General features: G+C 35.4%; 3 protein-coding genes and 1 long non-coding RNA gene across 4 annotated transcripts; 1 reads left to right on the forward strand and 3 right to left on the reverse strand.

The window, feature by feature from the left end:
- Positions 1-7,590: 7,590 nt before the first annotated feature.
- On the forward strand, positions 7,591-8,061 carry LOC145588628 (uncharacterized). Its single transcript, XM_081645248.1, has one exon. The coding sequence runs from the start codon at positions 7,591-7,593 to the stop codon at positions 8,059-8,061; it is 471 nt and encodes a 156-aa protein (XP_081501374.1).
- Positions 8,062-26,864: 18,803 nt separating this feature from the next.
- On the reverse strand, positions 26,865-30,332 carry LOC145587560 (uncharacterized). Its single transcript, XM_081644289.1, has 4 exons — positions 30,155-30,332; positions 28,798-29,717; positions 27,754-28,682; positions 26,865-27,670 (listed from the first exon to the last, which is right to left on the reverse strand). The coding sequence occupies exons 2-4, from the start codon at positions 29,711-29,713 to the stop codon at positions 27,203-27,205; spliced, it is 2,313 nt and encodes a 770-aa protein (XP_081500415.1). The 5' UTR covers positions 29,714-29,717; positions 30,155-30,332; the 3' UTR covers positions 26,865-27,202.
- A 1,599-nt stretch (positions 30,333-31,931) lies between these two features.
- On the reverse strand, positions 31,932-35,127 carry LOC145587562 (uncharacterized). Its single transcript, XR_014101308.1, has 3 exons — positions 34,972-35,127; positions 34,316-34,406; positions 31,932-32,166 (listed from the first exon to the last, which is right to left on the reverse strand). It is a non-coding gene; the product is annotated as an uncharacterized LOC145587562 (long non-coding RNA).
- A 3,734-nt stretch (positions 35,128-38,861) lies between these two features.
- Positions 38,862-43,660, reverse strand: LOC145587563 (uncharacterized). The gene is made up of 5 exons (XM_081644290.1): positions 43,519-43,660; positions 43,034-43,187; positions 39,963-40,041; positions 39,790-39,873; positions 38,862-39,439 (listed from the first exon to the last, which is right to left on the reverse strand). Exons 2-5 carry the CDS (start codon positions 43,169-43,171, stop codon positions 39,057-39,059), a joined length of 684 nt encoding a protein of 227 aa, XP_081500416.1. The 5' UTR covers positions 43,172-43,187; positions 43,519-43,660; the 3' UTR covers positions 38,862-39,056.
- Positions 43,661-72,089: the final 28,429 nt, after the last annotated feature.

Below are 72,089 nucleotides of genomic sequence, written 5' to 3' on the forward strand. Positions count from 1 at the left end.
GGGTTTAATCACCCATTAAAAAGTGAGATTATTTAGGGGTTTTTAAATAATTTTCAGATTTTTAGTAACCTTTAAACTTGCTGTAATTTCAAGTATAAGGGTGTATTTTAAGGTTTTTAGAAGGAAACTTAAAGAACTATATATAAGCTTTTGATTTTAATTAAAGGAAAGGTTTTAAAGTGTTGTTTAATTGGATTTTGAAGGTTTTAAAGTAAGTTAGTATTGCTGTAAATTTGATTGCTCGGATATTGATTGAGATTTTGTTGTTTGGTTTAGGAGAAGACTTTATAGAAGGTGTTTTTAGTTGGAAAAGCGGTTTACCAATTTGTTTATTATTCAAGGTACGTACGAGTTATGAAACCTTGCTTCTAGATATATGTTTAGGGACAGATCGAGAACTTAGTACCATGTATAGAGGAGACTGGGCTAAATTGTTTGGTTATACATTGTGATTTCCGTATGTTGTGCATTATTCTATATTGCAAGTATTGTTTATGCTCTAATTATGTAAGGTGTGCATAGAGGCAAAGGTATGTGATTGGTGAAATGATTCATTTATTACTCGTTCATGATCATGGAGATAGAATGAGTAAAGGAGGAAACTTAAGTCTTATATGACGAGGTTAAGATTGTGGGGTGCTTTATGCACTCAAGGTGTTTATACACCAAGGTAGTTAAAGGAATAAATAATAAATGTTGCTTGTCGCTAATAAATCAAGAATTGAAATTGGAAGCTTGCTTTACTTGATTGAATTGATATTGGATTGATTGTAATGTTTGCAAATGAGTTATCACCAAGTCTAAACTTGTAAATCACGTAAAGTGCAAGATGGATGAGCAATAAAACTCTTGATTTGTGCACATCTGGAGTAATGACAATCAGGGGTTGGGGTACACGGGGTATTAGTTGTGCACTTTTCTAGAGGTCGCATGATCTACGAGTCTCTTATTTCAAATACTTTTCAAAAACTAGGAGTTAGATGAGATCTCATACTAGCTACGGTCACGGAGTCGCGCCCGTGGTCGTTGGATGTTTTATTGATGTTTCTGAAAGGAGGCATGGGGTTTTTCTTTTATTGATGTTCCAAATGGAGCATGGGATAGACAACCTTGTCTATTGCTTAATCCAATGATTATAATAAAATTAATAAATTATCATTAAATAGAGGAGTTTTAGTACGTAGTGTTTGAGTCGTTAATTAAATTGTATGTTATGATTGATTATTAGTAGCATGTTAGGGATTTCTTATTATATTTCGCAGCTTGTATGTACTCAGCTTTGCTGATTGCGTGCTTTTGTGTGCTTTTCTTTGGTTATAGCCTTCGCCTTTCAATGACCCTGTTATGATCCAATTTTTACACTTGTAATATTGGGGAGCAGATTAATCACAGGTATTTGCATAAAGTGGGACTTGCATCTAGGTGGTAGGATTTTGAGTGGAGTGTTGGTTGCTTTTCACAACTTATTTTGCTACTTACTTTTGAATTCATTAAATTCGGTTTCATTTTATACTACTTTTATTAATTTGGGTTTTGAATAAGGGTCATAATGGTTCCAAGTTGTAAGATTTAATTTGGTTTTGTTTATTGGTTTTGAAACTTATTTATAAATAAATTATTTTTTCCGTTGTTAATTTCTGAAATAACCTTAACGTTTGAATACGTGGCGATAGCACACCAATAATTCTCTTGAATATTATTCAGGGTACTCACAGGTTTGAAGAGAGAATTATTGGGGTGTTACAGTAGCACGTCAGTAATTCTCTTGAATATTGTTCAGGGTACTCACAGGTTTATAGAGAGAATTATCGGGGTGTTCCAAAGTGGTATTTGGGAGCTTAGATTAGATTTAATTACCACTAAAGCCAATTAGCTTAGTATGTCTTAGGCGCCTAATTAATGGTTGAAGATTTTGAATTCAAAGGCTAAAATAATTTAATTTTTCGAAACTTAGTATGTTTTGAAACGTTTTATTTAAAATAATTTCGAAGTTTGTTTTGTCTACTTGCTTGGTGAGATTTTAGTAGACTTAAGAAGGGAAGGCATGCATATTTCATATATTTCTTTCCATTTAATTATCACATAAAGTGTTTATCTTTATTATTATTTAACAGGTTGCAATTGGTGTTCTAATTGATTTATTTTTGTGATGTTCTTGTGTTATGCCTTTTAAATGTTCGTTGCATTGGGTTGATGTAGAAAGGAGATGAGCGACTCAGTAGTCACGTCTGAGAGCAAGAATGATACTATGAGCAACCCCATAGTCATGTCTGAGGACGAGAATGATACTCGAAGTGAAGATACTCCGGAAACTATGGAAAGGATTCTTACACCAGCAATACCTCAACCTGATGAGGAAGATTACCAGAGCTTATATGAGTTTAAGACAGCAAAGAATAAAAAAGATAAGATAAAAACTTACAATAGAATTTTCCACGAGTATACTCTTATTGAATTTCCAGATGAAGATGATCTCGAATGGCTACAACCACCACTTGAAGATCCAAATGCTGGGAGGAGAGCTACTAGAAACCCGGATCTGCTTTACAAGGCGATAATTATTGTGGACTCGGATGATGAAAATGATCCTGATTTTGATGTTAATACTTATAATGAGAAGAGAGACAAAAACTGCAATGTGATTCCTTGAGGATATATTTGTTAGGGTGGAGTTAGTATGAATAAGGCATTTGCCATTAATAATGGTTATTAGAACCTCATTCTAGTTTGAATTAGATTAATGAATTTTAATAAGTAGCCAGAGCTACAGAGTTATTATTTGGGATTAATACCTTTATTTAAGTTATAATAAGAGTTGTTATTTTATTTAAAAGCTCCATTTTACTTTTATTCGTAAGGGAGAGCAAGTTAAATTTTCATGAACGTATAATTTTGGGATAATTTCTTTGTTTATGATTAAGCTTAGTAAGAGTGGCGCGGGATGGGAATTATTTTCTTAACTTTATTTAATCCTGCGTATGAGTCGTGCTTGTATAATATGATTTTGCTTGGGACAAGAGGGTGCAAACCCAAGGTACCCTTTTGAACCAATTTATGTGACAAAATGTAATATTGTGATTAAATGAATATATGCGAATGGTATTTGAATTTCATTTAAATTCGAGTGCATATTTATTCTCTTTCAGGTGTAGAACTAGAATGACTGAAAACGCTGCCTTAGCTGATGCTATTCGTCTGTTGGCTGAAAGTCTGAACCAAAACCGGAGAGACCAAGTCGACCCCCAAGCAGAGATGTTTAAAAAGCTGGCCCAAGTTAGGCCACCAGTTTTTAAGGGAGGTGCTGACCCTACCTTCCTAGAAAACTGGATTTCAGAGTTCAACAAACTGTTCGTGGCCCTCAACTGTACTGAGGGTATGAAAGTGGACCAGGCTGCTATGTACCTTAAGGAGGAGGTCGATATCTGGTGGAGGGACAATGCTGTGACCATTAGAGCCAAACCCAACTTTGGATGGGAAGTGTTTAAGACCTCTTTAAGGGACAAGTTTTACCCTCCATTTTTGAAGAAACAGAAGGCTCGGGAGTTTATAAGTCTGGAAATGGGAGAAATGCCAATCTCTGAGTATTATAATAAGTTCATGACCCTTGCTAGGTTTGCTCCTGAGGTTGTACCGACTGAAGAACTGAAAGCTCAGAGGTTTGAGCATGGATTGACTGACCGGTTACAGAAAGACCTAACTGGGAAGGTTTTTAAAACCCTCGACAAGGTATATGAGAGAGCTGCACACATGTACCATCTGAATTCTAAAAGTGCAGGTGAGAGTGCTAAGGCTGGGGAGAAAAGGAAAGACTTTGGGAAATTTGAGAACTAGAGTAACTTTAAGAGGCCTAGGAATGGGAACTCGTTTGATAGGGGTAACCAAAATGTTAGCAATTCTTCTAATGCTAACAATGGAGAGAGGAACTACCACTGTAAGAGGTGTAGGAGAAACCACCCTAGGAGAGACTGTGATGGGAATTTGGTGACTTGCCGATTCTGCAACAAAAAGGGGCATAGGGAGTATGAGTGTTACACCAAACAGAAACAATAGGGAAATGGTGGGAATACCCAACAGAGGCCTAACAATTTCAGCAACCAGGGGAATAAGGGAAACGGGCAGAATGGGAAGTTTGGTAATGGTAACGACAACAATAACTCAGGCAACAACAAGAATGGTTACCAAGGAAGAAGCCACACTCCCGGGCACTTGTCTGTGATGAGCAAGGGAGAAGCTGAGAGGTCCTCGGATGTAGTCACTGGTACCTTTTCTATTCATTCTGTCTCTGTCAACACTTTGTTTGACTCTGGAGCAGCTTACTCTTTCATTTCTACTTCTGTTGTGCGCAAGTTAAACTTAACTAAATCGAGTCATGTTGATGTGTCAGTCAGTCTGCCTACGGGAAAACTTGTTCATTGTAATAAAATATTCAAAGGCTTGCCTTTGAAAATAGGGGAAGCTATCTTTCCATCGAATCTTATTGAGTTTAATCTGGGGGATTTAGATGTCATTCTGGGGATGGATTGGCTAAGTTTATACTAGGCCAAGATAGACTATGAGATACAGAGGGTGCACCTGAGTGATCCTTTGGGTAAGACGGTGTCATGTAGACGATTAGGGAAGCCTAAGGGTTTTGGGATTATTTCTGCTTTAAAGGTCAAGAAGCTAGTGAATAAGGGGTGTCTGTTGTACTTTTGTTGTGTTCAAGATTTGAATATGAGTGAGAGTAGGCGCATGGAGGATGTACCTATTGTGAATGAGTTCTTAGATGTCTTTCTAGAAGAGATCTCAGGAATTCCACCCAAAAGAGAAGTTGAGTTTACCATTGACTTAGTTCCAGGAGCTGCACCTATCTCGAAAGCACCTTATAGAATGGCACCAGCCGAGATGAGCGAGCTAAAGGCTCAATTACAGGAGTTGTTGGATAAGGGGTTCATTAGGCCTAGTGCATCACCTTGGGGAGCACCGGTCTTATTTGTGAAAAATAAAGATGGGAGTTTGAGGCTATGTATTGATTACAGAGAGTTGAATAATGTGACTGTGAAGAATAAGTACCCTTTACATAGGATAGATGACTTGTTTGATCAGCTGAAAGGGGCAGGTGTGTTTTCAAAGATCGATTTAAGGTCGGGGTACCATCAGTTGAAAGTTGCAGATAAAGACATTCCAAAGACAACCTTTAGAACTCGTTATGGGAATTACGAGTTTACAGTCATGCCTTTTGGGTTAACCAATGCACCTGTCATATTCATGGACTTGATGAACCGAGTGTTTCATGAGTACTTGGATAAATTTGTAGTTGTGTTCATTGATGACATATTGATGTATTCGAGGAATGAGGAAGAACACACTCAGCACTTGAGAACTACCCTTGAAACTCTTATGGAGAACAAGCTGTATGCCAAGTTTTCCAAATGTGAGTTCTGGTTGGAGAAATTTGCATTTTTGGGGCATTACATTTCGAAGGAGGGTGTATTTGTGGATCCTGCGAAGATCAAAGCGGTTAGTGAGTGGCCTATACCTAAGAATGTGACTGATGTTCGTAGTTTCTTGGGATTAGCTGGGTATTATAGGAGGTGAGGTTTGTTAAAGACTTTTCGAGGATAGCTAGACCCATGACTACCCTTATGAAGAAGCAGAGTAAGTTTGAGTGGAACGAGAGTTGTGAATCAGCTTTTGATGAGTGTCATTTATGGCACTCTTAGGCTAGGTTTTCTTTATAGTTTTATTCTCATTTTTAGTCCTTTATGCCGTGTTTTTACATAATAATGCTTGCTTTGCGTGTTTGTGTGTAAGTTTAGAGAAATGCATGCTTTTAATGGTTTTCTTGTCATTTTGTTCATTTCACGACTATTTCTCTCGATTCTTTGTTTCCTTGGTTTGTTTTATAGGTGTGCTGAGTTTCCCGAGGTATGATCACCAAGGAGAAAGATCGAGCGCATTCAAGAAAGTTGATGGAGCAAAGTTCGGGATTCCGAAAACGCAATTCAAGCTAGCTTTGCGAGCTCGAGGGCCTTGGAAGTTATGCTTTGGCTTGAGGCATTCAAATGCTTGGAAGATAAAGGAGCTGCCCTTCTCACGAGCATCGCCTCGAGTGCACCAATGATAGGGATGCTCGGGAGCGCGGAGATTGATCGAGCAAGTGAAGGAGGCAAGGCCACGAGCACTAAGTAGGGGTGCGCGCGCGCGGCACAGGGGGTGCGTGTGCGCAGACCCACCTGTGCGCGCGCACGACCTTGTGGTGCGCACGCAGCAGGCGCCCCGCCCCCTTCGCTCGTTTCTTCTATTTATACCCTTAAACTTTTCCTTTTTCGAGGGGAACGACTTAATTCGTACTTAACACTTATTTTCCAGATTTAGTAGAGAGAGAAAGTAGAGAGAGAAGCTTAAGATTACTTTATTGTACTTGAATTTGATCTTTGATTTCAACTTGATCTTGGATTTCTTCTTCTCATCAATGAAAGTTTGTGAGATTTATTTCCTTTGAATTTACTTTCGTTGCAATTTCCTTTAATTCTTGAATGTTTGATTTGAGTTTCATTCTTTGCTTTAGAATTTGTTGAGTGATTGAATCCCTTCTTGATAGATTAAACTTGAAATGAATATGATTGTGATTGAATGTGTTTTGTTTTTCATTTTCACCATGATTAGTGAGTAGATTAGTGGTTAGGGAGAAGGGGAAGCATGCTAGATTGATGATTTTTGCTAGTTGATGATCCTTGATTGATTGAATTGTTGCAATTAAATTGGTTGACATGGTTGTAAATGAGATTAATTAGACTAGGAGTGATCAACCTATAAGATTAATCTAGATTGCATTGCAAATTTCAATGACATGAACCCTTGATTGAGAATTGCTTTAATTGATTGAATTTGATTATGATTTTCCTAGTTAGCCATTCATAGTGAACCCTAGCTTGGCTTATAGGAGATAGCTCTTGAATTCCTTTAATTGCAACTATTGTTTGTCCTTTGCAATGTTTGAATTGATTGAGTGATCCTTCAATTAGCATAATCATTGAGCTTACATGTGGAACCAATATCCCTAGTGTTTAGTACATTGAATTTCTCGATTTATCTAGTTTTCTCGATACCTTAGTTACCAACCATATCTTCCTACAATCTTCGAAGTAGCTTGACCTAGGCTATAGCTTGCACCTACTCATTCCCTTGGGTTTGATCCTTGACTTACCATATACTCGTATTAGGTTGGTTGAGTGTGTATAAATTTTCTTTAGCTCTAGGAAAGGGTAGAAAACGACCTACTTTTCCCTACGTCAGCTTTTCAAACCCTCAAAGAGCGATTGACCACTGCATCAGTGTTAGTATTACCCGATGGGAGAGACGGATTCGAAGTATATAGTGATGCCTCAAAGCATGGTTTGGGATGTGTCCTGCAACAGAATGGAAGGGTGATCGCATATGCATCGAGACAACTGAAGCCACATGAGGTCAATCCATACGCACGACTTTAAACTTGCAGATGTTGTGTTCTCTTTGAAGATTTGGAGACACTACCTCTATGGTGTCTCTTGTAAGATCTTCAAGGACCATAAGAGTCTGAAGTACATCTTCACCTAAGATCACTTGAATATGCGGCAACGTAGGTGGCTAGAGTTTCTCACAGACTACCATGTCCACATCCAGTATCACGAGGGAAAGGCGAATGTTGTTGCAGATGCCCTTAGCCGAAAGTCGAGTCATAATGTCAATGCTTTGATTGTGGCCAATGAGTTGTGTGAGGATATGAGAAGATTAAACCTTGAGGTTGTTAACCAAGGAGAGTTAGAGGGATTACTGAGTGCCTTGACAATCCAACCATCCATATTTGAGGATATTAAAGAGAAGCAATTGGAAGATGAGTCGTTTCAGAAGATCAGGGATCGTGTAACTAGAGGTGCGGAGAATGAATTCAAAATTCATGAAGATGGGAGTCTGAGATACAAGGAGAGATGGCGCATACCACAGAAGTGTGAGAAAATAAAAAGAAAAATCATGGAGGAGTGCCATAACACACCATATTCAGTTCACCCTGGAGGAGATAAGCTGTATAAAGACTTATAGGAGTTGTATTGGTGGCCGAACATGAAGAGGGAAGTTGCTGAGTTCGTATCCAAGTGTATGACGTGCCAGAAGGTGAAGATAGACCACAAAAGACCCATGGGAAAGGTGCAACCATTGGAGATACCAGGATGGAAATGGGATTCTATATCTATGGACTTTGTGACAGGGTTACCAAAGACTCGTAGTGGGAATGACACGATTTGGGTGATTGTGGACAGACTAACTAAGTCAGCGATGTTCATTCCTATCAAGGAGACCTGGAAAAAGAAGCAGCGAGCAAGTATTTATGTGAAGAATGTAGTTCGTTTGCATGGAGTCTCCAAGGACATAGTGTCGGATAGAGATTCGAGGTTTCTATCAAAGTTCTGGCAAAAGGTGCAAGAAAACCTTGGAACAGCCTCGAAGATGAGTACTGCCTTTCATCCTGCAACAAATGGCCAAACTAAGAGAACAAACCAAACCATGGAAGATATGCTGCTAGCCTATGCTTTGGAATTCCAAGGAAATTGGGAGGATCACCTACCTTTGATCGAATTCTCCTACAATAACAGTTACCATACAGGCATCAAGATGGCACCTTTTGAAGCATTGTATAGAAGGAAGTGTAGAAGCCTAGTATGCTGGAATGATTACAGTGAACGTGTTACTTTGGGGACAGAATTTATTGAGGATATGGTGAGCAAGGTGTGACTAATTCAGTCTCGAATAAAGGCAGCACAAGATAGGCAAAAGAGCTATGCTGACTTGAAGAGAAGGGATGATGAGTTTAGTGTTGGGGATAAGGTCTTCCTAAAGGTTTCTCCAACAAAAGGCGTGATGCGATTTGGCAAGAAAGGGAAGCTTAGTGCTAAGTATGTGGGACCGTATGAAATTCTCCAACATGTGGGGAAAGTGGCTTACAAGTTGGCTTTGCCAACGGGTTCGAGAAGATGCATGATGTGTTCCACATTTCCCAACTAAAGAAGTATGTGCCTAGTGAAACTCATGTATTGCAACCAGAGACTATTCAACTAGATGAGTCTCTAACTTATGAAGAAAGACCAGTCAAAATCCTAGATCACAAGGTGCGTAGTACTAGAACCAAATATGTGAAGATAATGAAGGTCCTTTGGTCGAACCAAGAGTACGAAGAGGCTACTTAGGAAGCCGAGGAAGAGATGAGAAACAAGTATCCCGAGCTATTTGATGAGGTGAGTTACGAGGGCGTAACTCTTTTCTTTTAAGGGGGGTAGAATGCAATGTAACTTCGCGCTTTTTACCTCAATTATGCTATTTATTGCTTGAGTTTGCATGATTTTTCTTATTAATATGCATTATTATTGTGTTTACATACAATAGAAGTATGTAAACTTTGGCCAACTAGGAGTTCATTAAGCATAAAGTCCAGTTTGTTGCGTATAAATGAGGACCAAGCAAATTACAGCAATACAAAACACAAAAGTTCAAATGATTTTGGAAAATTATGGATTTTGGGTTAAGTTTCGGGGACGAAACTTCTTATAAGAGGGGTAGATTGTAATCCCTCGTAATTTTATGAAATTTAAAATTATATTTTAACATATTTATGTGAATATTTAATTATGATTATTTATTTACAAAATTTATTTTATATAAGCAAATAAATTTAATGTTTATAAAGTTAATAAAATTATTGCATTAAATTATTTCACTACCAATATTTTAATCATGAATTATTATGCAAGTCCAACCCTTTAATTACCAAGCCTAGTCTTTTTCTGAAATCCACTCACTTTAAGCCCAATACTACAATCCTAGTCCTATTAGAACTAGAGAATAACTAAGCCCATATTTAATTTATAACACTCCCTAAACCCTTACCTATTCTACGTAAAAAAAAAAAGAAAAATAAGAAAAAAAGGAGAAACCTCAATTTCTCTTTCTTCCTCCTATTTCACGATCAACAGAACAAAAAAAATAAAATAAAATAAAATAAAATCGGAGCTTGCTGCTACCTTCACCGCCCAGCCACCGCCCAGCCACCACCGGACACCTACTCGCCGCCGACCACCAGCCACCCCGCGACTGCTGTTCGCCCCTTTCTTTCCCCCTTTTCTTTACTTCTCTTTGTTTTATTAAATTGATTTAAAGTTTCAATCTTTGTTCAAATTTTGTTCTGAATTATTATTATTATGGTTTGATATTATACATGGGTTATAAAAGATTATAAATTTATGAAGTTTAATATGTTTTACTTACAATATAAAATTTCAGTTTTGTTTAATTGAGAAAATAAGGGTTTAAGTATTGATTTTTCAAGTTTTAGGGCTTGAAAACGTGGCTAACCGAATCGTTTACACAAGGTATTGATTTTTCATGTTTTAGGACTCTGTAGAAGGCGACTTGTAGTTCCTAAAGTGGCTAACCGAATCGTTTACACAAGGTACGTACAAGTTACGAAACCTTGCTTTTAGATGCATGTTTAGGGACGGATCGAGAACTTAGTATCATGTATAGAGAAGACTGGGCTAAATTGTTTGGTTATACATTGTCATTTCCGTATGTTGTGCACTATTCTATATTGCAATTATTGTTTATGCTCTAATTATGCAAGATGCGCTTAGAGGCAAAGGTATGTGATTTAGTGAAATGATTCATTTATTACTCGTTCATGATCATGAAGATAGAATGAGTAAAGGAGGAAATTTAAGTCTTATAAGACGAGGTTAAGATTGCGGGGTGCTTTATGCACTCAAGGTGTTTATACACCGAGGTAGTTAAAAGAATAAATAATAAATGTTGCTTGTCACAAATAAATCAAGAATTGAAATTGGAAGCTTGCTTTACTTGATTGAATTTATATTGGATTGATTGTATTGTTTTGCAAATGATTCATCACCAAGTCTAAACTTGTAAATCACGTAAAGTGCAAGATGGATGAGCAATAAAACTCTGGATTTGTGCACATCTGGAATAATGGCAATCAGGGGTTGGAGTACACGGGGTATTAGCCGTGCACTTTTCTTGAGGCCGTCTGATTACGAGTCTCTTATTTCAAATACTTTTCAAAAACTAGGAGTTAGATGAGATCTCATACTATCTACGATCACGGAGTCGCGCCCGTGGTCATTGGATGTTTTATTGATGTTTTCAAAAGGCCAAAAGGAGGCATGGGGTTTTTCTTTTATTGATGTTCCAAACAGAGCATGGGTTGGACAACCTTGTCTATTGCTTAATCCAATGAATAAAAATGATGAGTTAACTACTTTTAAATAGTGAAGTCTTAATAAACTGATAGTTTAGTCGTGTGTTGAGTCTATAATTTGATAATATGTGATGATTGATTATTAGTAGCATGCTATGGATTTCTTATTAGGTTCCGCAGCTTGTATGTACTCAGCTTTGCTGATTGCGTGGTTTGTGTGTCTTTCTTTGGTCATGGCCTTCGCCTTTCAATGACGCTGTGACGATCCAATTTTTACACTTGTAATTTTTACACGTGGTTTGATGGAGTGTTACTTATGAATGGTGTCTATCATGGAGTTCCAAGCTGTGACGATCCATTTTTAAACTGGTTTGAGTACTGATACAAAACTTGATAGTTATCATCATAGTTATTCATAAACAGTTCATAAGTTGGTGATTGATGGAGTGACGATCCATTTTTAAACCAGTTTAATCATGGAGTTATCATCATAGTTACTTATGTGATGATTTTGTAATTTTTACACGTGGTTTGATGGAGTGTTACTTATGAATGGTGTCTATCATGGAGTTCCAAGCTGTGACGATCCATTTTTAAACTGGTTTGAGTACTGATACAAAACTTGATAGTTATCATCATAGTTATTCATAAACACTCCATCAATCTTACCATTGACATGTGATCAATACTCCCTCTATACTTGGGAAATTTACCATTGAGAATAAAACATCACAATAAACATACTCCATTTATAGATACAAGTACTCATCATATCATAATAGACACCATTCATATAAACTGAATAAACTTAATTACATTAATTTAACAAACGCATAACCCTATTTCACCATAGGATAAAACCAATAATTAAAATAAATAAACAATTATATCATAACTATGTTGTCACAACCGCAACATATATATGACATATTCAAATTAATAAAATAAAACAATATTTGTCAAAACATCTATCCTTTCATCATGATATTTAAGAATTAAATTCTTCCTCCAAAGCATGGACATCACAAAATATAAATTCATTAATTCATTCATCAAAAACCAAATCAGTTTCATGTATAAGAATTGATACAAAATTGTCAACATATATACAATTTTTGACAAACACTTCATTGTCATCAAATTTGTTTCATATACATACACTTATATAACTGACTTTGTATGAAATTATTATACAAGACAACACCATTAAATAAAATAACATCATTGTCTTGTAAAATAAAACAATAATTTCAAAACTTGAATAAATTAAATTATCAATAATATATACCATACTATCCATACTAATTTGTTTATGGCCTATCAAGATGAGCATCACTTGAATTGAATCAAAACATTCGATTTACCTCAAATTTATTCTAGTTACCGTGACCACTAGTCATTACCACATTACCCATTGATAACTACAACATACCTTTTACCATGCATACACCAATAACATACTTTATCAAAGCATAATCATTGTCACATGCATTAGTCACCATCGATAGTCATCCCATAAATAACCATTAGCATATATAATACCAATTTACATAATCAATATCAATTAACATAATGACATACATGTTAATACTTTCTATAAAAGACATTATCAAATAAAATTATAATTGATAAATCATCCATGCTAAATATACCATGAATTAAAATCAAACACCAATGAATCATCACATTCATCGTTTCAGGAATGGAATAAAATATAACAATATAGAAAATTAGAATTACTAACCAATTCACCATGAATAAACATAATAATAAAAGTACCACGAATTGCAATGTTTCGATAGCACTGAACAAACCGTTCTCTCACTTGTTCCTCTTCCTTGTGGCCTCCAACGTCTCGTTTTCCTCTTCCATTAACTTCGGGGATGTGAGTACAAATGTCACTCCAAGAGATATCACCAAAAAATAAACGTAAAACCTTTTCATCTTCGTAAAATCACTTCTCTAATTTGTCCAAATTACGAAACTTGCAAGACAAATCTTACACCTTGCCATTTTGTAGGAATATATTACTTTGGATTGTTGGGGAAATTGTTTACCGGGTCACAAAAATGACACGAAAATTGGACAAATTAACACTTCAAGGCATGAACAAGATCAGTTTCCCAAAGTAACATTTCGACCCTTATATACACATCGGGTATCACGAAATTACTAAGAGATACAACGAAGACAATTACAACAGTGTGTAGTATGTTTGTGATCTAATGTAATCAAACTTGGATAATTTATGATGACGATATCCTTATCCTTATTTTTAACCTATAAAAGCTCCAAGTACTCAAAAAATACACTCCTTATGAACAGTGCATTGACTATATTACCCCTGAATTTGTGCTTGCATTTCCTTATCTACAGTGTGCTTCCTCATTTGCCCCCAAAAAAATCACATGTGCAACAGCATTGTCTGACCACGTGTATGAGCCCTCCTAAAAGACACATGTGCAGCTCAACTTGTAATCAGCTCTGTTAATTAGTTTCTCCTCCACTAACTTCGACAATGGGGGAAATTAAACCATTTAATCATTTATGCAAAACTTATTAATGGTTGACAATTAAGAAGAAAACATTAATAAGCTGAGCATGTAGCAACTTGTAGGAATTTAAAGCCATTGTTCCGCTATTAGTGATTGCAGATTCACCAATTCGATGCTCATGCTACAAATTGATGGTGGCCTTATCCTTAACACTCTCTTTCTCCTCCATTGAAGCATACTCCGAGTTCTCGGTTGAAGGGTTTAATCTCCTCTATTAACACAGCTTCATGAGGTAAGATGTTTATTCTTCTTATTCTTCTAATATCGATTCCAAAATCTGAGTGAGGAGAGAGAAAATTTGAAAATTATCGAAACTTTGATTTCCATTTTTTTTTTAATTTTAGGGTTCTTTAGGGTTCATAACCCGATCCAGTGAGTTGAGTTTTTACTAATCGGAGATTTCGCCGGAGAATTCTTGATTACTCGGCGAAATTAGGTTGCCGGGATTTGATTGATTACAATTTGTTTGATTTGATTGAAATTTAGTTCAATTTTGGTATTTAAGCTGGCATTTGAGCATGAATGAACACTGACAATTTATTTTTAGCCTCTTTAGAACATTCACATCCCCCACCAGATATTCCACATCTTTAGGCAGGAAGTTAGAATAAAGCTCCTGAATGAGAATACCCTTCAGATGAGATTGCAGATATTCAAGCACAGCCTCAGGAGGATTCCTGATTGTTTCATGATTGGTAATTAAGTTATTTTGAAAGTTTAAAACTAGGTTAATTGTAATTTTAGTTAATTTATTTAGTTAGGAAACTGCTATTTTGTGAATTGGATATTATGAGAAGAATTGGGTTAGTTTTACATGATTAGTGTTGGAGGATTTAGTAGAAATGGTTAATTATTTGATTATTTTTGTTTAGGTCATCTTTTCATGTAATTTTTGGACTATTTTTTTATGAAAGAGTAGTGAAACTCTGATGAATTTGGGTTGTTTGTGAATTTGCTTTTTCATCGATACTAAACATGAAATTGGGTCAACAAAGACTCATTCTTGATATATTTCAATTATTTTATACAATGTTTAATCAACCCCAAATGCATGATTATATAGATATTCTATGGAAAGGAGTGTCAGTTCAAGAATCACTATTATTGATTCTGATGGTATTATTTTAACTTATGCCCATGTGGTGATTTATTCTTCCCTTTCTTAAGGGTTTGTTGAATATGCTTGTCACATTTTTCTAATATCAAGATCAGATTACAAACAGATGATTTTGAGTTGTAATGTGTAGGATTATAAACTGATAGTCGTGTTAATTCATTTCTTTCTTAGGGTCTCAAATATTAATTTTTTGTATTGTAGGTGATGATGTCAAAGTAAGAAACATCAATCTGTCTTGCTTCTGCCAAGGCATATCAATTCAGCACATATATATTCATTACATCTTCGTGGCTATTTTCATCTACTGCTCCAGCAATCATATACAGAACCAGGCATAAAGACTGGTGCACCGTTTAGAGCTGAAGCAATAATTGCTAACCCTCCTGCTTATGGTATGTTCATGATTCTTATTCCCTCCCCCCCCCCCCCAACCCCCCCACACACACACACGTACAATTCACCATTTCAAAATTTGAACCTTTTCTGGAGCATATGATGAAATTTATATTTGAATGTCTCAGCATTTGCTTGAATTGTTTCTCTTCTGCTATCCTTTTTGTTTCCATATAATCCCACTGCCCCATATTAGTCATCTCATTAGTAAATGTAAAACATTAAATAAAATCATTTATCACTATTTATCCCGCCATTTTTTATTACATTTGTTCAACCACCTATTCACCATTGAGTTTTTTCTACCATAACACAAGTGTCGCCTATTATTATCATTGGAAACTAGACAACTAATTTGGAATAATAAGGAAAAAAATTGACTATTAAAATGAGATGAAGGGAGTATTATTTTGGTTTAGGTGCCGAGTGATTTGATGAGCTCATGCCTCAGCATCATGGCCTTGTTTGGTAATTGGTTGTTGGCTGTTGGTTGTCGGCTAGTTTGATTGGCTGGTTTGACTAGCTGTTTGTATTGGCTTTTTTTTTGTTGTTTGACTTTTTATTAGTCTATAAACATGTTTGGTAAAATTGGTTGTTGGATGTTATTAGTAACTTAGGTAGCCAAAAGCCAAAAGCTACTCCAAGTAGCTTTTTCATTTTGGCTTAAAAGCCAGTTCAGGGCTGAAAAAGCCATTTACCAAACACAAATTTTGGATGTTTGACCAAATGAAAAAGCCAAAAGCCAAAAGCCAATCAAAAAGCTAATGAAAAGCCATTTACCAAACAAGCCATATCTTATTTAAATGCCATAATTCCTATGTCTGTGTGTGTGTTTTTTTTTTTTTTTTTGAAACCTCCTATGTCTGTGTTCTTTCTGGTCACTAGGATTGCAGAATGTAATCAACTAATGTCTTTATGGGACAATTTTTTTTTTTTTGGACAATTTACCAAAAAAAGGTCTTTATGGGTCAATTGCACCTTTGTGGTGTATGCTAAAGAGCAAATTCATGTGTCATATAAATGCATTACGAGAGAGTGAGCTTGGAGTTATGTAGTTCTTCATTTTTTCTCGTTTATCTAAGAGTGACACTACCAATCTCTAAACCATTCTGGCAACTTTTTTGAGTTTTTTTTTTACTCTATTGTAAGGTCATTTTGGCACCTTAGTGAAAAAACTAAAGATTACAGTCAATAAAAAAGGTGACTTGAGATGATTTTTTTTATTAATATTAGTTAAGAAGGATGTTGAGGCATTAAAACGCAAGGCTCATAAGACATTCACTTTGAATTGCTTAGAGTTTTTAATTCATACCTGTAGTGCAGACTGCAGACTGGAATGAGATACTTAGCTCAGATAGTTGCGATGATGGCTGTAAAATCAAGCAAGCTTTGTAACACCCTAGAAATTCCTTTCTTTCAAAGTACATGTTTTGCTCTTTTTAAAACCTTAAATAGGAATATCTAAGACATTACCGCCACCATGAAAACGGCTAAGGCAACTATGAAAGACACACAGCGGAAGATTAATTTCAAAACCATACAAAACAAGTCAACTTGAAAAGTCAATCAAGGAAAGTAAAGTCAAACCAAAGTCAAACGAAGTAAAATAAAATTAACCTACAACTTGGAACCATTATAGGCCCTTATTAAAACCAAAACTGAACTCAAAACTCTTCTCGTTAGTCACGCATAATAATCAAGTCATAAATAATTAAAGCAATAAACACATCATATACTTATAAAAACTAGCATGATTCGCTCTTCACTCATGCCCATTCATGAATATGCTTCATCACCTGAAAAGATTATCTCTACCTATTTCCACTACTCTCCATTAAAAATGGGTCATCATAGGGCCAAGATAAAGATAAGGCCAACAAACACACAAAACACACAATCAGCAAAGCTGAGTACATAAGCGTAATTAACACACTAGCATACAATTCCTTATCAATACACAACTTACCTCGTTGCACCTGTTTTTCAAGCATACAACAATCAATAAAAGTTCTCACTAGACACTACATAATTTATTTAACGTTGACTACGCATCGAACAGGTTTCCCACTAACCTCCCCCAATAAATTGAGGTTACTGACACGAGAGCTAACTGTGCCAGCATCAAAAACCACTCGTAAGTGGTGGAATTCCTGCGCATAATAATAATAAAATGAATGTACAGTGTTCTGTACTCCAGTAAAAGTTATGGTTAAATATAAAACCCCATAACTCCCCCCATATGTTCATACTCAAGGTATATACATTTCAAGAGTTTTGGTGCGTAATCTCTTTCATTTTACATTATTTACAGATTATTAAACTTGGTGATGACTCTCAAACCATAATCATTCAATCAACAATAATTATTCAATCAATCAAATATACCAATTTAATTCTTGAATAATTAGTGACCACATAATATTTAATGTTGAACCCTTTTTAATTCTACCTCGGTGCCAATGACACCTTAAACGCATAAAGCGCCACAAATCCTATCCCTCGGTGTTAAAAACACCTTAAGTGCACTAAGGCACCAAAAATATAATTTATTCCTCGTGTACATAGACACTTATATAGCTCCTTCCTCATGCTTAAAGCATCAATAAAAATTATATGAACCATAATAAAATTCCTCTTTAATATTCCAAACCAAATTAAACATTTAGTTTAATTAAACATGCTCTCTAACATGCCACAAATAAATATGTGGTTCATAAATAATATTCCAAACTATAGTTTTCCTTCCAATAATCCATCACAAATAAATCATGCTTCATAATCCAATCATCAATAACAACCAAACCATAATTTCCATTCCAAATCTAGCATGATACTACTTGTAATCAATTAAACATATTTAGCATGCTACTACATCAATAAAATTATGCTAAGTACGCGAACGTACCTTGTATACGATTTTAATATCGCCACAATTAATAAAAATCGCTCACTTCAAAGTCTCCTACAATTTAAAATCATAGAAGAGTATTAAAATCCACTCTACACAAATTTTCAGCAATATATACTATTATAAAATCCCTCATAATTTATTTAAAATAAGCTGAAATTATATTTAAAACATCATACTTTAATCCCAATTAATGGGTAATTAAAATTCCTCAAAGAAACTTAATTTTTAATGCTTTACCACAAATTCCAGCACTATATTTTAATTAAAACTTACTGTAATTTAGTCTTAAAACACTTTAATCAAAGGTTTACACCATTATATATCATAATCCTTCAATAATTTATAAATCAAGAACCTAGGGTTTCAAAATTTGGGGCTTTTTAATTAAAAACGTAATTTAAAAATTAATTAACATAATACTCATAATCAAACATCAAAAATCAAATCACAAAACCCATAATTAATATTTAGATCTAGGATTAAATTGATTTTCAAATCAAAGTTTTAATTTTTTTTTCAACGTGGCTGCTGCCGGCGCCGGTGGCTGCCTGTTGTCGGCGGATGGCGCTGCTGGTTGCTGGCGGCTGGCGACCACCGCTGCTGATGGTCGGCCGGTGGTGAAGGGGGAGCCGAAAAAAAAGGGGAAGGGAAAAAGAGAAAGAAAAAAAAGAAAGAAAAATAAAGAGAAAAGGGAGAGAAGTTTACCTTGGGCTTTCTCCACTCTAGGCAAAGTTTGATTTGCCTCATGTGTTGAATATTTATACCCCTTCTCTAGAAACCCTTCTCCTTAAACTTTCCTCTTTTAATTTTCCTAATCCCCCCCCCCCTAATAAAACTTTACTAAAATAAAACTTTCCTTAAATTAAATTTCAACTTAATTAAAATAATTAATTAAATAAACTTTCCTTTTATAAAATATTTCCAAACTTATTAAAATAAATAATTAAAATACTTTAACTAAAACATTTCAATTTAATTAAATACTTCTCAAAATACTTATTTTAAATAAAATACGAGGTATTACAAGCTTGGTGTTGCAGAATTTATGATAGCATTGAGCATATGAATGGAATTCCAGGTATATGTTCATCTGTCAAATCTCAAGTAGAGGACCTTGAAGTTTTCAGGAGGATCATTCTGGGCTGGTTGTACATATTGAAAATGAGGTACAAACTACTTTCCAGCATAGATATATGGTAAGGATATAGCTTATAGCCATGCTTTAAAAATGTCAGGTTAAACAACCCGCTGTGTTGTAGAATATGAAGTATCTAGGAAGAGTTGTTTATTAGTTGTAGAACTGAATGTTGTTGGTAAGAACAATTTTGAATATTATAGTGACTATTCTGATTATGAAAAATTCTTGTCCTTTTAAAAGGGAGTATGAAATATTGATCATTTGATATTTTATTTATTTATTCCAATTTCAAAATTCTAGAAATGTGATTAACTTTTAATTGTGTTTTTAGAAGAAATGTAGGGAAAAGTTAGCAAAGAATGAGTCTGAATTTCTGAAGGAGATTGATATCAGCCTATGCAATATTGGTTGTTATGTACTTATGTGAGTTGAAATTGGAAAGCTAATGATCCTACTTCAGGTTCAGGCTGGTATACCTTATTTAATGGTTTAGAAGTTCCTTGCATTCTTTTTTTACAAAAAATAAGAATCCAATGCTGATGCATATTCTATAATAATCTCTTAATACTTCAGTATATTTCTTATGTTGTATTATGTTATTTAGTGGGTTTTTAATGTCTATTGATCGTGCCTTAGAATAATTATCCTATCATGAAATGTGTGATCTCGTGTATATGAAGCCTACTGTTTTATTGTCTCGTAATGTACTTGGTCTGATTGGTATTTGTGGTTGTGGCAACTGTTGCTACCTTTGTTGGACAACATGCTGTCAGAAAGTTGATAATTATTATGGGGAGGGCATCCTTTATAATCTTCATTTTAACTTTCACAATCTTCATCAGCGTTGTCTCACTAGGTGAGCTCTATACATGCTTATAGCCCTTACGATGCTCTAAGGCTTTGTTCTTTTCACCCTGTTATGTTTTGAAAAGGGCCACTAAGTTCATGTAAAGAAAAATAGCTCAAAGAGACTGGTAGCAAAATCCGCAACTAAATAGAGGTAAGTGTAATAGATTTAGAAGGAAAATTTAAGTTTGGAATAAGGCTCAAAAAGTTCTTATAAAGTGTTTCTCAAGTGAAGACAGAAGAGAAAAAGGCTAATTTGTTGCAATGATGTTGTGGCTTAGGATGCTGGTGCTCCTTCCTCTTCCGATTGGATGATCATGTTTTCTCTTTCTTTCATTTTTCTCGTTTTGCTTCAGATTTTAGTTAATTAATTGAAATTACTATATGTTACAACATTTGATTTGAAAATTGTGAAAATTAGTGGAAATTTTCTTTATAATGATTTAATTTTTGTTTCCATGAATTAATGGTAAAATTTTAATGAATTTTACGTGTAATTTTACTCAAATTGATGGTGTATATCTTCTATATAGTTATATTTAAGAATGTTAAAGTTATGGCTGTGAATTTTATGTTGAACAAATTAGATGATCAACCAACAATGTAAATTCCAACTTCTTATGTAAGCTTAGATTTCGTGGCACGCAAAGATCATAATCCTACTTTGTAAACTTCCTAAAGCTAAAATTTTAAAGTCTTTGATTACAAAATATGATTGATTCATGATTTGGGTATTAATTTTAATGATTAAAAGTTGGTAGGATCCGTTTATACCTTTTCAGTCTAATTGTTTTTTATTTAATGAGAGAGAGAGAGGGATAGATCACTTAAAAAGAAAAATCACTCAAGAAAAAGAAAGATCACTCAAGAAGAAAGATTACTGAATAAAATTAGGGCAGTTAGCTTAGAAAAGAAAATCTGGACAATTATCTTAGGGTAGAGCGAGAAAGAAACAATGAGTTAGAGACCACTTAGGAAATATCACCTAAGAAATTTAAGAAAATTAGCTTTGGAAAACGCAATTAGTTTAGGAAAAAGGCTTATAAAAATGAGAGAGAGAAAAAGGGGGTCCCTTTAGAAAAATAACTTTTGAAAATAGGGTCAATTGGCTTTTGAGAGATGAAAGACCAATTAAGAACGATCACATTAAAAAAAAATCAAGGTAATTATCTTAGAGGAGAAAGAGGAAAACCACTTAAGAAAGATCACTTAAGAAAATCAGGGCAATTAGCTCGGGAAAACACAACTATTAGCTTAGATTAGCAAAATGCTTAATTACTAGAGAGAGAGAGAGAGAGAGAGAGAGAGAGAGAGAGAGAGAGAGAGAGAGGAATACTTAGGAATTAGAGCAATTAGCTTAGGAAGAAGCTTACTAATGAAATGATGGACCACTTTAGCTAATTATATTTTCTTAAGCTAATTTCTTAAGAAACAATCACTTGAGAGAGAAAGAGATCATTTGGGAAGGACCACTTAAGAAATATCACTAAACAAAAAAAGAGAGACTACTTAACAAAGATCACTTAATAAATTATGAGAAATTAGCTTAGGTTAAAGAGAGAGATTACTTAACAAGGATCACTTAATAAAAATTCTAGAGAGTATAAGACCACTTAAGAAAAATCAATTAAAAAGAAAAACCACTCAAGAAGAAAGATCACTCATTTAAGAAAAGAAAGATTACTTAAGAAGAAATATCTCTTAAGAAAAAAGATCACTTAAGAATAGAAAGATCATCAGATCACTTAAGAAAATCAAGAGACCACTTAAGAAAAGGGTAATTAGGAAAGTTAGTCTGAGAAGGAAAATTTAGGCAATTATCTTTTTAGGATAGGGAGAGAGTGATAGAGAGACCGCTTAATCTTTATACTAAGATGTTCAGGTACTAAATATTGTGTCATGAAAATTACTAACAAATAAAATGTGTTACTGCTGTAAAATTTTTACAATAATTAAATAAGTTAAATTTCTGCTAAAAGAACAAGAAATTCATATGAGATCACCTAAGGCCGCAAGAACATAATTAATTAACACCATTGAATATTGAATCATCATAATTATTTATACAAACTTCAATATAAATATCCTTCGTTATACAAAACTTGTATCTCGGCACAGTGTATTATAACCACAATCATTTATGATTTTCTATCACTCCTTTTCCATAGATCAATATTTGCAAAAAATTGTAGTTTAATAACCTACCTACATAATCCCTAAATGATTAATAACTGAGTAGAAATAGACAAAGCTACACCACTAATTAGCACGCGTGCAACATCATAGACAACTAACAAATTGAATATTCAACCATCATAATTATTTACATAAATCTCATTATAAACATCCTTCATAATACAAAACTTTTATTTTTGCACAACGTATTAAACCACATTCATTTATTTATATCCATCACTACCTTTCCATAAATACATATTTTGCAATGACTAAAGTTTAATAGCCTAACACCATAATTCCTATATAATTGATGGCCGACTTCAAAACGACTAAACTAAAACACTAATAAGCTCGCGCGCAACATGATTTTGATGGAAGAGAGAAAGATTCAATAAAGGGTATCAGGAGATTGTAATGAGAGAAAGAGATCAAGAGAGAGAAAGTTGAAAATGAGTGGAAGAGAATTCAAGAAGCAAGAGTAACACGTGCCGCTGAACATGCAAAGTAAGTGAAGGGCAAAATAGGGCAGCCACTGTAGATAAGAAAAGCTAAGGCAAATGTGAAGGGTAATTTTGGCTGCTATCCTTATGGATAGTATCAAGAGACTATTACACGGCAAACTCAACTACTGTAGTAATCGACTTTAATATATATATTAGTGCTGCCTATATGTACATAATATTACCACAAATGTTGAATATAAACTACAGGACTTTATGATACAAGTCAAAAAATTAAACAAGTTATTTTTAAAAAGGGAAAAAAATTAAATTTATTTTTTAAAAAAAAATTAAAGTTATTTTTTTAAGAGTTGATAACATAATGATAATTTAATCCGAATCTAGAAGCAAAATAAGCATATCCGAGTCAAAAATTAATAAAGAAAAATAAATAAATTATTTAAAAAAAAACATTCATAGATAATCGTTTATAAATATTTACAAGAATTAGTGACAGAATAACCATATAGTCCGGCTCTAGAAGCAAAAGAATCATATCCGAATAAAAAATTAATAAAGACAAGTAGTAAATTTGTAAATGTGAACATGTTATTAGGTCAGACCCAATTCACGTAAATTAAAAAGTCCTATCTTTTGACTGCATTTAAAATTCAATCGAGGTTATGCATTTAGACTTACATGCAAATTGAAGACCAACTCTAAGCACCTATAATTAGCACAAAAATAATGTAACTAAGGCTTTGTTTGGTTCATTGTTAGTAAAGGAAAAGAAGAGAAAGGAAAGGAGGGAAAAAGAAAGGAAGAGAAGGGAAAAGAAAGAGATTTTATTTCCAATGTTTGGTAAATAAAATGTAATGAAGGGAAAAGAAGGAAATATGCTTTTCTTTTCACTTTCCAGTCGAATTCCTCCAAATTTAGGAGGAAATGAAAGCTGAAAGTTTATAAAGAGACTTTCCTTTCACTTCCCTTCCTTTCTTTTAAATTTTTATGTCATTTATCAAACCAAACATGGGAACACATTAAAACATTTTCCTTTCTTTTCTTTAACAGCCAAATCCCTTCAACCAAAAAGGGCCTAAAGTGATCAATTTTTTACACTTTCTTAATAAAATACACTTCATTTTTTTTCCTTACCAAAAACATTATTATCAATTTTTTAAAAAAATATCCATGATCAACACTATTTTAGACACATGTAACAAGCACCCGAACATAAATTTCTTTTCAAACTCATTTCCTTTTTGAAAAAAAAAAAGAAAAACCCCCCACATTGCGGCACCTCAAGACAAGAATTACACCCTAAAATTCCAACTAGCATGCGCGCGAAGCGCGTGTAAAGCACCCTAGTTGAAACAAAACAAGCAAACTAAGAAAATGAGAAAAGATAGTCACAAAAAAGAAACTGACTTTTCATTTTCTTACTATTCATCATATAACTTTTGTTATATATATAAAGCAACAAAACCAAGATAATAACTGCCAACTATAAGTAGCGTCAATCTAGAAATCATTAGGGCCCGATCGGGCTAGCCTTGCTCGATCGAGCGAACACACACAGTGACAACATCAGTGCACGCGGGTCCGATTGGGCGGAGTTAGTATTATATACTCTTGGATCACGGTACTCCATACCCAATATACTTGAGTTATTTGGCCTAATTCTTATGTTATTTTGCTTAAAACCTTGTGTTATTTTGCTAAAATAATATGCTATTCACTTATTTACTTCAACATTATGCATAAAAAAAATAAAAAATAAAAAAATAACAACAACATGCATTTATTAAAATAACATGTACTTATTTAAAAAATTACATATATATAAATTGAAATAATAAGAGGTTCACACCAAAATAACATGAATTTTATAAACCTAGAGTACAGCGAAAGGATTAATGTTGAAAAAATAACATATACAGTATATAAATTGAAATAACAAGAAGTTCATATTAAACTAACATAAATTTTATAAATCTGGAGTACCATGCACACGGTACTCCAGGAGTAGCATAGAATTTGCGTCAGAGTACAGCCACCCTCGCTTACATACGCGCCTTATCGGGCGGTGCAAGCTTGACCGGGCTGCAGTGCAGTATTGCAACTTCTCAATCTTGCGTTTGATTGGGTCGACATGATAAAGCGTGATGGCATTGTAGGGTTTGTTATTGCTATAATTCCTTTGCTAATTAATTTGCTATACCATAACCTAAGAAAATTAATCTAACAAACATGAAAATAATCTCAATACTCCAAGTTATTCTACATCTATGTACTCTGTTACAAAAAATTATAACAAATGTACTTCTAGCAATGTAAAAATAATAATAATACCCAAAATATACCAAATTCTTCCTATTTTAAGAAAATAATAAATAAATAAAAAGAAGAAGAAGAAAGCTATACATCTATCAAAAACAATGTATATATATATTACAACTTTACAAGTAGGTGTTTACTCCAATTTTCAATTAAATCTTTTATGCAAAAAATTCAACCACCATATTTTAAGGTTGAAGGTACAAGATGTATCATATGCTCTATTTTATATATTTATCGAAGGAATTATGTCTTCAATAAGTGCAATTATTAGATATATCAAAAATCATTATTATGGAGATAATTAGTTCATTCTTTTGAGTCGTCATTATCTGGTGCTAGATATGGCAAATTATCTTTAGGGTAGTTAAATACTCCAAATCCCAATAGAATGGATCCTATGAGGTCACACACAAGGGTATTGGGTTAAACAAGTAAGAGGCCCATTAATGGGTCTCATGAGATTATAGCCCATGAAAGGTGTTGGGCTAGAGTAGTTTGATTAGGATCAGGATTTTAGGCTTGACATGGACTCTTATTTAGAGATTTGATCTATAAATAAAGTTCATGCCTTGGGTTGAAAAAAAGACACAATTAACAGTCAGTGAATTGTGAAACAAGGCAACCGGTTTTCCCAAAACCCTAAACTCCCTTTTCTCTCTCTTTCCTCACGGCCTTCCCCTCTCTTCCTCACGTCCGTACGGCCGCTGCCCCTTGGTGGTAGCTCGTGGTATTCGTTGTGGTGGTTCGTGGTTAATTTGTCTCTATTCTCCGTAGAAGGTTGATTGAAGTGTTCAATCACAACTAACTAGCATTAGTGGAGGTTTAATCTGTGCCTGTGGATCAAGTAGAGGAATCACGCTTGGAGTTCTTTATCTCCCATTGTTCTTGCTCGATCGCACGTGGAATCACGCCTCAAAGGTACAATTACTTGTTCTTTATGTGTTATGCAATGATATTGGTTATTAGATGCTTATGAATGAGATTCATGCAATTCCTCTTAGACTATCTAAAGTCCTACACTTACATCTATATCCTCGAAAGTGGAATGTAAAACCTCGTCTTATCCCAAAATATTTCTATCAATTTAATATTTATTCATGGTGTAAATTCCTTCAAAAGTATTAAAAAGAGTTAATAGGTGTTTTATTCTACATTTCTATTTATTTTCTTCCTATTTTACTTACTAACTTATAGGTTAGTAATTTACAATTTTATGTTAATATGATTTTTGAAAAAATATATAGTTATAAATATTATGAGTAAAATAATAAAAATTTTATTATTTTTTTTTCCTCAAAAAAAATAATAAAATTTTTATATAGTACACGTGTACTGTGTGCCTCTTAGCTTGTTTTTTTAGTATGCAATTAACGATATTTAGCAATAAGTAAATAATAATTAAAAGTTCGAATCTAATGTGATTTGAATGTTTTTTTGGTTTGGTCTGAACTGATCTAATTTAATCTGATCTGAAGTTTCTAAATTTATTAAGAATAAGCAAAAAGTATCTGAAACAAGTTAAAGATCACAAGTCCTAAAAACATATGATCACAAGGTTTGATTAAAGTAGCAACTCAGTGCAACGCCCAGGCCACACATTAATTGTTAATTATAATATAGATGCTCACATAAATACTAAATACGTTTCACAATAAATGTAACGTTTTAATTATCTTACTTTCCAACACTATCTTCACCATTATTTTTTGCGTAGATCTTGGTTTTAAAAAGCGAGAGGCGCACCGAGGCGCAAAGGGTCCCCAGAGCCTAGGCGCGAGGCGCAAAGCGGAGGCGCGCGCCTCTTGGATACGAGGCGCACCTTAAGTGCCCAAAACCTTATAATTTACTTCTAGACCAAGATATAAGCCTTAAATAATCAAAATAACATATTATAAATGCATAAATTAACAAAGGAACTACAAGATACCCTTAAAAGGCGCTAATGGCATGAAACTCTCTAACTAAAAAGCAAATCACACATTCAACATAAAAAGTAAATCAAGTAGAAAGAAAAGCAAACATAGTAGGTCTTCAAGCTTGTTATATGGCATACTAAGACACTAGTAATCCATCTCCTCATCCGATGAATCATCATACACATCCTCCTCTTCTTGATAAGCCTCATCTCCACTTACATCTTCTTCCATCTCATCATCATAATTCTCATTATCATCATCATCTATCACAATTGTATGACGTGGTTTAGAAGTGGAGCCACTAGCAATTCCCTTTCCTTTATCAACTTTTGATGCTCCTCTAGTAGCATAGAAAGGTTCATTAGCTCCAGAGGCTTTACTAACTGTACTCCAAGTCAAGTCCTCCCCTTCAAATACAAAATCATTCTCCTCCTCCTCCTCTTCTTCCATTCTTACAAGTAGCCACTCATTGCTTTCATCAATTTCATTTAAGACAATGGGATCAATGGTGACTTTCCTCTTGTATCGCCGTTGCAATGCACGATTATACTTGACATAAACCATGTCATTTAATCGACTTTGTGCCAATCGATTCCTCTTTTTAGAATGAAGCTGTAAAAATAGAATAATATAAGCTATTTAATGTAATACAATAAAATCATATTACATAAATCAATAAAAGTGAAGGTACAAACCTGTTGAAAAACACCCCAATTTCTTTCACAACCTGTAGCACTACAAGTGAGGCTAAGAATTTTGATGGCAAACATTTGGAGATTAGGAGTTGTTGCACCATAAGCTGACCACCAATCTGCCGGAGATTTGGTCTTCCTTCCCCTAATTGCCATTGTACGACCAAAGAGACCGGTAGCATTCTTAAATTCATCCAACTCTGCAAGTATTTTATCTTGAGTTTCCACAATCGAAACTAGCCTTTCAATACAATCATACAAACCTTTCAAAACTTCCTCACAATTTACATTTACGGAATGATCATAATGAAGTTCCGGATTTAGATAAAAACCCGCCGCATGCAAAGGATGATGAAGTTGACTATCCCACCTTTTATCAATGATCTCAAATACCTTAATGTAGTTCTCTTCTCTTAATTCAAAAGTCTTTGCTATAGTCTCTTTAGCTCTATCCATGGCTTCATAAATGTATCCCATCGGAGGCTTTTTCTCACCATCAACAAGTCTAAGCACCTTAACAAGGGGACTAACAAGCTTAAGAGCATACACCACATTCTTCCAAAAGCTTGCTTGCAAAATATAAGTTGCAATTTTCTTTCCTCCTGCTTCCTTCTGCCACTTGGAAGCACTCCATTCTTGAGAGGTTATCATCTTTCTCAAGTTTCCCTTTTGCTTATGAAATTGAGTTAGTGTAATGAAAGATGTTGCAAACCTAGTAATTGATGGCCTATGTAAATTCCTTTGTTGTGTGAACTTCCTCATCAAGTTCACCAGAGAGGTATGATTATAAATATAGCCATTGATGAACATGCACTTCTTTAGTGCATTCAAAACTCTTGGTAGTTTGCCAATGTCTTCTAACATCAAATCAATACAATGAGCAGCACAAGGAGTCCAATAAAGATGAGGTCTCTTAGATTCAAGTTTTTTTCCTACAATTCACAAAAAAGAAAAAAAAGTATTAAATAAAAACTTACAAAGCAAAACAATTAGTAAAATTTAATTGAACATATCACAAGAGTGACAAGACTATTTACTAATTCATACCGGCTTTGACATAATTGGATGCATTGTCCGTCACCACTTGAACAACATTTTCCTCTCCAATTTCATCCACCATCTTATCTAGAAGTTTATACAATAACTCCGCATCTTTCACAACATCCGAAACATCCAATGATCTTATGAACACGGAACCCTTAGGAGAATTGACAAGGAAGTTTATAATATCCTTTTGGACAACCGAATCACGCCATCCATCGGATAAAATTGAACAACCTTTACTTGCCCACTCTTTCTTGTTCTCCTCTACTTGCATCTCAACATCTTTCACTTCTTTGTTCAAGATAGGAACTCTAAGCTCATACATACTTGGTGGTTTTAATCCGGGACCATATTGACCAATAGCTTCAATCATTGCTCCAAAGCTAGCATAGGTAGCCGCATTGAATGGAATTCCCGCATCATAAAACCACTTACCAATTGTCCTACAAGTTTTCTCCCTTAACTCGTTATCACAAGCACCAAAAATTCCTTTCCTTTCCTTCCTAGCTTGCATTACTTCTTTAGGAGTTGAAGTGATAAACATATCCAAAGGACCTTTGTGCCTAGGCTTCTTAACAACTTTTTCACGTTTTGTGACAACATCTTCCTCTTCTTCATCAACATCATCCGTTTCAAGTTGGGACATGCTAGGCATCATTTGACTATCCACTTTTGCTTGAGCTTTGTTTATCATAAAAGTCTTAACTTCCTCCCTCACATGTTCTGGACATTTAGGACATTTAGTGACATTTCTAAAGCCACCAACTAAGTGTTGTTTCAAACGATGTGCCCCTCCCTTAGTCACGTTACCACAAAAACTACAATGCCAATTAACTCTATTATTAGGTTCCGGTTTTCCATATTTTCTAGCCGGGTCGGGATCGGATGATCCGGTGGAAGGAAGAGACTCTTCATCCATGTTCCTATAACAGAAAACAGTAACAATTTTCGTCAAAAAAAAAACAGTAACAAAATAAATATATATAAACAGAGAAAAACAAAAAAAATTAGAACCAAAAAACTAAAATAAATAAACTGGAAAGCCAAACAAAAAAAAACAGTAACAAAATAAATATATATAAACAGAGAAAAACAAAAAAATTGGAACCAAAAAACTAAAATAAATAAACTGGAAAGCCAAAAAAAAAAAAAAAAAAAAAAAAAAAAAAAAAAAAAAACAGAATATAAAATCAGAATACAGAAGTTAAAAAACAAATTTTAAAAACAAAAGAAAAAAAGAAGCAGGTATACAATTTTAAAGAGAACGAAGAAGGTATACAATTCCTTAAAAAAAAAAAAAAAAAAAAAAAAAAAAAGAAGCAGTACAAAAAACGAAAAAAAATAAATAAAGCAAGCTAACCTGGTTTTCGGCGAGATCCACCACTGCTTGGGTCGTTTCCTGCGAGAATCGGCAGGTTTCCGGCGAGAACCAGTAAGTTCCGGCGAGATTTGGCAGGTTTCCGGCGAGAATTGGTTGAGACCCAACGTGAATTGCCTGGTTTCTGGAAGCTAGGGTTTTACTTTTCAAATAGATTTGTTTTCTCTCTCTTCTATTTCTTTAATTAAAGCCTGTTTTTTTTTTTTAATAAATTGAAGTTGCACGTGCGTATAAAGGCCTAAGATCTACAAGGCGTTGCCTCACAGCGCCTCACGCCTCAAGGCTTAAGCGCTGAGGCGCGCGCCTCCTATACTTCGCCACGCTTTTACACAGTGAGGCGCTTTGCAGCCCGCCTCGCTTCGCCTCGCGCCTCAAGTGCGCCTAGGCGCGCTTTTTTAAACTAAGGCGTAGATTAATAAACAATACAAAAAATTACTATAAAAAACATATTTAGAAACTACACATTATATAGAGATGTATAAAATGTAATTAGAAATAATAGATGAATAATGCAAAAGATCAAAACGTAGCATGTTTAGAATCCCTTGCCATCCTTAGGAAGAGTAATGACAATACCAAGAGCCCAAGAATATACCTTTGTGGGAAGAAAGAAAATAGTACACTTGTGCCAAGAGGCCCAAGAGGTAGACCTATCAATTCAGGTCAATAGGTCGGGTTCGAGTCAGATTTCAAGTCGATTTGGTCATTTGGTTAAGAGTGGTTTGGAATTTGGATCATTTAAGTCATTACAAAATATGATTAATCACGGGTCATTTGGGTCGGGTCAGGTTGGGTCCGGGGTTCTCTCTCAATAACTCGGGTTTGGAATCGGTTCGAGTCAGTTCAGGTTACTGGGTCGGGTCAAGAATTGACAGGTCTACCAAGAGGGGACGTCACTTGTAAGTGAAATCAAATGTTACTCGTACATTAGTGGTTCGTAGTTGTTCGTACAGTTGGTGGTTGATATATAAATTAATTGTTCTGGGAAGTGGTTATTTATGATTTGAAGTATAAAAGCTAGACCACACTCTACATTTCTTTTGTAGTAGAGGACAAATAATGTGGAAATCTGATTTGCATTCAATATTTGATGGTCAAGAAATGCAACTCTGGTATTACATACATATTTAAGAAGCACTTTTGCTAAACTACCATTCACAGTAAAGAGACCTGGATTCTGGAATCCAAGTTCATCACACCATAATTAAGAAGCACCTTTGCTAAACTACCATTACCATTCACAGTATATAGCATTTGCCTTGAGACTGAAGTAATTATCAAACCAATCACTGCTTTCGAAGGCTCAAGATGAATAAATACATCAAGTTCTCTAGTAAAACTAATAATCACAACATAATCCTTGTTATTCTGTTATGAGTAAGTTTGTTTATAACATTTATGCTGTCACTGGTCAGGTACATTGGCATAACAGGTGAAGCAGAGTTTCGAGTAGAGTAATCCCAAAACTGCAATGATCAAAGGAATAATTTTGCCTAGCAGAATACAGCATTTCTTTTTTTTTTTGGAGAAATTGTTCTGATAAGTGCTTCTCTGTTCATTGTGGCACTGTATTGTTACAAGGCTTGATTAACCTGAAAATTTGATAATTCATCTGTAAATCTGTTGCATAGTTGGTTTTTTTTTTTTTTTTTTTTTTTTTTTTTTTTTTTTTTTTTTTTTTTTTTTTTTTTTAACGAAACATTATTAATTCAGAAATAAGATACAGATAATAAGTTGAACATAATAGCTCAAAACCAGAGACGTCAAATAGAATCACTACTTTCATAATGAATTTGTTTGACAATAATAATTCCTCAAACAAATACATAACACCATATTGTGTAAATCAAACAGTAACCTACAAACAAGTTATTGATTTTTATTTTCTTTGGCATCAATATGTCTCCAAGGATTTAGAGCCTCTCTAGCAGCCTGAGCTTCTGGTGAATTCTCCCAAGCCCGCTTTTCTGATTCCAGAACTGTTACCTTGTCATCTACATTGAAAAAAAAAGGCATTAGGAAACTTGAAAGCTACCTAAATTTATATTGCACAACGCACATACATTTCAGAATACCTGAAACTTGTTTTATGATTGAGGTATTATTGTGCTTAATGCTTCACAAGTTTTTTAGGCTTTTTAATATAACCACAACCACCCTTAAGATCCCCAGCAAACGGGTCGGAAGGACTATTTACCTCACGTCTTTATCAATCAACACAAATCTAGAAAACAACTAAAACAAGTAAACGCCCAAACCACAGCTATGTACAATATTCCAGGGATGAAACCCTTCATCTAAAGCACAGGACATCAACAATAAATCCTCGAGCACATACCAAGACATGTCCAACATAAAACTCTAATTCAGATTACTTTCAGGATCTGAACATGGATAACAGCTTCAATCCTCAAGATCTCAACTTATCAAGTCTGCATTCAATTGTGAATCAAATGTACTTAATAGAATTTAAACACCCAAAGGTTTTTAATAGTAGCCATCCAATGAGTAAGATAATAGCTGTAGTTGCACCCGGATGCACAATAGGTTTTGCACCCGAAATACCAGACCTGAGGAGGTTGAATTGGAACTTGCCAACATGAATAAAGCATCTATCCTGAAATAACCAAGGGCTATGTCACTAACAAGAAGGGATTTGTATTATATCAATGAAAAGAATAAATTAAGAGGACTCTACTCAGGAACCTTTGGAAAATTAAGCAGCAATTGACCTTGGCAATGACCTAATGACCAGTGTTTTTTGATTAAATAATCCCCACATGAACTGTGAACTGAAAAAGGCAACTTAATACATGAGTAATAAATTTTTTCCTACTTTACAAACCTAAGTGAATCACATTCCAATACCCAATCTTGCACTAGCAAATTAACAATGCTTCTGACCTATACCAGAGTACCAGACTACTAATTTTTTATTAGGCACCAAAAAAGAGACTAACTCATACACATAAGAGCACATAAAAATATTGGATGGTGATGATGGAAGGTGGAAACCAAAAGGAGATTCATCCTCATGGTACTAGAATATCAGTAGTTATGAGTAATGACTCATCCTCTCCCTACACTTCCATCAACAAGCTCGTCAAGTGACAAGGAATTTGCTTCATTATCCATCGTGATACTTTGAAACAATAGCCATCCAATTATAAGCATGGCATTAAAATGAGGCATCCCTTTTTTATCAATAACCAACCTTGCCCAAATATACGCTAAATATCTAATATGACATATTAGGCAGGTCAAGTAGAGTGGGCATGAGACATGACACCTATAAAATCTCAGTCTTCATGCAGAGGTTACTTCCCCAATATGATAAGATACTAATCATCCTATAGCCAACAGGCCCAACACAGCTCAAGCAAATTACAAAATCTGCAAATGTACAACATCCTCATCAAAACCAATTTAAAATCCCGCTAATGGCTCCAAGATTAAAGATACTAAAATTAGCACCACATATTAGATGTACTCTAGAAGGTTCATGAGGCCAAATCCTTCTACACATTATAGACAAATCCTGAATCGACTCTAATTGTAGTAGCATTATAATAGCTGGAATAATTTGCTATTGAATAAAGGGCTCTCATTCTGGTCAGTTATCATGTATAACTAAAATCAGATGTTTGATAATAGTCTGATCCAAAACTACCCACAAAAGGAACTCAAGTTTATTAATGAATAAATTAGGTAAATAAGCAAGCCCCCATAGAATTTGGGGTCTTGTCAATTGGCAACTATGACACCTTAGCTTTGACAGTCCCTGGGTATTGGATACTAGAGAAGATGGCAGTTATTAAGTCTGGATTGATAAAGTAAACAAACTAAACTTTTCAACGGCATGAGCAGTACATCATCATCTTGAAAATTTCACCAATTTTAGCAATATATATACTAGCCATAAGAGCGGCAGGAATCTTCATAGTTCATATAGATCATTGATCTTTGCGTATATCACTTCACAAAGCATGATAAATGGAGGCAATTCATCAGTTAAATTGTAGATTGCTAGTTGGGCACTTTTATCATATTCTGAATGCAAAATGTACATGAATAGAACTAAGAAAAAAATGATATATTTTCGGGAAAAAACGGAAAGAAAGGAGAAATGGAGATTTCTCACACAGAATCCAGTTTTAATCATGAAATACTCCATGGAAGCTCCAATCATAGCAGAACCCACTTCAATCTTCACATACCAATCCAGGAACTTCATCTGCCACAAAAAAAAAATAAAAAATAAAAAATAAATAAATAAATATAAATAAAAATAAAAAAGGGTTTGGACTTATAAGTACCAATAATTCCAAAAGGCAATCATGAATATTTGTTAGATGTTTGACCTCTAAATTGCTTATTTATATTTATTATCAAAAATTCCAATATGGATCTTTGAAAATGGATCTTTTCTATGGATCAAGGAATTATTTTGGCAGAAAATACAGGATAATGTGATGAATATTGGCTGAAAATATACAAAACAAAAGCCTGCACTACGTTTATTTTAGCAACCAAACTCAAATCAATTACCAAAATTAGGGTTGAAAAATCGCATAAATTCTTCTCAGTTAAGAATATATATGTAAATTGCACATAGAAAAATTCTAGCAACAAAATCACAAGTTATAATCTTCCAAACTTCAGAAATCCTAAGCAAAAGTTCATTAGTCTACCTTAGAAGAACCCTAAATTGACTACGAAACTAATTTTAGATTATGAAAATGATATTCGATTATTAAAAAAAAAAAAAAAAAAAAAAAAGAGAGAATAAAGAAACTTACTCAGAAGCTGCTTCAATGGAGAGAAAGCGCAGAAGCCGTATCAATGGAGGATTCAGAGTACACGTCAATGGAAAATGGAAAAATGGGAGGATGTTAGTAAATGAGCAGTGCTATTACTGCTATATGCCAGATTTGAGTTTTCGCTAATTTTATGTAGGTGAAAATGAAAGTTTTTCACCTTGAATTTGATTTGCAAATCAAGTACTCCGTACCTTTTTTTTTTTTTTTTTTTTTTTTTTTTTCTTCTTCTTTTGGAAATTATCATTGATACATTCCACGCTTTGACTTTTATTAATGATATACACCTCATTAAACTTTCATTATCAACGATACACCTATACTTTTCCCTAATTAACTACAGTAATCTAAACGTTAAGTAAACGTTAATTGTGATTAGTTGACAGCAATTTTGGACTGACTTGGCTAGACTAAAATGCCCCCCCACCCACTCATTAACACTCCCTCCAAGCCTAACCAACAACATTAAATACAAAACTTTTGATCGTTCATCTCCCTCCAAGCCATTGATTATTCAGAGAAAAAAAAAATAAAAGTAAAAAGAAGAGACTATGAATGGAAATGGAGCATACAAACAGAAAGGTGTATAAGTAGGGGAAATTTCACAAAAACGGAGGGAAAAAAGGAAGGAAAATTTAAAGGGAAATTTAATGAGAGGGGCAAAGTATCTTTAGCCTCCTAACCTTTAAAACGTTGTCAACTAATCATAATTAACGTTTACTTAACGTTTAGGTTACTGTAGTTAATAAGGGAAAAGTTTAGGTGTACCATTGATAATGAAAGTTTAATGAGATGTATGTGTATGACTAAAGGTGGGCATCGTGTCGTGCTGGGCCGTTGCGGGCCGTGCCTGAGTGGGGCTCATGCCGGCCAATGCCGTGCCAAATTTTGGCACACCCCAGCCCAGCACGGCCCACTTGTCTGGCGGGCCGTGTCGTGTCGGGCTGCGGGCCACCCGTAATTTTTTTTTAAAAAAAATATATAAAAATGTATATATATATATAAAAAAATAAAAAATAAAAAATAAAAAAAAAATCGATATATATATATATTTTTTTGAACAAGTTAAGTTTATATAAATAATGTTATTTTTTTTATGTTTATGTTAATGTTAATATATTTTTTTTATGTTTATGTTAATGTTAATATATTTTTTTTACAACTTTAATTTAATTAAACTTAAACATAAATTGTTTATATAAACTTAATTAAATAAGGTAATATAAATAAACTTAATTAAATAAGTTTATTTGATTAAATAAGTTTATATAAATAAACTTAATTAAATAACTTTTAATATAATTGGGCATGGGCCGTGCCGGTTTGCTGACCCACAGGCCGACAACCGTGCCGCCCACCGTGCCCGTGTCGGATTTCAATTTTTTGTTCACGGCACGGCCCACGGCCCACAAGTGGGCCGCCGTGCCGGAGTCGTGCCGGGCCCGTGCCGCCCGCGTGCCGGCACAACCCATGCCCATCTTTAGGTGTATTATTGATAAAAGTCGAAACTTGGAATGTATCATTGATAATTTCCCTTTTTTTTTAAAGTAAGATGAAGACCCTACTTAGGGTTTAGTCATTCTAGATGTCATCGCTTGAGAGTAAAGGGGGATATAAAGGAATCCCCCTACTCTCAAGCATTTTGTAGTTGGTGAGGCTCGAACTCGTGACCTCAAAATCACAAGGTGAGTTCCCTACCAACTCCCCAAGCTTTGCCTGGTACTCCATACTCTTATTATTTGCTTCATTTCTTCATGTACGGAAAAAGAGTAGAAAGTACTTGAAAAAGGAAAATTTGTCAAGAATAAGTCGACCTTTGTATGGTTAGCTCAAAATAAGTTAATCTTTCAATTAACTCAAAATAAGTCGATTTTTATAAGATATTTTCTCAAAATGAGTCCTAACATGTTAGATTAAAAGGTAACTGATTATTAAGGTAAAATATGACACTTGTCATTATGTAGTTGGTTCATTTAAAAAAAAATTAATTAAGATTTATTTTTTAAATAATCATTAAAAAAATCAATTAACAATTAAATAATTAAAATAGATTAAAAAAAAAATCCCAACCCCCTTCCTCCGCCAGTGGCTGGCGACCAGCTCCCTAGTGTCGGCGCGACCTCACCCCCTATCTTTACCCTAACCCGCGAGCCCATTCTCATTCCTCCACCCTCCCCACTTTCCCTGTACTGGAAACTGTAGGGTTTTAGGTACTATAATGCGGTATTTCATGAATCATATTCGTTCGCACCTAAACAGGATCTACAAGCATAACACATAAAGAATCACATAATACATACCTTTGTCGCGTGATTTCCACAAGCGATTAACTGTCAATTAGGGAGATAATAGAGCCCCAAGTGTTGCTCCTCTACTTAGTCTACGAGATAGGATTGAACCTCCACTACTGCTAAGTAGTTGGGCATGAACACTTCGAACCACCTTCTACAGAAAGGGGAGGAGGAAACCGACCACGAACACCACCACACCACCATCGTGCACCACCTTGCACTAGGGGGTCATACAGTTGTACGGACGTGAGGAAGGGAGTGAGTGAGGAGCGAGATTGCATGAGGCTAGGGTTTGGTTGCTTACTAGTCAATTCTCAATTGACTGGTTAAATGTAGTATGTCAAACCCTAGGCAAGGCCTCTATTTATACATCATATGTATAATTAGAGTGCAAACCAAGCCCACAATACTCTCCCTTTAATCCCATATGGCCCCCCACTCCATGAGGCCCAATAATGAGCTTCTTTCTTTTGTTCAGTCCATCACCCATTTGTGTGACCTTATAGGATCCATTCTATCGGGCTTTGAACTATTTGACTAGCCCAAAGATCATTGATCACGTCTAGCAACAAATAGTGACGACCCAAAAGAATGAACTTAATTATATCCATAATTTGATCCATTATATATCTAGTAATTGCACTTGACGAAGACATAAATCCTTCAATGAAACGACCCAAGCACGGCTTAGTCAAGTAGATCACGTTGCGAAGACTAATGCTCCAAACGAAATCAAATCCGTTGGGTTTAGGGTTTTGGGGTGACATTTCTTGGTGAGGAAGGGTAGGGTGGGTCGATTAAGGGGTGGGGACGGAGAATGGGGGTCGTTTCGCCGTTTCTAATTAGAGGGACATGGGGGAGAGGTGGAAACTGGTGTTGGAATTGGGGTGGGGAAAGCGGGAATGGGGAAAATGGAAGGGCGGGCTGCCGTGGGTGGGTTGGTCGGCGTCGGAAAACAGTAATGGGCTCGCGTGCTGGTCGCCAGCCGCTGACAGGGGGAGGGGGCTAGCGATGGTCAATTTGGGTCGGGGAAGATGGTGGTGGCAGAGCTTTTTTGTTTTTTAGTTTTTATAATTTGTTACTTAATATAATTTTAGTTAAACATTAACAAATTATTTTTAATGTAAAAACTGACCTATTTGGTAGGTTGTAGACCTGTTTGGTAGGTTGTACGTCATTTGACCTATTATAATCAAATACTCCTTAAAAGTCGACTTATTTTGAGTTAATTAAAAAGTTGGCTTATTTTAAGCTAACCACGCAATGGTTAACTTATTCTTGACAAATTTTCCAAAAAAAAAAAAAAAAAAGTTTATCAAATAATAAAACTGTAAATAATTTAACAATTTTGCTGCCATTTGATCGTTTCTTCAAATAATATTTTCCCAACTATAAGACTATTGTTTTTGTTATTTTGGGAAATAAAATGATGATATAAGTATGAAGTAAATTTAATGAACTTAAAGTTTATTTAAAAAAAATGTCCTAGAATAACCAACTTCTTTAACAGTTTTTTCAAGAAATTAATCATTATTAGCCATTAACTTAGATTTGGTAATTCACATCAGGTTATTCACCAAATTTTAAATCAGAGGCTTAATCAGATGGCAGAAACTCAAACTGCATACTAAAAGCAATTCTTACAAAATAGTTTGTATCTAATGATATGTCATAGGTGCGAAAACACACAAAATTCCGGATCTAAATTCTATTGAAATCTTGCAATCTCATTGTGAAAATGAATTTCATACATTTTTCAACAAATTACAACCAGTATCAAGCTTCACTATCAGTCTTCCTCTTTGATTTCTTTCGATGTGACAGCTCTGAGGAGCCTGAAACAGTGACATCACTTCGACCTCGCCCCGAGTCTTGAGCAGATTGATTGCTGTACCTTGATGGCTCAGCATGGGTTCTTTTTGAAAATTCCGATGCATCAGTGACTTCAGACCGAGAACTTCTTTTGCTAGTAGATCGGCTCCTACTTTGTGAATGTGGAGTTCTCTGACTCCTAGAAGGAGTCGAAAAGTGATGAGAAGAGGTTGTCATTGAAGTCCTAGAGCTCATCGGTCCTTGGTTTTTCGTTTCATTTTCAAGGGCTATTAGTTCATTTGGATCTGGAAAATGAACCAGCGAGACATGCCGTGAAATCTTCCCAGCTGACAGGAAAACAGATACAGATTAGGCAGAGAAAGCATATGGGGTGGCTCCTCACCCCAACTAGATTGATGTTTGAGAATAAAATTGTTGTATAGCAATGTTTTAACTTCCAGCTGATAAGCTAAAAGGTTTATTTATAGTTATAGCATCAATATTTAGCTCTTTACATATGAACTGAAATAGAAGTACTTTCCAACAACAGTAATGAGCTGATAAGCAAGTTTTCCTCTGTTTATAAGCTTCTACAATACAAGTACAACTGATCTTATCATTAAGAGGTGTTATTTCTTTTTCTCTTTTATGCAAAATTTTCAAAAATTGAAACTCGAAACGAAAATTTCAGACATACCAACTTTTGGCCCAGATGGAGAGGATAGGAAGACTGTGACATCATCCGTCTCAGAGGGATAGTTGACCAAATTATAAACTTTACCTGGAACAAACAAACAACCATCAAGAGGTAGCTAGGGTAGCATATGAAATTTATTCTGTTTTAGCTTTGATAGGGTTGGCGAAAAATACCAGATTTTCCTTCAAGACTACCCAAATGTCCATCTCCATCAAGATTCAGTGACACAGTTTGCCCATCAAAATCAGGAAACTATACAAACAACAAACAGCCTGTTAGAAATAGACAATCCATTGTGCAACCCATATTCAATTTGACCCAAAAATAAATAAAATAAAAAATAAACAAAGTAGAAATAACAACAAGCAGTAGAAACAACAATCATAGATTCATAGCAATATTTGCCTCACACATTACTTCTACTAACATTTACTTAGTACTCCCTCCATTCCATACTATGTTATGATAATATACCAAGTATATAAAAGAAGAAACACTAGCATGTGGGATCTTGTTAGATTCGTCTCAATGTAAATTTCTAAAATGTCAGATTTTCATTGTTACCAAACACATTATTATAGATATCAATGGTCAAAGATAGGCATTAAAGATAGTGCAAGCCAAGTGGATAGAACAGTAAGCAACAATTGGTTTAATATAAGTTATAGTGTATAGGCAACCAACAAATGTGGAAACAGAATATGATCACTAGTTTAGAGAAACGACTGACTTAAAAGAATGAAAACCCCAATCTATAACAGATTGTACAGCTTTATTTCAAATAGCTTAAAAAGACTACAGTCATCATTAACAGCCTTCCTGTTTGGAATCCCATTCTACATTGCACAAGTGGAGAGCAAAAACTATATTCATCTTGGTTTCTTCAAAAAAAAGTTATTCATCTTGGTGAAAGACACTTATTTTCAGGAAGATTATTATAAAAATTACACTCTCTGTCTTAGACCTAGGTTATTTGAGGAGGATAGGAAGTATAAATGAATAAAAGTCAGTGATGGTGGGACCCGAGGCTGCCAATTATAAAGCAAAAGCTAATAGATAAGGTTTACTAAAAGAAGAACGTTAATTTAGAAATGGAACATCCAAAAAGGCAAATGCTAATTTACTTCAAGGACAAAGGAACAAGTGTAAGCAAGAATATTATGATTCTGGCCAGAATCACAAGACAGGCCATCTTAGTGAAAAATAATTAGGTATCACTTTCAAGGTTTGAATCTAGGCCTAATCAGTAGTAGCCATATAGAATTTATAAATAAGGGGCTAATCCACCTTCTGCTATTTAGAGGGTATAAAAAGCACAATGTCAAAGCTAATTGCTAAATCCAGACATGATCCAATTTGTCCAACCATGCCTTCCCAAGTGTTAATATGCAAAGCACACATAGGTTAGCAGCCCTTCAACAAATCCTAAACTTTTTCCTTCTCTTTAATTCCATGTTGCCATTACAAGTTCTTTGTAATTCTCACCTTTAGTTAAATACTAAGTTGGAGATACACACAGAGTTTTATATTGACAAGCCCACTTATTTCTCTCCATTATTTGCTTCCTGCAAAATTCATGTCTTGAACTTCTTTGTACTACAAAACCGTGTGCTGTACCAGTTGCATAATTTCATCTGAAAAAGTATACAAAAATAAAATAAAAATTGATTCCCTAATCACTCTAAGTGCCACATCTAGCTGAGGTTACATAGCTACCAGGCTGACTCCAGAAAATAAATGAAAAAATAAAAACTTAATCTACCAGAAAAAGGAAGCTTGAACACCAAAATTATACAGTTATACTTGAATTCATTTGACCATCCTACACAGCCAGAGTGCCAGGTACAAAAGGCAACACAGGTGCCTTATTAAGGATTCTGATTACCAATGAACCACTTTATATGGCTAACTAGGAATAGACTCACGAAATTTGTCAACAGGTCATTTTCAATGACGAAACCCATTCATGCACCACTATAATCTAATATATTTTCAATGAGGAGAAGGGAAGAAGGGAAAAAAAAAAAAAAAAAGGCACTAGCGTACTGATTTATTATTGTACAGATCTTGGGCATATTGTACCTTGGTTACATGCCTGATTCCCAATCAGGTGTCAAAGAATGCAGGAAATAGCAGTGAATACTTAATGAGGCTGATAAAGATGAAGGATCATATCATGGCAGCATTTAATATGTGATAAGATGGCTAAATGCTTTCCCATCCTCCCTCTCTTTACCTTCACTATACTTCTCAGTTTTAGAGAAATTCTCAGTTTAAAATATTAGAAGATTTGAAGAAGATGAGCCTAAGAGACAATAAAACTGAATCTATGACAATAATTAGAAGAGATTGATCTACAACCACATTGCACGAGTAAAAAGAAGACATTCACAATTGAAATCCTGCAAACAAAAATGGCTTAAGAGTGTAATATATGGGTTCCAATAAATAACCTTCACCACAGGGGGTGCTCAAATTTGACAGAAAGGTATAGCCTGATACATTCTAGTCATGCAGGTAATGCACTTATGCAGAGTTTCCATCTCAGAATCAAAGTGGAATCAAGTTTCAGTCGAAAATGCATACTCTGTTGAAGCTGAGATTGGGAAAATCAAATAATTACTCATTACAAAGATTACTCAATGATACAAGTGAATAAACCTAACAGTCAGGTTTCTAAGAAGTGGTCAAGCTCCAAAAATCCAGCGTTCACTATTTCAAACCATATATACTCCGAATGAAGTATTATAAACAAAAAGATAATGACATAAATGGCTTCAAGCTCAAAAGGTGGCCAAGGGCGCCACAACAAGATACTAACAACAGGGAGAGTAAAAGTACATAAACCCATGAGATCAATCAATTAAGTCTCACACCAAACATAACAAATCATTTACTCTAAATCTACTCCCTATGTCCCTATTTGTTTGCACCATTTTAAAACGTACATATCTTCAACCCCACTTATGCAAAATTTATAAAAACGTGATGTTCCAAAAGTAGACATTGAAATGAATCCTACAAGAGACTACTTATATAAAGTTTTAAACTTTTTACTCACAAAAATGCAACAAGGCAAACAAATATGGATAGAGGGCTTACTTTCCTACACATTACTATTAAGACAATATTAACATGGCACCTCTAAGTTATGAAAAATAACAATCAAAATTAAACAACAAAGAAAAAAAAATTAACATGAGAAAAAATCAAAATAGTTTAATTGAGAGGGGAAGAAGCTTACTTGATCATCAGGCAACTGAATAAGCCAAAGTTCAGTATCTTCATTCATCTCAATATCAATAAGAGATTCCTTGTTATCTTCCTTATAATCAGGCCCAGGAACATAACCCTTTTCCTTCACTTCTGGTTTGTCTTCCATTATTATAAATTAAATCCTGCAAAACATTTTCAACCAAATTTGACTCAATTTTCAAATTAGGCTTGAAAAATTCAAAAATCTCTCTAAATTCTTCTCGCTTAAGAACATGAATGTCAAAATTCTAATTCTAAAGGGTTGTGCATTACATTAGCAACTAAATTTGATTCGAAAAATCACATAATTTTAGGGATATTTGATTCAATAATCAAAAATTTTCTTTTCTTTTGGTTATCTTAGAATTTATAACCAATAGTTGAGATTTTCGAACCCCCTAAACTTAATGCACTGACAAATAAATTAGATTAAACCCTAGATTGTGAAATTGATAACAAAAACAAACAACTTACTTAAGCTGCTTCAATGGGGATACAAGTATTAGATAAACGGAGAACGTCGACTGCGCTTGAATGGAGAACGTTAAGAGAGAGGTAGAGGCGTATGAACCGCCACAGTTATAAACGGGGTTAAAAAGCTCGCAAGTATGCTTTAATGGAGAATTCAGAGAATTACTCTTCGGTAGAAGGGGAGGGGAAAGGGTGAAGCGGCGCAAAACACTATAAGGGAGGAAAACTTAAACGTATGAGGATTTCAATTGTTGTAATTTCATTCAAATTTACTTTTTTTTTAAGATAAGTTGAGATTCTAGAAGTGGAAAGCTAAACGTCGCCCTTAAATATCTAACTAATGTCCGCAAAATAAACTAAAATTACAAATTTACTCTTTTTTAATCAAAAAAAATTACCCCCTCAATTTACCCCCCTTCATGCTACCCACCACTACCACCTCTTCATACTAACCACCACTACCGCCACCACCACCTCCTCCTCCTCTTTTAACCATCAACTCCTTACCTCCGGTTCACGATCTACACTGCCGCGGTAATGACGAGTAAGGACAAAGGAAAGTCGGTCGACGGCGGAGAAAATGTTGGTTTTTTTTTTATTTTCTGAATTCGCGGCGAACGCCTAGATTTTTCGCATGTCCTAGGCTCAAACGCCTAGTTCGTGCGAACAACCGTGTGGTTGTATGAAAAATCTGGGCGTTTACGGTGAAACGCCTAGTTTTTTAGAATACCCTAGGCTGAAACGCCTAGTTTTTTCGATGTTTCGAAAAAACTAGGCGTTTCAGCCTAGGGTATTCGAAAATTCTAGGCGTTTCTCGGGTTTCTAATTTTTTTAAAAAAATTATCGCGACGTACTAATTCCGTGCCATTCGACGAGCCTTTGGCGAGCGTCTAAGGTTGTGTTTCTGGTATTTCGTCGTTGTCCATAAGATCTAACGAATTTGATTTTGCAAAATTTAAAAAATTTGTTTGATTTTGAATTCACGGTGGTTGGGGTGGTTGTTCGATGAGCGTTAGTGGCCGTTGACCACTAGAGAGAACGGTAAAAAGTTCTGTGTACAATAAAGGTGTGAAATTGAGGTAAACTTAATTATTTTTATAATTTTTATTATAAGGATAAATACGTAATTTTATTTTATTTTGCGGGCGTTAGTTAGATATTTGAGGGCAATATTTAACAACCCCCTTTTAGAATTGTTTAGTTTATTGGTGAGGGTGTTCGAAGATCTCATTGATTACAAAAACTTACCGATCAAATGGCATTGTTGTAATTGTAATGAAATAAGAGGATAGTTGGGTAACTTCGATCAGCAAATTGGACTTAAACTATGTCCTTTACGATTAATTTTGCATAGTGATGGTAGCGGTAACACCTAAGGGAGCTAATCGGGTGAGTCGATCACGATTGTAGGGGTGTTTGTCTCAACTCGAAAACTTTTTTGTGCTCGTTACTCGCTAATCTCAATAAAATCTAGCTCACTGTATGCTCGTTAAGGTTTAGGTGCTTCTAAAATTAGAGGTCTTTATTATTTTTTGTTTACTTTATATAAGTTTTCGTTTTTAGTTATCTTTTATTAGGAATTTACTCTTTTTCAATATATATATATATATATATATATATATATATATATATATATATATATATATATATATATATATATATATATATATATATATATTATAAAACTCTTATTAAGTGTCAAAATTTAAAAACATGGTAACTTTTATAAAAGTATTATCGAGTTGAGTCAGAGCTTGCTCAACTCGTGCTCGTTAACTAATAACATGATACTACTCTCTGTAAGGAGGGTGTGCCTATCGTAGGGGATCATTCTCCTTAAATGCCCACAACCCTTTAAAAACCTAGGATTTTACACTTGTTAGGGTGTATTAGGATTTGAATTTCTGACTGTTTGGGGGATCTTGAATTAGAATTTATCCTATCATCACGTTTTTTATAAGAAACAAGTAGGAGTCCCCTATGACTTTTAGGAAAACTCATAAACCTCATTCATGCCTTTCTCCCAAGTAGAGTTCAAGGGATATTTAGCACAAATCGTAAGTTTACCCATGCCCAAATTGGTCTACATGAACCAGAAATGAGTTCGGGAGCGAGGGTACTAAGATAACGTTCCCTTTAGGAGGAATCGCTATCCTAGCCCTAGTACGGCCTCTACTACCTCTTCCTTTTTCACAATTTCATCACCAAACAATATATGCAACGTGATACCTAAAAAACTAAGTTAGTTGATTTTATTTACAGGCGTGAATCATGTAGGAATTACATTGCAAAAGTCGTTATTCTTTTTTAATCAAATTCGTGTAAAGAGCAAAAATAAACAATATTCGCCTTGGCTTATGTGATCAATCAACAATTAATTATTCAATTCTATTCTTTATTTAACGCAAGATACTATGTGGAATTAATTAATTAAAAGTTCGTTTTAAGTGATCAAATAACACAAATTAATTAATTAAAAGTTATTTAAACAAGAAAATAAAGGTGATTGATCTAAGTGCTCGGGATTATACCACTTCTCTTTGCTAGATCTTCATTTAGAACACTTATGGACTCCTTGTTGTTCGGAAACCTCCACTGTAGTAACAAGTATTAAAGGGGTGAGTGTTTAGGACAAGAGGGTTTGGTAGCACACAAGTTCACAAAGTTTCTGCTAGAGTTTTAGGTTAATTTATGTCTGTTGAAGCCTCGTATTAAGCCTCTATTTATAGGGAATGGATACGTTTAGGGTTTTGAACGTTCTGCCGCATCAGGTGTCGCGCGCATCTGAATGAGTTGCGGGCGACATCCCAGCGTAAGTGATTTAGATGCGCTACTTTGGGCAGCGCAACTGAACGTCTTGCGCGCGGTATTATGGTAAGATTTGATTTTATATTTTTATGTAATTCTGAATCTTCCACAAGTGCATCACTAGTAGCTGCGCTAGGTGTCACACGCAACTGATTAAGTTGCGCGTGCCAGACCAGTGTGACTCATTGAGATGCGCTCGGATTTCTCTGCGGCAGCATTGATTTTTAACCTAGGCGCCTTTAAATCCGTCATAATTAGGTTTTAACCTCGGGCTTAAGCCTAATTATGATCGGGCTTAGTTAATTTGGACCTTAATTTATTTTGTTTTGGGTTAGGCTAGTCATTTTGCGTTGCTCGTGATTTAATCAGTTGTCCATAAGCATTCTTCACGTTGATTCAACACGCAGATGGTTTTATTTATCATTATAGCTCTTCCTGTCGGGACAGGAGGCCAAAAGTAGATGTCTACATAGCCCCCACTTTAATCGAGTCTAGAATAGACGAGGATCAGAGTAGTCAAGGAAATAAATCCGAGACTCATTCTGCGAAATTCCCTAAGAATAGAGAATCTTTCAGTAATAATGTTAAGGACGTCGAAACGATCCTTGATTCGCTAAGTGTTTGAGACAAGTAGCTATTAAGGCTAAAAAAGTATTTTCTAGTCTTAACGCGCTAAAGAATCTAGATTGATCCTTTGCAAATGTAGAACGCTTTTACAAGTAAAGGCTATCTTGGGTGATGTCAAGTCATGGGAAGAAATCGGTTTAAAAAGGATTAAAGGGGATGATATCCTCTCAATTATGGCATCGTTAAAGACTAAAGTCCCTCGATACGTCATTGAAACTTTAGTTTGATTTTAACAAGTTAAAAAGATGATAAAAGGAGAGGTGTTTCGGCTTTCGTAGCCTAACACGTGAATAAAGTTCTTGACACTCGCTTGCCAAAATGCAGTATTCGATGTCCACAAGATAGAAATACATGTCTCAAGAATGGAGGCATATATCCAAATCCAATGAGAGAGAAGAAAATCGGCAACTTTATCAGCAGTTTTGTCCACAAGATGAAAACATGTGTCTTAGGACTGGGGGCACGTGCCTAAATAGATGCGACATCGCACGTCGCTCTTTACACAAAGGGTGGACGGACACCCTAACTGTCCGGTAAGCCAGTAAGCTCACTAACTACCGTATTTGCTTCCAATAAAGAAGTATCTATTCTCGAATGGTTCGGCGCGCTAGTCGACTCGTTTTAGCTAATGCCTAAAGAAAGTTAGAGATTCTACCATTATAGGTACGGGAGGCAGATCACGTTGCTGGGAAGAGGTGAAATTTTACGCAACACCTACGCCATACAATTTTACGCTGTATGATAACGCCATCCTTTTTGCTGAGGACGCCAAAAAGAAAGAAAAGAACGTGACATTTCTAAAGTTAGTACAGTTAAATGACAAACCTGTCTATGGGAGCTTTTACGTAAAGCACCACTATGGAACGTCTTAAGACACGCTCACGAAAAACGTCCAAAACGTACGCTTAGGGCAGGCACAAAGCACGGTGTGCATGCAGGATGATGCAAAAAACTATAAAAAAAGAAAATAAACTACAAAATGCAAAGCAATTAAAAGGTTTCAATAGTTTGCGCGCCATTACGTCTACTAACGAGCAAAAACCGTTAAAAATAATTCAAACGCATCGAAATCTCAATACCGGCTTTTTAAGTGACCAGTATCTGCGCGTAACTTAGTGGGTCGCGCTGGCCAGGCGCGTGCATCGTTCTAAGTTGCGTTGGGCTGTCACGCGCAACCGATTGAGTTGCGCACGACATTTAAATCAGCAAAAAGAAAATCGCTGAGCGCGATTTTTCATTTCGCTTTCTCTCTCTCCTTCCTTCGCCATTTTCGCTTCTTTCTCTCTCTAGAAAGCTCGAATTTCTTTTGTTTTTGAAGCTAAAGGAAGTAGATCTCATCCCCTATTCATATTTTCCATAATCCAATGTAAGTTTTTACTAATTTTTGTTCGTTTTGTGGCTGAATTTGGGCGATTTTCGAACCGTAAAACCCCAAAATTCGAATTTGGGAGTTTTCGATTTGCTCCATAATTCTTGAAATTGTTTGTTACATGTTATACTATGTTTAAGGAGTGTTTTGCAACAAATTTCATGAAAAATGGTTGAGTATTAAACCTTGTATGAGCATTTCTTTGTTTAAGTACGTTCTTGACTTTTTTCTTCAAATTTCACTTCGAATCTGTTGTTTTGCTTGCTCATTTTGGTTATACTTGTTGATTATGAAGTAAATTATAGTATTAAAACTACTATTACTTTAACGAATCATGTTTGAAAATTTTGAATCCGACAAAATGGCGCGAAGTATACATTTAGCTTGTTTTTGCCATGTTCGAACCTCAAGATTGTTTGGTAGACGATAATTATGTGTTGAGGAAATTATTTTACCAGGTCACAAAAATGACACGAAATTGGACAAATTGACACTTCGAGGCCCGAACAAAATCAGTTTCCCAAAGTAATATTTCGACCCTTATATACACACCGGGTATCACGAAATTACTAGGAGATATAACGAAGACAATCACAATAGTGTGTAGTATGTTTGTGATCTAATGTAAACAAAACTTTTTGGATAATTTATGATGATGATAATTCTCGAAAAAACGAATGCAAAAAAAAAAAAAGAATGAAAAAGAAAGTTACTGTACTTCTTTTCATGCCTTATTTTCATCATATGTTACTAGAAAATATATATAGCAAAGCAAATAAACTCCTAGCACCGTTTGGTAAATGTCAATTAATTTGTGATGTCTTGTATGTGTGGATAATCACAACCATTCACAAAAGTCTTAATTTCCATTTAAGCCAAACGATGCAATATAACTTATTGTCACAAGTCCATAACCGTCACTTGGTATTATTTGGTCACAATCGTCACTTGGTATTATTTGGCCATTTGAGCCAAATGACATAAAGCATTATATAGCCAAACCATACGATTAAAACCGAAGACAACAGTCAATTATGGTTATTTGCTTTAATTACTTATTTATTTAATTAATAATACAACACCTTAACCTAAGTAAATTAATTAAATAGCATGAAAATAGTCTACAATTCTCTAAATAATTTAACATTATGTTTATGTTAGTATTATTCGTCTAAAAGTAGTTGATTCTTTGAGACTTAGAAATATAATCTCTAGAATATTTTAGTTGAAACTAGTATAGGATGGCTTTTGTGGGTGTTAAAAGCCCCCATTTATTGAGTTTAACTGCAGGTATTGTAGCCCCCAAGCGTGGGCGACATTCAATTTTTGTGTTTTGCCCTCTCGACAGTTGTTATGCTGCCGAAATGGGTCTAGGACACGTGTATTAGTCTTTTAGAAAGAAAATAAATTAATAAGGAATTTTATCCGTTATAACATGGATTCTCCTCCGTTTGTCGATGCTGAGGAGGACCCGTGCCTCATGAGGCTGTTTGCCCTCGAAAGAGGGTGACACGTCCTCGTGAGGAGGTTCGAGACGCATTAGGGCCGATCAACGTCGCCAGGAGGATGTGGTCTGGGAGGCTCCTCCCAACTGGGACCCTCAGGTCCTTAAGTGGGACCCAGACCATCACGTTTCGATTCGGAGTTGGCGCGGTATAGTGAGTTTTTTTCGCGTCTCCGTCTCTTTTATCATCGTTTCTTCTCTTTTCAAAGTCGTAACCGTATTTTTTGTATATTTTCTTTTAGAGCGAGCCTAGCATGCATTTGTATGGCTCGAGCGACTTGAGAGGCCGTTTTGAGAGTTTACCCGATGTGGTAAAGGACATAGTGGAGCTTTCGGGGATCAGCCTCCAGGTGGCGGCTCTTCGGGATCTATCAAGTCAGCCTGCATCGTCAGCTTTCCTTCGTGGGTTGCTGAAGTTTTGGTGGGATTCCACCAACACTTTTCACTTCCCATGGGGAGATATGACGGTTACCCCTTTCGATTTCTCTATGATTACGGGCTTTCCTTTCGGAGGTGAGCCTGTGGCCATGGAGACCGTAAAGGGGTCAAACGAGAGACTGTGTGACCTTATGGGGGACCATCTTGCGGCGGCCCTTCATTTGTACACGTAGTCTTGTCCGTACTCGGTTCTTGCCAACGAGCTGTCAGCTGATGAGGTTGATCGGCAGTGTACACCTAAGCAGCTGGCTCGGATATACATTGCTCACGTTCTTTCTGTCACTATCTTGAGTGATCGGGGAGAGCGTTTCACTATCGGGTTACTCATTTGCCTTAGTGATTTGGGGCAAGTAGGTAATCTAAGTTGGGCGGAGGTGTTTTATGCCTGTATGCTTACAACTATGGGTAAGACGACCCGGGTGATGGATTCCGCGGCAACTACTAAGTTGCCTCGGATCTCCATTTCATAGCATGGTTGTATCCTCGAGGTGCGTATTCGCCTTAATTTTTTTATCTTAATCACCATTTTGGCTCTTTGATCTCATTGTTTTCTCTCTTTTCTTTTAGGCTTGGGTGTACTCGTACCTGCCTTTCTTAGCCCCCAGGATACTTAGAGAGGCTCGTTTTCCTATCGGCCATCGTTTGGTCACAATTAGGAAGAAATGAGCGACTTCAGCCGGCGACTTTCGCCATAGGATTCTTTCGGCGACTCGTGCGTCGGTGAGTATTTTGACAACACACATGTCTTTCCTTAGAGTTTGATCGTCGGGGTCCCTGAGGCTATCCGATCAGGCATGGTTTGCTACCTTTTCCGGGCCCTTTATCAGGGACTCTCTGTGCTCCAGAGGACAGACACTTGGTTCTTAGGCGTGCGCGTTCTCTGGCAGTCTTCGTCCGAGGAGCCTTTGGTTCTTGCGGATCCTCCGATCCGGATGCTACATTTGGACCTTCTGTCTACCGAGGATTGAGCTCAGGCGATCCTTGGTTATCCAATGGAGCAGCTGGTGCTGCCGAGTGCATCTTACCCGACATTTGTTGCATCCAGACTGACTCCTTTTCCAGCTTTCGTTCCGGACTCCTTTATTATTGTAATTTCAGCGAGTTGAGCTGGGTGGTTGGGTGTCTCCCATAGCGGAGATCACGTATACCGACGCTTTCTGGTCGATAATTCGTGAGATCCTTCCAGCGGTGGAGGACGAGGATATACCGTTTGTACCGGAGACGATTGAGTCGGTATGTTTATTTTGTACATGTATATTATTTTCATATATCATATACATTTGTTTGATAACTGTCCTTATATTTTACTTTTTTTTGAACAGGTTCCGCGAGAGACCGTGAACGACAAGGTGAGGACTATGCGCGCTTTCCGATCTGCTTTATCGAAGAACCCTCGTGGCTTTGTCATGCCATGATCATTGGATGGTTGCGGTAAGTTTGTTTGCTTGCTTCTCTTTTTTTTTCAAAGTTATTACATGTTTTGTGTATTAATCTTTGTTTTGGATTTTGCAGGATGTACAACAGCCTTCCGGGAGTCGCCGAGCATCCTGACTTCCATTTTATATTATTATTATTATTTTTTTTAGCTAATGGAAAAAATGTACATATATATATTATTTACTGTTGTATATATGACATAAATTTTTTGTATATATATATCATATTTTTATTTCCATAAGTATTTGAAATTGAAAAAAAAAATTTCCCGAGGGAGAGAAAGGGTTCCCGACTTACCCCCCTCAAAAAAATAACAAAAAAGAAAAGAAAAGGAAAAACGAAGAGAAAAAATAAATAAATAAAAGAGAAGGAAAAAAAAAGGTGAAAGGAGAAAAAGAAATTAAAAGAAGATAAAATAAAATAAAAGAGATAAAAAGGAAGTTAGAAACAAAGAAAAAGAAAAAACAAAATAAAAAGAAAATAAAGAAAGGAAACAAGATTAACAAAGGCAAGCATATGGATTAGTCATAAGATTTCGTTGATATTCCATTATTTCGTAGTCCAAAATACGGAAATAAACCAAACAACATGTCGCGACAGAACAGGTTGCGCGCAACTGGATAGGTTGCGCGTGGCTGTCGCGCGCATGTGGATTGGTTGCGCGCGGCAGGCGCACACAACTCGTGAGATGCGCGTGCCACCTACGGGTGAACTTTTCTTTGGGGGAAAATTGCTGAAAAATTGCCCCATTTAGGTCTATTTAAGCGTGGTTTCGTGTAGGCTTTTAATCATTTCACATTCATTCGTTAGTAGTATTATTAAGAAAACTATTGCTCTCTCTGCTTGTTCTTTCTTTTTTTTTAAACAATGGTAAAAACCTTTGAGAAACGTTTGAAACAATGGGTCACTTCCCTTTCAACCGAGGACAAATTAGCTTTTAAAATATACCACCTTGACCCCCTATTAAGCTATATGCAACTTAATATAAACTTTGATTTCCTCCATGCCGCAGTTAATCATTGGGACTCAAACCACCATCTTTTTCTCTTTAAAGGGGATGAAATTGTCCCATTACCCGGCGAGTTTGAGGCTCTACTAGGCTTCCCTGCAAATACTCTCCCCGTGACATATGCCCCTAACTTGTCAGATTCCAAACTTGTGTTTTAAAGATTTTTTGGCTTGAATGACAATGATATGGCCAACATTGGGACAGAAGAAGGCGTGAATTTAATTCAATTTATTGAACACTTCGTCGCCCCTCGTGACAACTTGACTAAACAACGTTTTAAAATTCGTGCTTTATGTTTTTGTCTTGTTGTCAATTGTTTGCTTAGGACAGGTAAAGAGTATGGATATTATTCCATGGTGTCCATAGTTGAGCAAATAGAGGGGTGTCACTCACTCGCTCCCTTAGCTTTGCCAGAAACTGTTCTATGCTTAAATCGCCTTAGAGGAGACCCTAACGAGAAAGGTTTTACGGGAAGTCCACTCCTATTACACGACGTACGTTTTTTTTTCACATCGTGCTTCAGCGCAACCTATAAAGTTGCGCTGGTCTGACCAGCACAATCTTCTGGGATGCGCGTGAGTGGCGCGCGCGACTGGTTTTGATGCGCGCGCCACCAGCTGATGTAATATCGCAAATAAATTTTTTTTTCTCTTTTTTTTTTTTTCAGATTTGGCTCATGGAGCGCTTGCGAATTGTTGATCAGCCACAAAATCTTGAGGCTAACGGAGTGAGAACATTCCCTGGTCGTCGCATCCTTTACAAACATAAGAATGAAGAAGAATGGACGTCCTTTTTCTATCATGGGGTTCCTAACATACGCTTCGTGATTCCTTGGTGGAACATAAGTATTATGATTGGGAATAGTTTTAATTGTCCCTACATTAAGCTTTTAGGCCTTTCTAGTACCACTTACATCTTTCCTTGCAGGGTGATGAGACAATATGGGATGAAACAAGTTATTCCCCCACATGATTATGATACCCCTAAGGATGTGATCTTTAAACCCGAACGAATTCCCCGTTGGATGGAATATTGGTCAGGTCTTCCTAGGTGGGTAGTGCAAAATCCCACGGCGAGCATTGTCCTATCTTCCTTTTATAAAGCTTGGATGAATGCAGCAGACAAAGAAGAGTTAAACAAGGCTCGATCACAAAATCAAGCCGCCTTGACTCGCAATCCACCCAAGCCTTCGATGCATCTGGCCACTAGTACTCCTCCTAATGGCCAAAACAAAGGAGTGAGAAGAAAGTTAGACTTCTCCTTATCACCCAAGGCTCGTTCAAGGGAAAAGGAAGGCTCCTCCTAAACCCGCGCAACAAGGCGTGAAGATTAAGGAACCTTCATCGAATACTCGCAAAAAGGTTCCAACAAATGCTAAGGACAAAGGAAAGAGAGTTGAAAAGGCCCCAATTCCTAAGTTGAAAAATAACATTTGGGTCAAGAAGAAGGGCGAAGGGGAAAGCTCTAAGGTTGCTGAAAATACTACGATGGAAACTACTCCTCCATCAACTGTGACGATCGAGGACATAGTAAAACCTTAGAGTGTTACACAATATTAGTAGCTTAAGAATAATTTTATTTTCAATAAAGTGTAATCACTACTAATTTTTTAATTACTTATTATCTAATTCTATAATGTCTTTTGAATTTGATTGGAATAAAAATGAGCTCTCTTTTTTTTTTTTTTTTTTCTTTTCTATATGACCGAATCATAAAGATTGCCTACGTATTCGTATTACGAAATCAGGTCTTTGCGTAGTTCTTTGCAAAAAGTTATATATTTATTTATTTTTTATAGTTTTTCTTTAATCCTATTTATAGGAATTAAATGAAAAACTAATCAAACTTTGTTTAAAAACTTAAATCAAAGTTTAATTTTATTGTTTTTCGAGTATACATATTGTTTGAAAAACGCCCCTATTTTATCGTTAGTAAAAATCAAAATTTTATTCAAGCGTAAAATTCTGGATTCGTAGTTCGTCATCCAGTGGCTCGCGCAACATCTATAATTGCACGTGCCTGTCGCGCGCAACTGATTTTTTTACGCGTGACATTCGCGCAACTGATTTAGTTGCACCTATGCTACGAGTGTTAAATTTTTTTTAATCATATTATTGCCCCCCCAAGTGTGAAGAGTTTTTCGTAATGTTCGAAAAAATCTGAACACTTTGAACGGTATGTGTTTTTTTTATTACCCCTTCCCAAGTGTTATAAGCTTTACCATGTGATTTTTGTAAAACGCATAACACTTAGAATCTTTATTTGAATGCTAAGAAACATGATTGTTAATATATGAACGAGTTTATCCGGATTTTTCATATGTAATATTTTTTAAGTCGACCAATGTTTATTAATTGACGGATTTCATCGCCATCAATATCCATTAATTTGACAGTTCCTCCTGATAGAATTTCAATTACGCGGTATGGTCCTATCTAATTAGGTTTGACTTTCCCTCTTGGATCGGTTGGTGGACCCCTAACCTCTTTTAGTACAAAGTCACCTTCTTTAATATTTCGGGGTCGTACCCTTTTGTTAAAGTGCCGTGTAATGTGTCGTTGGTAGACTTGTACATGATGCAAAGCTTTTAATCGTCGTTTGTCGAAAAATAAAAGCTCTTCATACCTCGCTCGTACCCATTCAGCTTTTGGTAGCTTACTTTCGAGTACGATGCATAGGGATGGTATTTCTAGTTCAACTGGTTGAACTGCGTCCATTCTGAAAACTAAGGAGTATGGAGTTACCTCTATTAATGTTCGTATGGATGTTCTATAACCCCATAAGGCGAAATGTAGTTTGTTTGCCCAGTCTTTATAATTTTCTACCATTTTCTTAATGATGACTGTTATGTTTTTATTCGCCAATTCTACAGCTCCGTTCATTTGAGGTCTATATGGAGATGAATGATGATGTTTTACTTTATAACGAGCTAAGAGGGTCTCAACTTCTGCTTTGAATTGAGATCCCTGGTCACTAATTAGTTCATGTGGAACTCCATATCTACAAAATATGTTTCGTTCGAGAAACTTTGCGACATGTTTAGGAGTGATGTTAACGTAAGAAGCGGCCTCAATCCACTTAGTGAAATAATCGATGGCTACTAGTACGTACTCGTGTCCTCCTGCTCCTGTTGGAGAAAATTTACCAATTATGTCAATTCCCCAAGTCGAGAAAGGCCAAGGGGAAGTGGGGTTATATAGTTCGGATGGTGGAAGGTGTTGTAAATTAGCGAACATTTGGCACTCTGGACATTTCTTGACATATTGTACGCAATCATGTTCCATAGTGGACCAAAAGTACCCTTGTCGTGAGATTATTTTAGCAAGCATTTTTCCATTCATGTGAGGTCCACAAACACCTTTGTGAGTATTTTCCATAAGGCGTGTGGATTCGGGTTGGTCTATACACAATAATTTGACCATTGGGTCCTTTCTTGCATAATTGACCATTTACTAAACCTTATTGAGCTGCAAGTGTTCTCAAAACTCGTTGGTCTTTTGATGAAGTATTTTTAGGATATGTTCCATGAGTAATGTATTGGAGGATATGATCATACCAAGGACTTTCTCCTTCGATGTCATTTATTTCCTCTATTGCATTGCAATAAGCTGGTTCCTCTCTTCTATTAACGCATAATGGCATCATATTTAAGTGATCTTGAATGTTAATCATTGAGGCTAATTTTGCTAGCACATCGGCAAATTGATTCTCATCCCTTGGGAGATATTTGAAGTCAATATAATCAAAATGCTCGATGAGTTGCTCTAGGTGTGCTTGGTATAATATTATTGTGGAGTTCTTTATTTTCCATTTTTAAAGTATACGATTTATAATCAAGCTAGAATCTCCATAGACCTCCAATTTTTGCACACCTATGCTAGCTGCTGCTTTTAGTCCAATAATGCACGCTTCGCATTCTGCGGCATTATTAGTAACCTTAAAGTTTAGTTTGACAGAGATTGGAGTATGTGCTCCCTCTGGACTTATGAGTAGCACTCCTACACCACATCCTTTTTGATTGGATGCACTGTCAAAGTACATTACCCATTTTTCATCTTGTGTCATGAGAATCTCTTTATCTAGAAGATAAGTAGTTTCTGCATGACTTGTTTGAATAGGATGTTGAGCTAGAAATTCGGATATTACTTTTCCTTTTATTGACTTTTCAGGTATATTTTAGTTCAAATTCGACCAACATTACCAACCACTTGGATATTCTTCCTTGTATGGGTGGTTGTTCAAACAAATACTTTATCGGATTTTGTTGTAACATCACATGAGTGGTGTGGGGTAGCATATAATGTCGTAGTTTTTTAGTTGCCCACACTAATGCTAAACTTGTTTTTCCAAGGTGCTATATTTTGTTTCATATTGGATGAATTTTTTTCTTATATAATATATTGCACGACTTTTTATACCTCTTGTGCTAACATGGCTCCTTTGGCCGTATCTGTAACTGTGATGTATAGCCTAAGAGGTAGTTTGGGTACTGATGGTGCTAAAATTGGTGGACTTTTGAGATAATCTTTGATTTTCTCAAAGGCCTCTTGGCATTGATTGTCCCATTCACGTTTTTCCTCTTTTTTCAATTTTTTAAATATTTGCTCACAAGTCATCGTCAAGTTATTGATAAATCGACTAATGTACTTGATAAGTCTATTTTATATATATATATTTTCCCCGTCCCACGGTCATATTTGTGTTAATTTGAGCTCTGCGGAGCTATTTTTATTACTAATATATGTTTTCTAGAGTTTTTTGTAGAGTTGGTATTATTTTGTAGGAATTTGCATATTTATGTCAATTCCCGAGCTTATTGAGCCACTACAAAGATATTGGAGCCGGATCATATTTTATGACCATATATTTAAAGCCCAAGACCGAGTTAAAGGGATTTGGTTCGGTGAATAAAGGCTCGGTTTTAGTGAAGGAGTCCACAATATACAACAAAACAAGTGTCACGGACCAAGAAGGAAAGAAAGAAGAAATGGCCCAAAGCTTAAAAAAGCCACGCTCGTAGCTCCGGTAGCTCCAGCTGACCGGGCCCACTCGAGTGGTTGCTGCTATGCGGCTGCTATAAGCCGGTTGGGCCTAGTTGCAAGAAGCCCAATAAATGTTGATTGCTTGTTCCACGCTTTTGGGAGTTTTATTGTGGGTGGGATTTGCCATCCTTACTTTCCTTATAAAAGGATCTAGTAGTTACGTAGGTAAGGGGGAGATTAGGTAGTTTTAGTTTTCTTTTAGTTTAGTTTTGTTTATTAATTAGTTTTAGTTTTAGTTATTAATTTAGTTTTCTTTTCTCTTTCTCTCTCTAACTTTTCTCTCTCTCCCTTAATTAAACTCTTAGTATTATTTTCTCTCTTATTTATGTCTCTACAACTCTTGGTTTAATCTCAGTTATTTATTTTATTTTCTTCTATCATGTCTTGTTTAATTGCTTTGTTTAGTTTATATTTAATTATGCACGAGTAGTTTATTTCTAGGGTTCTTGGGGATCCATAAATAATATGAAGGGATGATTTATTATTATTGATTGTTAATGTTGTTAATTAATTTCCTATTGATTGATTTAATGCTCTGCAACTAGATTAGCGCTGGTTTAATTGTATGAGTTTAGCAATATTGATTCGAGATTCGAGAGATGAGAATTAATATTTAGGCTTAGTTTCAATAGGCGGACTAATTTATAAATGGTTAGGTCGAGATTCGAGAGATGAGATTTAATACTGGTAAATTAACTCTGTGATTGTAATACGTAGCGAAAGCCCTTTATGATCTGATTAATTGATACACTGATGATTGATTATTATGTTTTACCCTGGAGTATTATTTATTGGTGAACCTATGCCCTAGGCCTTTTAATATTTGTTTTCTCCCTACTTTATTTTCCTTACTCATATTCTTCGTAGTATAATCTTTAATCACAACAACATTGGTTACCCTGATAATTTAGATTATAATAATTAATTAGGAGTAGAAAGACTTCTTTCCCTGTGGATTCGACCCTACTTCCCTATCTACTTTAGTTAGAGGACTTAGGTAATTACTTTTGATTAGGTGACTACGACTTTAGCCTGTCAGTACTGTAGTTTACCAAGGAACCCCCTAATTTCTTTTTCTGTTTGAGGGGGAGGCATATCAACAATTGCCTTTATTTTAGAGGGATCGATCTCAATACCACGTGTGCTTACTACGTATCCGAGTAACTTGCAAGAAGTCACTCCAAAGGCGCATTTTTGTGGATTCAATCACATTTTATATTTTTTTATGCGAATGAAGAATTTGCGTAAAGCTTTTATGTGTCCCATTCTATCTTTAGACTTCACACGATCATGTCATCCACATACACTTCTATTTCTTTATGCATCATATCATGCAAGAGAGTCGTAGCCGTTCTTTGGTATGTAGCTCCTGCATTTTTTAGACCAAATGGCATGACTGTATAGCAATATGTACCCCAAGGGGTAATAAAGCATGTCTTTTCTTAGTCTTCTTTTGCCATTAGAATTTGGTTGTAACCTGCGTATCCATCCATAAAGGATAACATCGCATGTTCAGCCGTGTTATCTAGCAATATGTCAATATGAGGTAGAGGAAAATCGTCTTTAGGGCTAGCCTTGTTGAGGTCCCTAAAGTCGACACACATGCGAACTCGTCCATCCTTTTTAGGGATTAGGACGATGTTTGCTACCCATTCTGGGTAATTACATACGCGAATGAAGCCCGCGTCTAATTGTTTTTGTACTTCTTCTTTTATTTTCAAAGTGACATCAGGTTTCATTCGTCGAAGTTTTTGTTTTACTGGTTTAGAAGTAGGGTTCAAGGGAATGGTATGTTCCGCAATTTCCCTATCTATTCCAGGAATGTCCTTGTATGACTAAGAGAACACTCTTCAAATTCTTTGAGCGTCGATATGAGGATCGATCGCTCTTCCGGATTTAAGGTTAAGCCAATTTGACTTTCCTTTTTATTTTCATTAGTTCCTATATTGATGGTTTTAGTTTCTTCAATTACAGGATTATTTTGTTCTCGTTCATTCATTAATTCAACCAGTTTATTAATATTATCATCTTCATTAGATCGATTGTTATAGCATTCAAAAGATTCAAGAGAAGGCATATACTCGGAAATAGAGCTCATATTATTGAAATCAAAAGAAAGTACATCAAGAGAAGAATCCTTTTTGGGATCTTCGTCCTTAGAACTAGAAAGTAAAGACTTAGTAATGGCCACAAGGCCTAAACTTCCAGCTTCCTTAAAGTCTAAACTAAATTCATCGTCAGATTCTTCAATCATCTTCCCTTCGCCTGTGGTGATTTCCAGCTTGTCACCTTTATGGTTAATCCATTTGAACGACTTCCTCCATCCATGCTCGAAGGTTTCATTAGAAGATTCAACGAGGTTGGGTCAAAAGCTTCATCTTGGATGGCGTTCTGATTAGTCATTGTAGCAACATGGTTTTGCTCTAGCCCAAATAGCAAGTTAAATGCTTGTCTATCATAGCACCCTAGAGTTGGGTGTTTTGATTGAACGATTTTGAAATCATCCTTTAAGAAGTAGCAATCGTGGAATATTTCGAATCCAAGCTTCTTGATACTTTCTAGAACTAATGGTTCTGGAAAGTCATAGCATGGTTAATCTTTTCCGTCCCTAATGAATTAAGCATTAAGGGTTTGATTGTAGGATGGGAGTAAAGTGATTATCCCTTTCTTATTGTTGTCTCTACGCGCTTTGATCTTAGAATTGTGAGACTCTAGTTCTTCTTTGGTTGGTTTATATCCCAATCCAAAAGAGAAGCTTTTCTTTGGGATAGGAAGTAAAAGAGATTTCTTTATTCCTATTCCCAAGGGCATCCCAGGAAAGTAACTACTCTTGAATAAGCTGTTCTTTACTATTGGGGTAGAATATGGATCGAGCTCGAATGGTTCTTCAAGGCTTTCCTCCATTTCTAGTGTGCAAATTGCTTCCGCGGCGAATCCCCACATGTCCTCTTCATCATTATCATGGTTTATTTCAAGAAGTGATTGATCATTTATCGCTATTTTGAGAGGAGAAGCATGTATAGTCATAGGAAGACCTTGATAGTTCAACCTAATCATTTGATGGAGCGAGGATGGTATCGCTCCAAGCTCATGTATCCAAGGACGTCCAAGAAGAATATTGAATGTAGGTTTAATGTCCATGACATGAAATTCAACCATCTTTTGTATTGGGCCTGTGGTAATTGGTAGCTTAACAGTTCCACTCACCGATCTCCTTGAATTGTCATAGGCCCTAATATTTTGTTGTTGATTGAAAATCTTTTTCTGGATTAAGGCCTAAGTATTTCGCAGTTCGTAATGGGCACATATTTACGGCAGACCCATTCTCCACTAAAGTAAGAGGGATGTTGTATCCCTTGCACCTCACAGTTAAGTAATGTGTTGTTGTGGGTAGTGTCTTTTGAAGGCAAATCATCACTAGTAAAAGTGATTGATTTGTCGGATTTCTCGCTAGTAAGTAAGATAACGAGATCCTGTAAAGTTGTGTCCATACTTAAAGACAAAGTCGTTAGAGCATTCATAAGAGAATTCCTATGTTCTTTAGAAGTACTTAGGAGTTCCCAAATGCTAACATTCGCCTTAGATTGGCAAAGTTGTTTGACCAATGGATCTTCCACCTTAGGTGGAGGTGGTATTGGATTTTGAACTTGATTTTGAGTGGTCGAAGATCCATTTGGTTGAGTTTGATAAACTCGCCTAGAACGAGTTAGATGATCTATCTCGTTTAGGTTAGTTGTATGACTCAGAACCAACTTTCTTCTAGAGGCTTTGAGTGTGCCTCCATTTCAAGATGCTCCATGAGTTGTGCTTGATGCCATTGTTCATCCAAGGAGAGATTTGATAAGTCTTGTGATTTCCCCAAGAAAATGATCCCAATTAAGCACTCCACTTGTTTCATTTTGTAGACAAGGTAGAGGTGGGACAGCGGTATACTTAGAGACGTATAAGTCTTGGAAGTCGTTGTCCCATAACCCACACACTTCATTAGTTGCTCCTATGAGTGTTGTGGTTAGAGGCCTCCCTATGGGAGTGATATAATCCAAAGGATTGAACGTATCACTTCCCATATGATCCTTATCAATGTGAAATGTGCCCAATGGGGATACATTGTTGTTGGGTTTAGGCGTGGGAATTCTCCCATCGTTTACTAGATCTTGAATCTTGTGCTTTAGGACAAAGCAACGTTCATTATCATGCCCAACACCTCTATGATAAGCACAATAGGCATTGCCATCCCATTGAGAGTTTCTTTTTTCTGGAGAGGTGGGTGGCGTTGGCCCTATTGGTCCGAGCAATCCTTTTTCGTTTAATTTTTCTAACAACTCTTTGTAGCTCACAGGAAATTGTGTAAATCTTCTTTCTCTTGACCATATTCTTCGAGGGTCATTACTGTGATATTGACTTGTGCTATTATATTGCGTGGAAGTCACAAATACATCAATAGAGAATGAAGTGTTATCATTCCCCTTTTTGTAGTTGTTCTTAGGTTGGTGATGATGAGGCTTATTTGCTTTTTCTTTAGCAAGATCATCTTTAATCCTAGTAGCCACATAATAGACCTTTTGAAAATTCAGGAGTCCTTTGGGCAAGGTGGGCCGCCTTTTCTCGCCATCTACCATAGAAAACAAGGAAACCTTCATCATCACCTTGCTTAAGCATCTCAAGTTCACGTAAAGTTGATTTGAACCCTACGTCACTCTCGTATTGGGTGATAAAAGCCGAAACTACATCTTCCCATGTTGTCTTGAACTTAGCATCTACTCTCTTGTGGCTGGGTCTAGAGATAAAGGGAAAGTCAAAGCATAAAGCTTAGGATCAACTCCCTTTAAAGCCATGGTGCCAGTAAAACTCATTAAATGATTTTTTGGATTATTGGTCACCTTGAATATTGGCAAGTCCGTAGCTATGAACTTTTTTGGTAAAGTCAGTCCTGTAGGAGGAGAAAACTTTTCTGCATCGAAGTACTTGTTCCCTATTGTGGAACAAGAACAAGCTTCTCCAATGACTTCTCTTTGATGGATAGTTCCTCCATCTTTTGTTGTAAGGCCAAAGCTTCGGCATTTTTCTTTTCAGTTTTTTCAAGTTTCTTAATTCTTCTCTCCTCGGCCTCTTGAGCCTTTTCTTCTCTCAAATGAACAATCTCTTCTTAGAGTTGCTCTATGGTTGACATCGTTGTTGGACTAGAGTAAGTTGTTGAGGGAAGGTAGTTTGAAAGGGGTGAATTATTTGACGATAAACATAGAATGTGAGCACTTGGGAGTCTTCGTTCCCAAGCTTGGAAACCAGCCCTAAAAGAAGTACGAAAGGTTAAGTAAATCGATACGCTCGTTTAGGAGACGAAAGGAGAAGAAAGGAGGAAAGAAAGGACACAAGATGCATTCGAACGAATAACATCGCCCTTAAACAATTCATTAATAATGATTTTGTTTATACGAGTCAATTGTTCTTGAAGAATCAAAAGGACTCGTAATAGCAGGCACGCGCAAGTAACTAGGTTGCGCGCGGAAGACGCGCGCATGCTTGGCTCTTGCGCTGGTAGTGGTTGCCGAACTGAATGAGTTGCGTGCGCCACCTGCTCATGCATTTTTTTTCGAGAAATTTTTTTTTTATTTTTTATGTTTGTGTTTTATCATTTTTTTTGATTTTTTTTATGTTACCCTTCGAATGAGACTCAAAATTACGAAGGGGAAACTTCGCAATTGGGAACCTAAACCAAACTAAAAAAAGCTATCCTAAACACGTCACACATAGTCATATAATCACATAAGCATACCATAAGCCAAGATTCACACAATGCCTTTCTAAGGTTGCAAGCTTGGGTGTCCAAAGGTATCATATTTTAAGGAACGATGCACAAATCAATCACTCAACGTATTGACTCATGACATAGGCCTCCCAACATTTTGTTGGCGATATGGTTGGGATGATTGTTATTGATTTCGGGATAGAAGCCTAGTGTTGGCAACCCCTAGTCAATGAGCCAATCCCCAAGGGTTATAGTGTGCTATGATTATGCATGATGCAATGTTGCTTATTTGGCTTTTATTTTTGTGAAAAAGGAAGATATTATGCGTTCAAGTCTCGCTCTCTAACTAGAAATTATCCAAGTTAATTCCCGTTACAACCCATAGGCAACCTGGTGTTGGAAACGTTGGACCATAACTAAAAATTAATCTCGTAACCTCTAAGTCTTTAGTGGAGTCGCCACTGTAAGGAGGGTGTGCCCATCGTAGGGGATCCTTCTCCTTAAATTCCCACGACCCTTTAAAAGCCTATGACTTTACACTTTTTAGGGTGTATTAGGATTTGAATTCCTGACTGTTTGGGGGACCTTGAATTAGAAATGATCCTATCATCACGCTTTTTTATAAGAAACAAGTAGGAGTCGCCAATGAGTTTTAGGAAAACTCATAAACCTCGTTCATGCCTTTCTCCCAAGTAGAGTTCAAGGGATATTTAGCAAAAATCGTAAGTTTACCCATGCCCAAATTGGTCTACATGAACTAGAAATGAGTTCGGGAGTGAGGGTACTAAGATAACGTTCCCTTTAGGGAGGGATCGTTATCCTAGCCCTAGTACGGCCTTTACTATCTCTTCCTTTTTCACAATTTCATCACCAAACAATATATGCAACATGATACTTAAAAAACTAAGTTAGTTGATTTTATTTACACGCGTCAATCATGTAGGAATTACATTGCAAAAGTCGTTATTCTTATTTAATCAAATTCGTGTAAAGAACAAAAATAAAAAATATTCGCCTTGGCTTAGGTGGTCAATCAAAAATTAATTATTCAATTCTATTCTTTATTTAACGCAAGATACTATGTGGAATTAATTAATTAAAAGTTCGTTTTAAGTGATCAAACAACACTAATTAATTAATTAAATGTTATTTAAACAAGAAAATAAAGGTGATTGATCTAAGTGCTCGGGATTATACCACTTCTCTTTACTAGATCTTCGTTTAGAACACTTATGGACTCCTTATTGTTTAGGAACCTCCACCGTAGTAACACGTATTAAAGGGGTAAGTGTTTAGGATAAGAAGGTTTGGTAGTACACAAGTTCACAATGTTTCTGCCAGAGTTTTAGGTTAATGTCTGTCTGTTGAAGCCTCGTATTAAGCCTCTATTTATAGGGAATGGATACGTTTAGGGTTTTGAACGTTCTGCCACAGCAGGTGTCGCGCGCATCTGAATGAGTTGTGCGCGACATCACAGCGCAAGTGATTTAGATGTGCTGCTTTGGGCAGCGCAACTGAACGTATTCGCGCGGTATTATGGTAAGATTCGATTTTATATTTTTATGAAATTTTGAATCTTCCGCAAGCGCATCACTAGTAGTTGTGCTGGGTGTCACGCGCAACTGATTAAGTTGCGTATGCCAGACCAGCACGACTCATTAAGATGCACGCGGTTTTTCTTCGGCAGCATTGATTTTTAACTTAAGCGCCTCTATATCCATCATAATTAGGTTTTAAACTCGGGCTTAAGCCTAATTATGATTGGGCTTAGTTAATTTGGACCTTAATTTATTTTGTTTTGGGTTAGGCTAGTCATTTTGCGTTCTTGTGATTTAATCAGTTGTCCATAAGCATTCTTCACGTTGATCCAACACGAAGATGGTTTTATTTATCGTCATAGAACTTCCTGTCGGGACAGGAGGCCAAAAGTAGATGTCTACACTCTCTAAACTAAGATTAATAAGGACATAAAGTCATAAATTATAAGATAAAGCTTGAAACATTTAAATAAGGCAAATAAAAGAGTAAAGAGATAAATTTTCATTTGGGAGGGGGGGTTGGAAGAAGCCTAAAATTTGAATATCCAAAATCCATGAATTCCATTATGTGCCTCACTTTTTTTCTCTAAATATTTAGACTTTCTCGCTCTGAAAACCTAAAAGTAATTCAAAAACTATAGAAAGGATGAAGATTTTTTCTAATACGAACAAAATAAACTATTTATACTCCACTAATTTGCCTAGGAAGCTACATTAAAAAGTCGGACAATGGTACATAAGTTGGCACTCTATGGCTTGGCAAGGGTGCTCCTCACACTAGCAAAGGCGTAGTAGATTGCTTCAGAAAATTTGGAGTAGGCACTCCTTGTAGCTTGCGTAAGCCCTCTTAATGTGCAACACAAAACTATTCAACTTCAAATAATCATATCTCCTTCATTTATATCGATATTGGGCATATGACCAGGGCCGTAGATAAGGGTGTGCAAGAAGTGCTATTTAATAAGGCCTCGAATTTAATGAGGCCCCACAACTGAGAAAGCCTATTTTTTTTTATTAAAGAAAAAAAAACCCTTCTCCTGGTAATTTCTCTATCTTCTGGCAACTAAATGAGTAAATGGGTAACCATCTTTAATCAATTTAATCTTTATGGGAACTCCCCAATTTCAGTAAATTCTTCTACCTTTTCAATAAGAATTTAACTCTTCTCTCTTCCTTCGTAATTTAATCCTTTATGTTGCAACATTTTTTTCCAATTTTGCTTATCATTTTCCAATTTAAAAAAAACAAAAGATTTGATTAATTTTCTTATTGTGTTTGAATTTTTTTTTCTCCTTACATTTGGGGGTGTTTTGTTTGTTATTAGTTAAAAGTTGATACTACCTCAATTAAGTTATTAGTTGCTATTTGCAACTTTGGAGTATTTTGTATCTTCCAACTAATAATACTTACGGTTGCCTAGCTTTTTTTTTTTTTTTTTTTTTAAAAAAAAAATTAATAATAATACTTAATGGAGGTAGCTAGAGCTGTCAAATCGGTATTCAAGTTGGGTTCAAGTCGGGTCATGTCAGGTTTCAAGTCAAATTCAAGTCGGATCATGTTGGTTATTTTTACTTACAAGTCGGGTTCAAGTCGGGTTGGGTCAAGTTCGATTCGGATTATGACAGGCTTTATATCTTTTCGGTTGCAGTTCGGGTTCGATTCGAGTTAAATTTGGGTCGGGTAAGGTTTAGGGTTCGGTCTGTGCCAAGTCGAGTTACAAACAAGTTTGCAACAGGTAAATTTCGGTCGGATGAAATTCAGGTCGGGTCATTCTTAGACTCGGGTCAAATTTTAGTCAGGTTGGGTAAAGTCAAGTCGGGTCAAGTCGGGTTTAATTTTAAACTTGAGTCATGCTAAATTATTGGGTCCATGCGAGTCAAAATATGAATAGGATATTTTTTCGGGTCAATTTCAGATCGGCTCAGTCGGGTTAGGTTTTGACATCTCTAGTCTCGTGTGAAATATGATTCAAGTTTGGTTGACTGGAACACAATAACAAAACGAGAACACCTTAAGCCAGATCGGGTCAAATCAAGGTTTGATAAACTAAATCACGAATGTGGACAAATTTTGATAGATTAAACTACAATTAGATCATACTAAGTCAATTCTTGGTACAAGTCTTGTTTAGGTTAAAATGATTTCAGGCCAATTAATTTTGAATCGGATCATATCACAATTCGATTGAGTCAAAGTTTGATTCACAATTTTCTATTATAAGAAAACAACATATAATATTGTATTGTATGTTGTACATTAAGTTTAACATTTTATATATAGATTAAGTTTTTGACATGTTATTGCAATATTTTGACGACTAGACATGATGTACAGTTTGACGAAGGCAGTAATGTCTTTAATTTTTTATTTGTATAAATTATAAAATATTAATATTTTACACTGTAAATAATTCAACAACATAATGCATGACAAAATTTGGTTGAGGTCAAGCTGTTGCAACTTTTATTTTATTTTTTTTTATAAATAGAGAATATATGTTTTTCATTCATTATTACAAGTATATATTTTCATATGTAAGAAAATCTATAAGAAAAAAAGCTTTATAATTAATTAAAGAGAAAAAAGTGAAATAAATTAAGCATAAAATAATTTAGTTTGGCGCTTAATTAATTGGTTAGACTTGAGGGGAATTCGGCTTGGCGCCAGATCAATACTAATTACTCCTAAAAGCACCGCCAAAATATTAACTCCAGTCTCCCAGTAAAACCTAAAACTAATGTCAATTTTTTTCATTGGATTTCTACTGTACTTCAAGCTCCACTCCAATTAAGCGCCTCCTTCAAGTCGTGGTTCTTCCAATTCTTGGTAAGAGTTTCATTGTTTCTTCTCTAATTTATCTATTTGTGCTTATCGTGCTTGTTAAATTTAGGTTTTTTTTTTTTTTTTTTTCAATTTCTTAATTTAAATTGTGAATCTGAGTATTTGTTTGATGAATTATCACTCTAATTCATTATTGTTTCCCTTAAATATGTCAAATTTCACTAAATCAAATTGTCCGTATGAATTTTGCATGCATTAGGTGAGTTGGGTAAGTTAAGGGATTGATTGATCATCAATTTATTCATATGCAATGTTCATCGATGTTAGCAAAAGTGGGGTTTATAATTATTGAAAAAAAAGTAAAAAAAAATTGACATAAAAATAAAAAATTAATAAAAATTAATAGATCTAAGAAATACAGAGTATTGAAAGCTTACTGAGTCTTTGGGTATTTTGGAAGAGAGAGAAATAAAAAAAAATAAACAAGAGAAGATGGTGAAAAATAAGGGAAATGGGTAGGTTTTTTTTTTTTTTTTTTTTTTTTTTTTTTTTTTTTGACGGGAAAAGCTTGAAATATTATTGAGCGAAAGCAATATCAGCTGCAAGAGCAGCGTTTACATTAGTGGGTGCTTCTTCAAGCCACACACACAATTCTACATAATTTTTACTTAATTGAGCTAAAGTATGAGCAGCAAAATTCCCTTTCCTGCCAACGTGGGTAGTTTTTGTTGGTTGAATAAATTTGGAGTTAAGTGTTGCTTACTATTAGAGTTTTATTTTTGGTGCATGCAGTTTATTCAATTATTAAATAGTATGAACACATGGTTAATTTTTTGTCATTAGTTATTTCATGAGGTGTCTTAATTTTACATCTTATAGAATCAAGGTGTTCATTAGTTTATGACTATCATTAGTTTGTTTTTGTTTTGTTATGCAAAGTATTAACATTTTGAAGTTGTTATTCATAGGACAGTACACCAATCGATAATTAGGATATTTGGGGAATGAGATGAGTTTATTCTTCGATATGTAGCATCTATTTTTTCACGCCATACTTTTTTTGCCTTCTTTTTAGACTCCTCCCTGTCTTATGTCGTAGACTCGTACTCTTTTAGTATTTGCCTTGTGTGTTTTTTTTTATCTTCGAGTGGTTCGATTTTCGGAATTGTCTCATCATCCTAAAAAAATATTAAGATGTGAGTAATGTAGTGTATTTTTTTTAAATTTGAACTTGATGATTGTTGTTTACCTTTCAATTGTAGATGTAAAATAACAATTATGCTAATGAATAGTCTTACATCAAATAATACTAAGTACAGATGTGACCGCCAGATTGTGGTTCTTTAATTTTGGGTATGCTAGTTAGAACAAAATCGTCTAATGTTGTATTGTGTTGTTGTTTACAGGTTGAATTTTTTTTTCCCCTTCTAATTTCATGCTATAATGGATGAAGAGAAAATTCTTAATAATGCATATGAGAGAGGTAATGATATAATGGTTAATTATATTTCAAATCATATTAATTAAGTGTTTTTGTTTCTTTTTAATATGAATATTTGTTTTTGCAGAGCTCGACAATGAAGACGAAACATCTCGTTATATTAATAATCAAGCAGAAGGTAAAAAAGACTCTCAACCTTCCCCTAAAAGAAAGAAATCAGCTTCTAATAAAGAGGGCAAGCGTACTTCACCGGTTTTGAATCGTTACAACTTCTTTAAAACGGAAGAAGGTTTGTTTGTGCAATGTAAGTATTGCAAAATACAAACATATAAGTATGAGAGTCGTGTTGGTACCTCTAATGCTAAAAGGCACTACCTTGGTTGTGAATCTTATAAAAATTACTTGAAAGAAAATAGTAATGATGTTGGTGCCAAACGAGTTTATGATCATATAGTCTTTTGCAAATTATTTGCTGAAGCTATACTAGGTCATGGGTATGCATTGAGTATGGTTGAGCATGAAAGGCATAGAAAATTGGTTTCTTATCTAAACCCTGATGTAAGGACGGTTTCTAGAAACACCGTGACTAAAATTTACGTGTCAGAATATGGTAGCTTAAAGAAACAATCATCTGACACATTAGGAGCATTGACCTCTAGAGTTTGCTTGACTTGTGATTTGTGGCAAGCATGTACGGTGAATGCATATTTTACTCTTACTGCCCATTTTGTGGATAATACTTGGAAATTGCAATCAAAAGCTCTAAATTTTTGCCATTTTCCTCCGCCTCACAATGGCTATGACATTTATGAGCTTGTGAAATCTTTGCTTAGAGAATGGGGTATTGAAAAAAATATTTTTACAATCACAGTTGATAATGCCAGTAGTATGAATGCTATGGTTGATAAGCTTCGAAATGATTTAGGTGCTCTTTCTTCTTTGCCAATGGATGGTAAGTACTTTCATATTAGATGTTCGGCACACATTTTGAATTTAATTGTGAAAGAAGGTTTGAGTGTTATTGATGAATCTGTTATCAAACTTCGTGAGCTTGTGAAGTATATTTCATACCCTGAAGGAAGGAAAATTAAATTTCAACAATGTGCTGTAGCATCTAATTCTTTATTTAAGTCGAAGTTAAGAACGGATACACCTACCAAATGGAATTTACCTATTTAATGCTTCAAAGAGCGTTGTCAGCTGAAATCCCTTTGAGTTTGTTTGCTACCGGAGTGCATAATTTTGAGTTTGATATTTCGTTAAGTGATTGGCAGTCCATACAATCAATATGCGATTTCTTGAGCCGTTTTATGAGATTACTAAACTCTTTTTTGGTTCAGATAACCCTACTGCTAACCATTATTTTGCCAATATTGTTAGAATTGAGAAGCTTTTAGTTGATGCACATATTCATGATAATCTTAAGATAAGGGAAATGGCAATGAAGATGCACAAGAAATTTGAAAAGTATTAGTCTGATTATTTCATGATTTTGTCTTTTGCTGTAATGTTGGACCCTCGTCACAAGTTTGATTTTGTGAAGACCTTGTATGGTATATTATATGTTGATGATGGTATTGATGGGTCTGGAAGTAAGGCACAATCAGTTTATTTGGAATTTGTTGCATTGTATAAGTGCTATGCTAAATTTGCTACTCCATGTTCGTCATCATCATCATCATCCTTACAAAGTACATCAACATCGTTTCTGCCTCTTGCATTTCGTGCACCATTTAAGATCAACAATATTTATGAGGAATTTTTTTTTATCTTTTAAATTTCAAATTACATTATTACGTTCCATTAAAAATTAATTTTAATTATCTATTTTTATAGCATTTTGATGAAAATGTCGCTAAGCATAGAATCGGCGGTAATGCATCTGAAATTAATTCATACATGAATTTGCCACTAAGGCCTCGAGTTCCAAATGAAGATTTTGATATACTCAATTATTGGAAAGAACAATCAGTTTCCTTCCCCATCCTCGCCCGAATGGCAAGAGATATATTAGCCATTCCCATTACCTCAGTTGCTTCCGAATCATCTTTTAGTATGGGTGGTCGAATCTTGAATAAGTGGAGAAATTGTCTTTCAGCACCGCATGTTGAGGTTTTGATTACTTCTAAAAATTGGTTAGATGGTTATGATGAAAAAGAAGAGGCTGAAGGTAAAGAAGTTAGTGTCGAAACTTTATTTTCTTCCTAATTATGGCAAGTAAAGATTTCTATTTATTTTTACTAATTTTTTTAAATAAATTTTTTTCCTACATCTTATTTATCTTTAAATTTTTTTCATAAATAGGATCCGATGAACGGGTGATGGCATGTTGATCGAGGATGTCGTGCTTAACATTTGACATTATTTGGACTTCTATGTTTTGATTGGTGATGTACCTCTAATTAGAGGGTGTCTTTTGGGTTGCTATTCCATATTTTGCCAACATCGAGTTGATATTCATAATTATCTTGATACTTTTCTCCTTTTCGTTTAAATTTATCATATATATTGTTATGACTTCATTTATAAGAACAAACAAAATAAATGAGTATCCATTGACTTAAAATAATGTTTTAAATTTGAGCATTATCGTTCAAATTTTATTTAATCGTAATGTATTATTAGAAATTAAACACTTTTTTTTTTCGTTCATTGAAAATTGAACTAGAATTATTTATCAATGTACACTTGCCTCTAATTAAAAATTTAAGATGATGGAATAGCGCTTCCAATTTAAGAGCAAAACTGTAATATCTAATCACGTAGGGGTTACTAGATCACTATGATTTAGGTAAGTAGTAGATTATGTTAGGTGTTTATTATTTAAAACTTAA

This window comes from Chenopodium album, chromosome 17 (genome assembly GCF_948465745.1).
Source record: "Chenopodium album chromosome 17, dcCheAlbu1.1, whole genome shotgun sequence".
Taxonomy (NCBI): domain Eukaryota; kingdom Viridiplantae; phylum Streptophyta; class Magnoliopsida; order Caryophyllales; family Amaranthaceae; genus Chenopodium; species Chenopodium album.

Excerpts from the sequence above, each read along its gene's own strand:
- LOC145588628 (XM_081645248.1), top strand. The coding sequence starts at position 7,591 with ATGCGGCAACGTAGGTGGCTAGAGTTTCTCACAGACTACCATGTCCAC.
- LOC145587560 (XM_081644289.1), bottom strand. The coding sequence starts at position 29,713 with ATGGATGAAGAGTCTCTTCCTTCCACCGGATCATCCGATCCCGACCCG. Across the intron at positions 28,683-28,797 it reads ATCCAATTATGTCAAAGCCG|GAAAAAAACTTGAATCTAAG; the intron begins GTATGAATTAGT and ends TGTGAATTGTAG. Across the intron at positions 27,671-27,753 it reads ATTGGGGTGTTTTTCAACAG|CTTCATTCTAAAAAGAGGAA; the intron begins GTTTGTACCTTC and ends CTATTTTTACAG.
- LOC145587563 (XM_081644290.1), bottom strand. The coding sequence starts at position 43,171 with ATGGAAGACAAACCAGAAGTGAAGGAAAAGGGTTATGTTCCTGGGCCT. Across the intron at positions 40,042-43,033 it reads TTCAGTTGCCTGATGATCAA|TTTCCTGATTTTGATGGGCA; the intron begins GTAAGCTTCTTC and ends TTGTTTGTATAG. Across the intron at positions 39,440-39,789 it reads TCCATCTGGGCCAAAAGTTG|CTGGGAAGATTTCACGGCAT; the intron begins GTATGTCTGAAA and ends TTTTCCTGTCAG.